Source organism: Bufo gargarizans, chromosome 1 (genome assembly GCF_014858855.1).
Source record: "Bufo gargarizans isolate SCDJY-AF-19 chromosome 1, ASM1485885v1, whole genome shotgun sequence".
In the NCBI taxonomy this organism is placed as follows: Eukaryota; Metazoa; Chordata; class Amphibia; order Anura; family Bufonidae; genus Bufo; species Bufo gargarizans.
Window position 1 is genome coordinate 37,496,172 of NC_058080.1, and position 54,794 is coordinate 37,550,965.

The 54,794-nt window shown below is 48.5% G+C and overlaps 1 protein-coding gene across 1 annotated transcript; it reads left to right on the forward strand.

The window, feature by feature from the left end:
• Positions 1 to 4,874: 4,874 nt before the first annotated feature.
• Positions 4,875 to 38,361, forward strand: CDC25B (cell division cycle 25B). The gene is made up of 17 exons (XM_044277049.1): positions 4,875 to 4,966; positions 28,015 to 28,584; positions 30,119 to 30,195; positions 30,272 to 30,323; positions 33,251 to 33,292; positions 33,657 to 33,690; positions 33,899 to 34,009; positions 34,604 to 34,708; positions 34,793 to 34,927; positions 35,003 to 35,077; positions 35,163 to 35,339; positions 35,437 to 35,532; positions 35,927 to 35,989; positions 36,074 to 36,172; positions 36,254 to 36,387; positions 36,634 to 36,745; positions 36,848 to 38,361. Exons 2-17 carry the CDS (start codon positions 28,415 to 28,417, stop codon positions 36,962 to 36,964), a joined length of 1,599 nt encoding a protein of 532 aa, XP_044132984.1. The 5' UTR covers positions 4,875 to 4,966; positions 28,015 to 28,414; the 3' UTR covers positions 36,965 to 38,361.
• The last annotated feature ends 16,433 nt before the right edge of the window (positions 38,362 to 54,794 follow it).

The following is a 54,794-nucleotide window of genomic DNA, read 5'->3' on the forward strand; positions in this document are numbered from 1 at the left end:
ACTGTGAGCAAACAGATATACATGGAGCACCCCCGACACCCCCAGTGTGAGGACACAGCTATACATTGAGCACCCCCGACACCTCAAATGTGAGCACACAGATATACATGGAGCACCCCCGACACCCCCAGTGTGAGGACACAGCTATACATAGAACTCCCCCGACACCCCCATTGTGAGGACACAACTATACATGGAGCAGCCCCGACACCCCCAGGGTGAGGACACAACTATACATGGAGCACCCCACCCCCCGACACCCCCAGTGTGAGGACACAGCTATACATGGAGCACCCCCGACACCCCCAGTGTGAGGACACAGCTATACATGGAGCACCCCCGACACCTCAAATGTGAGCACACAGATATTCATGGAGCACCCCCGACACCCCCAGTGTGAGGACACAGCTATACATAGAACTCCCCCGACACCCCCATTGTGAGGACACAACTATACATGAAGCAGCCCCGACACCCCCAGGGTGAGGACACAGCTATACATGAAGCAGCCCCGACACCCCCAGTGTGAGGACACAGCTATACATGGAGCACCCCCGACACCTCAAATGTGAGCACACAGATATACATGGAGCACCCCCGACACCCCCAGTGTGAGGACACAGCTATACATAGAACTCCCCCGACACCCCCATTGTGAGGACACAACTATACATGAAGCAGCCCCGACACCCCCAGGGTGAGGACACAACTATACATGGAGCACCCCCGACACCCCCAGTGTAAGGACACAACTATACATGGAGCAGCCCCGACACCCCCAGAGTGAGGACACAACTATACATGGAGCACCCCACCCCCGACACCCCCAGTGTGAGGACACAACTGTACATGGAGCACCCCACCCCCGACACCCCCAGTGTGAGGACACAGCTTTACATGGAGCACCCCCGACACCCCCAATGTGAGGGCCCAGCTATACATTGAGCACCCCCGACACCCCCAGTGTGAGGACACAGCTATACATGGAGCACCCTACCCCCCGACACCCCCAGTGTGAGGACACAGCTGTACATGGAGCACCCCACCCCCGACACCCCCAGTGTGAAGACACAGCTATACATGGAGCACCCTACCCCCCGACACCCCCAGTGTGAGGACACAGCTATACATGGAGCACCCCACCTCCGACACCCCCAATGTGAGGGCCCAGCTATACATTGAGTACCCCACCCCCGACACCCCCAGTGTGAGGACACAACTATACATTGAGCACCCCCGACACCCCCAGTGTGAGGACACAACTATACATGGAGCACCCCACCCCCCGACACCCCCAGTGTGTGCACACAGCTATACATGGAGCACCCCCGACACCCCCATAGATTGTCAGCTGCTGGGCCCAGTGGTGCATCCTGGGTTCCCATTCATTGTATGCGCAGCAGAGCAGACTGTAGTGTCCGGTATAAACACGCTATAGTGAAGTGTCTGATAACAGAGGGGGCGCTGTTTACACCACACAAACATGAAAGGTGTTTCCTATGAGGCCATAAGAGCCCCTTCCCCGGGGCGAGACTTATCCCCTCCGGGAGCAGCCAAGCGAGGGCTCAAAATACCCAAACAATGCAAAATAGACTGCAGAGCACCTGTCACTGTATCCCAGTGAGACCCCCAGGCCACTGAGGGCCCCGGAGGATATGGGGGTCTTTTTCAACCTCTTGTGACAAACAGTGGGGGGTGTCCATTATAACATCCGACTGTACGCAACTGGGCTGAATACATCCCTAATACAGCCTGCAGGGGGCGCACAGGGGGCCTGCTACCTCCGCTTACAACCACTAGGAATCATAATATTACCTGTATGGCGGTATTATATGTACAGTGACTGCTGGTACTAGGCGACTTTATATGTAGAGCTGATAGTTATTGTGGAATTGTTTGAGCACTGTATGGTGGTATTATTGAGCACTGTATGGTGGTATTATTGAGCACTGTATGGTGGTATTATTGAGCACTGTATGGTGGTATTATTTGAGCACTATATGGTGGTATTATTGAGCACTATATGGTGGTATTATTGAGCCCTGTATGGTGGTATTATTTGAGCACTATATGGTGGTATTATTTTGCACTGTATGGTGGTATTATTGAGCACTGAATGGTGGTATTATTGAGCACTGAATGGTGGTATTATTGAGCACTGTATGGTGGTATTATTGAGCACTGTATGGTGGTATTATCTGAGCCCTGTATGGTGGTATTATTTTGCACTGTATGGTGGTATTATTGAGCACTGTATGGTGGTATTATTGAGCACTGTATGGTGGTATTATTTTGCACTGTATGGTGGTATTATTGAGCACTGTATGGTGGTATTATTGAGCACTGTATGGTGGTATTATTTTGCACTGTATGGTGGTATTATTGAGCACTGTATGGTGGTATTATTGAGCACTGAATGGTGGTATTATTGAGCACTGTATGGTGGTATTATTGAGCACTGTATGGTGGTATTATTGAGCCCTGTATGGTGGTATTATTGAGCACTGTATGGTGGTATTATTGAGCCCTGTATGGTGGTATTATTTTGCACTGTATGGTGGTATTATTGAGCACTGTATGGTGGTATTATTGAGCACTGTATGGTGGTATTATTTTGCACTGTATGGTGGTATTATTGAGCACTGTATGGTGGTATTATTGAGCACTGTATGGTGGTATTATTTTGCACTGTATGGTGGTATTATTTAGCACTGTATGGTGGTATTATTGAGCACTGTATGGTGGTATTATTGAGCACTGTATGGTGGTATTATTGAGCACTGTATGGTGGTATTATTGAGCCCTGTATGGTGGTATTATTGAGCACTGTATGGTGGTATTATTGAGCACTGTATGGTGGTATTATTTTGCACTGTATGGTGGTATTATTGAGCACTGTATGGTGGTATTATTGAGCACTGTATGGTGGTATTATTTTGCACTGTATGGTGGTATTATTGAGCACTGTATGGTGGTATTATTGAGCACTGTATGGTGGTATTATTGAGCCCTGTATGGTGGTATTATTGAGCACTGTATGGTGGTATTATTGAGCACTGTATGGTGGTATTATTGAGCACTGTATGGTGGTATTATTTTGCACTGTATGGTGGTATTATTGAGCACTGTATGGTGGTATTATTTTGCACTGTATGGTGGTATTATTGAGCACTGTATGGTGGTATTATTGAGCACTGTATGGTGGTATTATTTTGCACTGTATGGTGGTATTATTGAGCACTGTATGGTGGTATTATTTTGCACTGTATGGTGGTATTATTGAGCACTGTATGGTGGTATTATTGAGCACTGTATGGTGGTATTATTGAGCACTGTATGGTGGTATTATTTTGCACTGTATGGTGGTATTATTGATCACTGTATGACGGTATTATTGAGCACTGTATGGTGGTATTATTTTGCACTGTATGGTGGTATTATTGATCACTGTATGACGGTATTATTTTGCACTGTATGGTGGTATTATCTGAGCACTATATAATGGTATTATCTGAGCCCTGTATGACGGTATTATTTTGCACTGTATGGTGGTATTATTTTGCACTGTATGGTGGTATTATTTTGCACTGTATGGTGGTATTATTGAGCACTGTATGGTGGTATTATTGAGCACTGTATGGTGGTATTATCTGAGCCCTGTATGACGGTATTATTTTGCACTGTAAGGTGGTATTTACCTTGTGTGGTACCATGCAGTGTATAATTCTTGCACAGCACTGCTCTGCTATGTAGGAAGCTGTATTTGGTGGGTGAGTGGCGGTATTACTGGGCACAGTATGGCAGGTGTGAACTCACACCACATGGCGAGGGGCGTCACATAGGGGGACGCTCCAGGGCTCTCACTAATTAGTCCTGGCCTCGGGCTACAAAGGGCCAGCCAGGTAATTACAGGTGAGGTGATCCAACTCTCCAGGGGAAGGAGAAGCAGGGGTTAAATTCCTGCGGTGCAGAGGACATGGCTGACATGCAGGAATCCCTGCCCTGGGGGGTGGAGGGAGGCCGCCCCTGTGTGTGCAGAGAGGGCAGCCCGGGGCAGGCGGATGACGGGCGGTTACCAATAATAAATACACCTGTATCCATATCAATTCCTGGAGAATTCCTGTAATCCGCCATCGATGGGAGCTGCGCCCTGTGACGCTGCAGACACACGGGGTGCGCCAAAAATACACGCCAAAAAAAACCACACTCAGAATCCGCATGTTAAAGCATACGGCAGCGTCCAGTCCATTCTGGATGTGGAATTTACGGAATTTACATTGAAAACGGTCAAGAATGAAAATCCTCGACGAAACTGCGCCAAAAAACACATTAAAAACTCGTCAGGAAAAAACACCAGCGCAGAAAATCCTCGGTGTGAACATTTAGGCCCCTTTCACACAAGCGAGTTTTCCACGCGGGTGCAATGCGTGACGTGAACGCACAGCGCCCGCACCGGATCCGGACCCGTACACTTCAATGTGGTGTTTTTCAGTTCTGCGTTGCGTAGAATCGCAGCATGTTCTATAGAGCTCGTTCACGTGAACGTGTGAAGCCCGTGCTGTGGACCGCATTGCACGGGCACCTTCTGTGGGCAGGCGTTTTTCACGTAACACAGAACTGATGCGTGAAATACAACGCTCCTGTACACAGAACCACGTCACGCATCGCCGCCGCACGGAGGAGTCGCCGGTGTGAACGAGCCGCTACTTTCATGGTTCCCCGAGCGTCCGCCCACATCGGCCAATCAGGAGTCTGGGAAAGGAGCCGCTCTAGTGCCCACACTGGTTGTCACCCAGCTTTCCCAGAGAAGGACGAGTGTGACCGGGAGGATCCTGTCCGGCTGTGAGCGGAGCTCGGGGGTCAGATGGAGTCACTCTGCAATGGGTGGGATTCTGGGCGAGGGTCCGGGGGGCTTTTCATAAGGAAAACAGCCTTTACTGGTCTGAAACAAAAGGGACAATTCCCAGTAAGTGGCAAGAAATGGTCCTTTATGAATCCGAATACTGAGAGGGGGGGGAGGGGAAGGGTATATATATATGTGTATCCTGCCTTATACACCCGGGGAGGGGGGGGTAGATTGTCAGCTCTGTGTCTATATATATATATGTATCCTGCCTTATACACCCGGGGGGGGGGGGAGGTATATATATATGTATCCTGCCTTATACACCGGGGAGGGGGGGTAGATTGTCAGCTCTGTGTATATATATATATGTATCCTGCCTTATACACCCGGTGGGGGGGGGGGGGTATATTGTCAGCTCTGTGTCTATATATATATGTATCCTGCCTTATACACCCGGTGGGGGGGGGGGGGGGTAGATTGTCAGCTCTGTGTATATATATATATGTATATGTATCCTGCCTTATACACCGGGGGGGGGGGGGGGGGTAGATTGTCAGCTCTGTGTATATACAGGTCCTTCTCAAAAAATTAGCATATTGTGATAAAGTTCATTATTTTCTGTAATGTGCTGATAAACATTAGACTTTCATATATTTTAGATTCATTACACACAACTGAAGTAGTTCAAGCCTTTTATTGTTTTAATATTGATGATTTTGGCCACAGCTCATGAAAACCCAAAATTCCTATCTCAAAAAATTAGCATATTTCATCCGACCAATAAAAGAAAAGTGTTTTTAATACAAAAAAAGTCAACCTTCAAATAATTATGTTCAGTTCTGCCCTCAATACTTGGTCGGGAATCCTTTTGCAGAAATGACCGCTTCAATCCGGCGTGGCATGGAGGCAATCAGCCTGTGGCACTGCTGAGGTGTTATGGAGGCCCAGGATGCTTCAGTGCGGCGTGGCATGGAGGCAATCAGCCTGTGGCACTGCTGAGGTGTTATGGAGGCCCAGGATGCTTCAGTGCGGCGTGGCATGGAGGCAATCAGCCTGTGGCACTGCGGAGGTGTTATGGAGGCCCAGGATGCTTCAATGCGGCGTGGCATGGAGGCAATCAGCCTGTGGCACTGCTGAGGTGTTATGGAGGCCCACAATGCTTCAATGCGGCATGGCATGGAGGCAATCAGCCTGTGGCACTGCTGAGGTGTTATGGAGGCCCAGGAGGCTTCAATGCGGCGTGGCATGGAGGCAATCAGCCTGTGGCACTGCTGAGGTGTTATGGAGGCCCAGGATTCTTCAATGCGGCGTGGCATGGAGGCAATCAGCCTGTGGCCCTGCTGAGGTGTTATGGAGGCCCACGATGCTTCAATGCGGCGTGGCATGGAGGCAATCAGCCTGTGGCACTGCTGAGGTGTTATGGAGGCCCAGGAGGCTTCAATGCGGCGTGGCATGGAGGCAATCAGCCTGTGGCACTGCTGAGGCGTTATGGAGGCCCAGGAGGCTTCAATGCGGCGTGGCATGGAGGCAATCAGCCTGTGGCACTGCTGAGGTGTTATGGAGGCCCAGGAGGCTTCAATGCGGCGTGGCATGGAGGCAATCAGCCTGTGGCACTGCTGAGGCGTTATGGAGGCCCAGGAGGCTTCAATGCGGCGTGGCATGGAGGCAATCAGCCTGTGGCACTGCTGAGGTGTTATGGAGGCCCAGGAGGCTTCAATGCGGCGTGGCATGGAGGCAATCAGCCTGTGGCACTGCTGAGGTGTTATGGAGGCCCAGGAGGCTGCAATGCGGCGTGGCATGGAGGCAATCAGCCTGTGGCACTGCTGAGGTGTTATGGAGGCCCCGGATGCTTCGATAGTGGCCTTAAGCTCATCCAGAGTGTTGGGTCTTGCGTCTCTCAACTTTCTCTTCCCAATATCCCACAGATTCCCTATGGGGTTCAGGTCAGGAGAGTTGGCAGGCCAGTTGAGCCCAGTAATACCATGGTCAGTAAACCAGTTACCAGTGGTGTTGGCGCTGTGAGCAGGTGCCAGGTCGTGCTGAAAAATGACATCTTCATCTCCATAAAGCTTTTCATCAGATGGAAGCATGAAGTGCTCCAAAATCTCCTGATAGCGGCTGCATTGACCCTGCCCTTGATAAAACACAGTGGACCAACACCAGCAGCTGACATGGCACCCCAGACCATCACTGACTGTGGGGACTTGACACTGGACTTCAGGCATTTTGGCATTTCCCTCTCCCCAGTCTCCTCCAGACTCTGGCACCTTGATTTCCGAATGACATGCAACAGTCCAGTGCTGCTTCTCTGTAGCCCAGGTCAGGCGCTTCTGCCGCTGTTTCTGGGGAATGTGGCACCTGTAGCCCATTTCCTGCACACGCCTGTACACGGGGGCTCTGGATGTTTCTACTCCAGACTCAGTCCACTGCTTCCGCAGGTCCCCCAAGGTCTGGAATCGCTCCTTCTCCACAATCTTCCTCAGGGTCCGGTCACCTCTTCTCGTTGTGCAGCGTTTTCTGCCACACTTTCCTTCCCACAGACTTCCCACTGAGGGGCCTTGATACAGCGCTCTGGGAACAGCCTATTCCTTCAGACATGTCTTTCTGTGTCTTACCCTCCTGCTTGAGGGGTCAATGATGGCCTTCTGGACAGCAGTCAGGTCGGCAGTCTTACCCATGATTGCGGTTTGGAGTAATGGACCAGGCTGGGAGTTTGTAAAAGCCTCAGGAATCTTTTGCAGGTGTTTAGAGTTAATTAGTTGATTCAGATGATTAGGTTAATAGCTCGTTTAGAGAACCTTTTCATGATATGCTCATTTTTTTAGATAGGAATTTGGGTTTTCATGAGCTGTGGCCAAAATCATCAATATTACAACAATAAAAGGCTTGAACTACTTCAGTTGTGTGTAATGAATCTAAAATATATGAAAGTCTAATCTTTATCAGTACATTACAGAAAATAATGAACTTTATCACAATATGCTAATTGTTTGAGAAGGACCTGTATATATATATATATATGTATCCTGCCTTATACACCCGGGGGGGGGGGGGGGAGGTATATATATATGTATCCTGCCTTATACACCGGGGGGGGGGGGGGGTAGATTGTCAGCTCTGTGACTATATGTATCCTGCCTTATACACCGGGGGGGGGGGGGGGGGGGGGGGTAGATTGTCAGCTCTGTGACTATATGTATCCTGCCTTATACACCGGGGGGGGGGGGGTATATTGTCAGCTCTGTGTATATATATATATATGTATCCTGCCTTATACACCCGAGGGGGGGGGTAGATTGTCAGCTCTGTGTATATATATATATGTATCCTGCCTTATACACCCGGGGGGGGGGGGGGGTAGATTGTCAGCTCTGTGTATATATATATATGTATCCTGCCTTATACACCCGGGGGGGGGGGGGTAGATTGTCAGCTCTGTGTGTATATATATATATGTATGTATCCTGCCTTATACACCCGGTGGGGGGGGGGGGGGTATATTGTCAGCTCTGTGTCTATATATACAGGTCCTTCTAAAAAAATGAGCATATCATGAAAAGGTTCTCTAAACGAGCTATTAACCTAATCATCTGAATCAACTAATTAACTCTAAACACCTGCAAAAGATTCCTGAGGCTTTTACAAACTCCCAGCCTGGTTCATTACTCAAAACGGCAATCATGGGTAAGACTGCCGACCTGACTGCTGTCCAGAAGGCCATCATTGACACCTCAAGCAAGAGGGTAAGACACAGAAAGACATGTCTGAAGGAATAGGCTGTTCCCAGAGTGCTGTATCAAGGCCCCTCAGTGGGAAGTCTGTGGGAAGGAAAAAGTGTGGCAGAAAACGCTGCACAACGAGAAGAGGTGACCGGACCCTGAGGAAGATTGTGGAGAAGGACCGATTCCAGACCTTGGGGGACCTGCGGAAGCAGTGGACTGAGTCTGGAGTAGAAACATCCAGAGCCCCCGTGTACAGGCGTGTGCAGGACATGGGCTACAGGTGCCGCATTCCCCAGAAACAGCGGCAGAAGCGCCTGACCTGGGCTACAGAGAAGCAGCACTGGACTGTTGCATGTCATTCGGAAATCAAGGTGCCAGAGTCTGGAGGAAGACTGGGGAGAGGGAAATGCCAAAATGCCTGAAGTCCAGTGTCAAGTCCCCACAGTCAGTGATGGTCTGGGGGCCATGTCAGCTGCTGGTGCTGGTCCACTGTGTTTTATCAAGGGCAGGGTCAATGCAGCCGCTATCAGGAGATTGTGGAGCACTTCATGCTTCCATCTGCTGAAAAGCTTTATGGAGATGAAGATGTCATTTTTCAGCACGACCTGGCACCTGCTCACAGTGCCAACACCACTGGTAACTGGTTTACTGACCATGGTCTTACTGGGCTCAACTGGCCTGCCAACTCTCCTGACCTGAACCCCATAGAGAATCTGTGGGAAATTGGGAAGAGAAAGTTGAGAGACGCAAGACCCAACACTCTGGATGAGCTTAAGGCCTCTATCGAAGCATCCTGGGCCTCCATAACACCTCAGCAGTGCCACAGGCTGATTGCCTCCATGCCACGCCGCACTGAAGCATCCTGGGCCTCCATAACACCTCAGCAGTGCCACAGGCTGATTGCCTCCATGCCACGCTGCATTGAAGCATCCTGGGCCTCCATAACACCTCAGCAGTGCCACAGGCTGATTGCCTCCATGCCACGCCGCACTGAAGCATCCTGGGCCTCCATAACACCTCAGCAGTGCCACAGGCTGATTGCCTCCATGCCACGCCGCATTGAAGCCTCCTGGGCCTCCATAACACCTCAGCAGTGCCACAGGCTGATTGCCTCCAGGCCACGCCGCATTGAAGCCTCCTGGGCCTCCATAACACCTCAGCAGAGCCACAGGCTGATTGCCTCCATGCCACGCCCGCATTGAAGCCTCCTGGGCCTCCATAACACCTCAGCAGTGCCACAGGCTGATGGCCTCCATGCCACGCCGCAGTGAAGCCTCCTGGGCCTCCATAACACCTCAGCAGTGCCACAGGCTGATTGCCTCCATGCCACGCCGCAGTGAAGCCTCCTGGGCCTCCATAACCACCTCAGCAGTGCCACAGGCTGATGGCCTCCATGCCACGCCGCAGTGAAGCCTCCTGGGCCTCCATAACACCTCAGCAGTGCCAACAGGCTGATTGCCCCCATGCCACGCACAGTGAAGCTCCTGGGCCTCCATAACACCTCAGCAGTGCCACAGGCTGATTGCCTCCATGCACGCCGCATTGAAGCCTCTGGGCCTCCATAACACCTCAGCAGTGCCACAGGCTGATTGCCTCCATGCCACGCCGCATTGAAGCCTCCTGGGCCTCCATAACCCTCAGCAGTGCCACAGGCTGATTGCCCCATGCCACGCCACAGTGAAGCATCCTGGGCCTCCATAACACCTCAGCAGTGCCACAGGCTGATTGCCTCCATGCCACGCCGCATTGAAGCCTCCTGGGCCTCCATAACACCTCAGCAGTGCCACAGGCTGATTGCCTCCATGCCACGCCGCATTGAAGCCTCCTGTGCCTCCATAACACCTCAGCAGTGCCACAGGCTGATTGCCTCCATGCCACGCCGCAGTGAAGCATCCTGGGCCTCCATAACACCTCAGCAGTGCCACAGGCTGATGGCCTCCATGCCACGCCGCACTGAAGCATCCTGGCCTCCATAACACCTCAGCAGTGCCACAGGCTGATTGCCCCCATGCCACGCCACAGTGAAGCATCCTGGGCCTCCATAACACCTCAGCAGTGCCACAGGCTGATTGCCTCCATGCCACGCCGCATTGAAGCCATCCTGGGCCTCCATAACACCTCAGCAGTGCCACAGGCTGATTGCCTCCATGCCACGCCGCATTGAAGCCTCCTGGCCTCCATAACACCTCAGCAGTGCCACAGGCTGATTGCCCCCATGCCACGCCACAGTGAAGCATCCTGGGCCTCCATAACACCTCAGCAGTGCCACAGGCTGATTGCCTCCATGCCACGCCGCATTGAAGCCTCCTGGGCCTCCATAACAACTCAGCAGTGCCACAGGCTGATTGCCTCCATGCCACGCCGCATTGAAGCCTCCTGGGCCTCCATAACACCCTCAGCAGTGCCACAGGCTGATTGCCTCCATGCCACGCCGCAGTGAAGCATCCTGGGCCTCCATAACACCTCAGCAGTGCCACAGGCTGATTGCCTCCATGCCACGCCGCATTGAAGCCTCCTGTGCCTCCATAACACCTCAGCAGTGCCACAGGCTGATTGCCTCCATGCCACGCCGCAGTGAAGCATCCTGGGCCTCCATAACACCTCAGCAGTGCCACAGGCTGATTGCCTCCATGCCACGCCGCAGTGAAGCCTCCTGGCCTCCATAACACCTCAGCAGTGCCACAGGCTGATTGGCCTCCATGCCACGCCGCACTGAAGCATCCTGGCCTCCATAACACCTCAGCAGTGCCACAGGCTGATTGCCCCCATGCCACGCCACAGTGAAGCATCCTGGGCCTCCATAACACCTCAGCAGTGCCACAGGCTGATTGCCTCCATGCCACGCCGCATTGAAGCCTCCTGGGCCTCCATAACACCTCAGCAGTGCCACAGGCTGATTGCCTCCATGCCACGCCGCATTGAAGCCTCCTGGGCCTCCATAACACCTCAGCAGTGCCACAGGCTGATTGCCCCCATGCCACGCCACAGTGAAGCATCCTGGGCCTCCATAACACCTCAGCAGTGCCACAGGCTGATTGCCTCCATGCCACGCCGCATTGAAGCCTCCTGGGCCTCCATAACACCTCAGCAGTGCCACAGGCTGATTGCCTCCATGCCACGCCGCAGTGAAGCATCCTGGGCCTCCATAAACACCTCAGCAGTGCCACAGGCTGATTGCCTCCATGCCACGCCGCATTGAAGCATCCTGGGCCTCCATAACACCTCAGCAGTGCCACAGGCTGATGGCCTCCATGCCACGCCGCATTGAAGCATCCTGGGCCTCCATAACACCTCAGCAGTGCCACAGGCTGATTGCCTCCATGCCACGCCGCAGTGAAGCATCCTGGGCCTCCATAACACCTCAGCAGTGCCACAGGCTGATTGCCTCCATGCCACGCCGCATTGAAGCCTCCTGGGCCTCCATAACACCTCAGCAGTGCCACAGGCTGATTGCCTCCATGCCACGCCGCATTGAAGCGGTCATTTCTGCAAAAGGATTCCCGACCAAGTATTGAGGGCAGAACTGAACATAATTATTTGAAGGTTGACTTTTTTTGTATTAAAAACACTTTTCTTTTATTGGTTGGATGAAATATGCTAATTTTTTGAGATAGGAAATTTGGGTTTTCATGAGCTGTGGCCAAAATCATCAATATTAAAACAATAAAAGGCTTGAACTACTTCAGTTGTGTGTAATGAATCTAAAATATATGAAAGTCTAATGTTTATCAGCACATTACAGAAAATAATGAACTTTATCACAATATGCCAATTTTTTTGAGAAGGACCTGTACATGTATCCTGCCTTATACACCCGGGGGGGGGGGGGGGGGGGGGGGGTATATATATATGTATCCTGCCTTATACACCCGGCGGGGGGGGGTATATATATATGTATCCTGCCTTATACACCGGGGGGGGGGGGTAGATTGTCAGCTCTGTGGTCTATATATATGTCTATCTGTTACAATGTGTCAGCGCAGTTTCTCTCCCCGACACATTCTCCAGTCCCAGCATTTCTGCTGACGGTGACCCCATTCCACCCTCCTCTTACCCTCCCTGCCCCCAATGCCTTGCTGGGTCAGCAGAACAGAGATAGGTGGGGGGCTGGGGACCACCATGTGGACCACCAACCACTCATCTTCTGGTGGGAGTCTCAGATCATCAGCCTCCAAAAACCAGGCTTTCCATGTATTTGAATGATAAAGACCCCTTTGTTTACACAGATACGAGCTGCCCGGACGCCCCGTGGACGGGGGGCCACCAGCCTCACTGTACGGGCCTGAGCCGGGTGTAATGCACCTGTCGGGGGGGGGCACATACTTTTATCTATGAGGTGAATGGACTGCGGAGGGAGTGGTACTGTCTCTTTAAGAATGGAACGTGCAAAGCTGGGCTGGAAGGGGTTACTGTCCCTTTAAGAGTTTAGCACACAGGGCTGGGGGCCCTACACAATACACCACGGGGCTCTCACTGTTATGTGCAGGGACCCCCGGGGCCCGCAAGAATCACTGTTTTATATGAAGGTATTTATGAGGCCAAAGAGACCTCGCGGCTTCCTGCTGCCCCTTTAAATAGACACCACGACCGGGGGCCACGGCCAGTGTCCTGCACCTGTATGCTGGGGACCACCTAACTGCAGAGCTGTATATGACCGGGGGCCACGGCCAGTGTCCTGCACCTGTATGCTGGGGACCACCTAACTGCAGGGCTGTATATGACCGGGGGCCACGGCCAGTGTCCTGCACCTGTATGCTGGGCGACCAAATAACTGCAGGGCTGTATATGACCGGGGGCCACGGCCAGTGTCCTGCACCTGTATGCTGGGCGACCACATAACTGCAGGGCTGTATATGACCGGGGGCCACGGCCAGTGTCCTGCACCTGTATGCTGGGGACCACCTAACTGCAGGGCTGTATATGACCGGGGGCCACGGCCAGTGTCCTGCACCTGTATGCTGGGGACCACCTAACTGCAGGGCTGTATATGACCGGGGGCCACGGCCAGTGTCCTGCACCTGCATGCTGGGCGACCACCTAACTGCAGGGCTGTATATGACCGGGGGCCACGGCCAGTGTCCTGCACCTGTATGCTGGGCGACCACATAACTGCAGAGCTGTATATGACCGGGGGCCACGGCCAGTGTCCTGCACCTGTATGCTGGGCGACCACATAACTGCAGGGCTGTATATGACCGGGGGCCACAGCCAGTGTCCTGCACCTGTATGCTGGGCGACCACCTAACTGCAGGGCTGTATATGACCGGGGGCCACAGCCAGTGTCCTGCACCTGTATGCTGGGCGACCACATAACTGCAGGGCTGTATATGACCGGGGGCCACGGCCAGTGTCCTGCACCTGTATGCTGGGCGACCACATAACTGCAGAGCTGTATATGACCGGGGGCCACGGCCAGTGTCCTGCACCTGTATGCTGGGCGACCACATAACTGCAGGGCTGTATATGACCGGGGGCCACGGCCAGTGTCCTGCACCTGTATGCTGGGTGACCACCTAACTGCAGGGCTGTATATGACCGGGGGCCACGGCCAGTGTCCTGCACCTGTATGCTGGGGACCACCTAACTGCAGGGCTGTATATGACCGGGGGCCACGGCCAGTGTCCTGCACCTGTATGCTGGGCGACCACCTAACTGCAGGGCTGTATATGACCGGGGGCCACGGCCAGTGTCCTGCACCTGTATGCTGGGCGACCACCTAACTGCAGGGCTGTATATGACCGGGGGCCACGGCCAGTGTCCTGCACCTGTATGCTGGGCGACCACATAACTGCAGGGCTGTATATGACCGGGGGCCACGGCCAGTGTCCTGCACCTGTATGCTGGGGACCACCTAACTGCAGGGCTGTATATGACCGGGGGCCACAGCCAGTGTCCTGCACCTGTATGCTGGGGACCACCTAACTGCAGGGCTGTATATGACCGGGGGCCACGGCCAGTGTCCTGCACCTGTATGCTGGGGACCACCTAACTGCAGGGCTGTATATGACCGGGGGCCACGGCCAGTGTCCTGCACCTGTATGCTGGGGACCACCTAACTGCAGGGCTGTGTATGACCGGGGGCCACGGCCAGTGTCCTGCACCTGTATGCTGGGGACCACCTAACTGCAGGGCTGTATATGACCGGGGGCCACGGCCAGTGTCCTGCACCTGTATGCTGGGCGACCACCTAACTGCAGGGCTGTATATGACCGGGGGCCACGGCCAGTGTCCTGCACCTGTATGCTGGGCGACCACCTAACTGCAGGGCTGTATATGACCGGGGGCCACGGCCAGTGTCCTGCACCTGTATGCTGGGTGACCACCTAACTGCAGGGCTGTATATGACCGGGGGCCACAGCCAGTGTCCTGCACCTGTATGCTGGGCGACCACCTAACTGCAGGGCTGTATATGACCGGGGGCCACGGCCAGTGTCCTGCACCTGTATGCTGGGGACCACCTAACTGCAGGGCTGTATATGACCGGGGGCCACGGCCAGTGTCCTGCACCTGTATGCTGGGCGACCACCTAACTGCAGGGCTGTATATGACCGGGGGCCACGGCCAGTGTCCTGCACCTGTATGCTGGGCGACCACCTAACTGCAGGGCTGTATATGACCGGGGGCCACGGCCAGTGTCCTGCACCTGTATGCTGGGCGACCACCTAACTGCAGGGCTGTATATGACCGGGGGCCACGGCCAGTGTCCTGCACCTGTATGCTGGGCGACCACCTAACTGCAGGGCTATATATGACCTGGGGCCACAGCCAGTGTCCTGCACAGATACCGGGCCCTCAGCTATGGGGACACAGATACCGGGCCCTCAGCTATGAGGACACAGATACCGGGCCCTCAGCTATGGAGACACAGATACCGGGCCCTCAGCTATGGGGACACAGATACCGGGCCCTCAGCTATGGGGAGACAGATACCGGGCCCTCAGCTATGGGGACACAGATACCGGGCCCTCAGCTATGGAGACACAGATACCGGGCCCTCAGCTATGGGGACACAGATACCGGGCCCTCAGCTATGGGGACACAGATACCGGGCCCTCAGCTATGGAGACACAGATACCGGGCCCTCAGCTATGGGGACACAGATACCGGGCCCTCAGCTATGGAGACACAGATACCGGGCCCTCAGCTATGAGGACAGACAGACATATTTCGGGGGAGGGGGGTTATGGCCGCTCCCTGCTCAGACAGTAGCAGGTGTGTCTGGATTCCGTGTCGCCTCTCAGATGTTAATACCCAGGTATTGTTGTGAGGCTTCCATTCACTGACATGCTCTCTGACGTCCCTCACCTTCACACTCTTAGCTTAGCTCTGTGACACACCCTGCAAACATGAAACAGAGTGGGCGTAATGAGGGTGACGGGTGACGCCCTACAGCACCGCTCTCCTGTCCGTCACCTGTGACAGGCCTGGACCGGCACTGGGTGAGCAGCTCCAGACTGACACATTGTAACAAATCATCAGCAGAGAGGCTGTCTACACTGGAGACAACTGTAACAAACCCTCAGCGGTGACAAGTATCAGGTCTGCACTGGATTGAGGTCATACGGGTAATACGGGCAGTCTCCGGGGGGCACTAGGTAATACGGGCAGTGTCCGGGGGGCACTAGGTAATACGGGCAGTGTCCGGGGGGCACTAGGTAATGCGGGCAGTGTCCGGGGGGCACTAGATAATACGGGCAGTGTCCGGGGGGCACTAGGTAATACGAGCAGTGTCCGGGGGGCACTAGGTAATACGGGCAGTGTCCGGGGGGCACTAGGTAATGCGGGCAGTGTCTGGGGGGCACTAGGTAATACGGGCAGTGTCCGGGGGGCACTAGGTAATACAGGCAGTGTCCGGGGGGCACTAGGTAATGCGCGCAGTGTCCGGGGGGCACTAGGTAATGCGGGCAGTGTCCGGGGGGCACTAGGTAATGCGGGCAGTGTCCCGGGGGGCACTAGGTAATACGGGCAGTGTCCGGGGGGCACTAGGTAATACGGGCAGTGTCCGGGGGTCACTAGGTAATGCGGGCAGTGTCCGGGGGGCACTAGGTAATGCGGGCAGTGTCCGGGGGGCACTAGGTAATGCGGGCAGTGTCCGGGGGGCACTAGGTAATGCGGGCAGTGTCCGGGGGGCACTAGGTAATACGGGCAGTGTCCGGGGGGCACTAGGTAATGCGGGCAGTGTCCGGGGGGCACTAGGTAATACGGGCAGTGTCCGGGGGGCACTAGGTAATACGGGCAGTGTCCGGGGGGCACTAGGTAATACGGGCAGTGTCCGGGGGTACTAGGTAATGCGGGCAGTGTCCGGGGGGCACTAGGTAATGCGGGCAGTGTCCGGGGGGCACTAGGTAATGCGGGCAGTGTCCGGGGGGCACTAGGTAATGCGGGCAGTGTCCGGGGGGCACTAGGTAATACAGGCAGTGTCCGGGGGGGCACTAGGTAATGCGGGCAGTGTCCGGGGGGCACTAGGTAATACGGGCAGTGTCCGGGGGGCACTAGGTAATACGGGCAGTGTCCGGGGGGCACTAGGTAATACAGGCAGTGTCCGGGGGGGCACTAGGTAATGCGGGCAGTGTCCGGGGGGGCACTAGGTAATACGGGCAGTGTCCGGGGGGCACTAGGTAATGCGGGCAGTGTCCGGGGGGCACTAGGTAATAAGGGCAGTGTCCGGGGGCACTAGGTAATGCGGGCAGTGTCCGGGGGGGCACTAGGTAATACGGGCAGTGTCCGGGGGGCACTAGGTAATACGGGCAGTGTCCGGGGGGCACTAGGTAATGCGGGCAGTGTCCGGGGGGCACTAGGTAATACGGGCAGTGTCCGGGGGGCACTAGGTAATGCGGGCAGTGTCCGGGGGGCACTAGGTAATGCGGGCAGTGTCCGGGGGGCACTAGGTAATGCGGGCAGTGTCCGGGGGGCACTAGGTAATGCGGGCAGTGTCCGGGGGGCACTAGGTAATGCGGGCATTGTCCGGGGGTGGGGGGGTTGCTTAGCAGGACCTCCAGGAATTTCCTTGCACTGAATAGAAGCCATGTCATTGTCTTCGCGCCATCACTGGACCGTCGGGGGGGATGGAGCGTGGCCCTGCTGCTACCAGGACGTATACCCAGCAGTGATCAGCCTCCTGTGGTGACCATAATGTATGGGCTCCTAGGAGAGTCCACCCCCCGAAAACCCTCACCCTCAGGCCTCCTGCACACGAACGTTGTGCATCCATTCCGTGCATTGGCAACATCCGTGCGGCGGCCGGGACAGATCCAGACCCATCCAACTTGAATGGGTCCGTGATCCGTTCGCACCGCGGGGTTCCGATCCGCGCTTCCGTTCCGCATCTCTGTGATTGCGGTCCCATTCCAGTGAATGTGTCCGGAGTGCACACGGACCAGTGCCCGTGTATTGCGGACCCGCCATGGGCACACAAAAACCACTCGAAAAAGAAAGTCCAGCATTAACCCCTTCGCTGCCCAAGACCACCAAAGATACTGCAATGACCCCTCTGATTGTTCTGGACCTCCAGGGATGCTACAGCAGCAGGCATTAACCCCTTCACTGTCCTCAACCACCAGGGATGGAGACATTAACCCCTTCCCTGCCCTTGACCTTCTCTGCAGTAGACCTGGGTGCTGTGACACCCCCAATAATACTACACCTCACTGCCCGGGGGCACGCCCCCAATAATACTACACCTCACTGCCCGGGGGCCTCCGCACCCCCAATAATACTACACCTCACTGCCCCAGAGTTTTCACCCCCCTTGCCCCCAAGCATGAGAGAGCGGGATGACAAATCCTGGAGAGTGATCCCCATTACAACACGGTCAGTTGTCGGCTCCCCTCCCCCACAGTCAGGGCTGTTCTTTGTACATGGGCCCCGGCATCACATCGCCAGCAGACGGATAAGAGATGTCCCCCTGACCGTATATTAGGAAAGTCCGCACCTCTCCCCCGCCGCAGAGATCCCTGATGAAAGTGAATAGAAGGTGCAGGAGGAGGAGGAGTGTGAGGAGATCTGCCATATGTCCTGACCACAGGGGCCGCCCCGGGGCCTGAGCTACAAGGTGCTTCACCTGCAGGAGACCAGCATATGGGCGTCGTGTCACCCAGACTCCAACTGGTACCTGTCACAGCTGCAGCTTGTTACAGTGTATCAGCACAGGATTCATTGTAACAGACCCTCAGCTGTGTCAAGTACTAGGTCACCTCATAGATTGTAAGCTCTTGCGATCAGGTCCTCACTCCTCTATCTCCTCATAGATTGTAAGCTCTTGTGATCAGGTCCTCACTCCTCTATCTCCTCATAGACTGTAAGCTCTTGCAATCAGGTCCTCACTCCTCTATCTCCTCATAGATTGTAAGCTCTTGCGATCAGGTCCTCACTCCTCTATCCTCATAGACTGTAAGCTCTTGTGATCAGGTCCTCACTCCTCTATCCTCATAGACTGTAAGCTCTTGTGATCAGGTCCTCACTCCTCTATCTCCTCATAGATTGTAAGCTCTTGTGATCAGGTCCTCACTCCTCTATATCCTCATAGACTATAAGCTCTTGTGATCAGGTCCTCACTCCTCTATCTCCTCATAGACTATAAGCTCTTGTGATCAGGTCCTCGCTCCTCTATCTTCTCATAGACTGTAAGCTCTTGTGATCAGGTCCTCACTCCTCTATTTCCTCATAGACTGTAAGCTCTTGTGATCAGGTCCTCACTCCTCTATCCTCATAGACTGTAAGCTCTTGTGATCAGGTCCTCACTCCTCTATCTCCTCATAGACTGTAAGCTCTTGTGATCAGGTCCTCACTCCTCTATCTCCTCATAGACTGTAAGCTCTTATGATCAGGTCCTCACTCCTCTATCCTCATAGACTGTAAGCTCTTGTGATCAGGTCCTCACTCCTCTATCTCCTCATAGACTGTAAGCTCTTGTGATCAGGTCCTCACTCCTCTATCCTCATAGACTGTAAGCTCTTGTGATCAGGTCCTCACTCCTCTATCTCCTCATAGATTGTAAGCTCTTGTGATCAGGTCCTCGCTCCTCATAGACTGTAAGCTCTTGTGATCAGGTCCTCGCTCCTCTATCTCCTCATAGACTGTAAGCTCTTGTGATCAGGTCCTCACTCCTCTATATCCTCATAGACTGTAAGCTCTTGTGATCAGGTCCTCACTCCTCTATCCTCATAGATTGTAAGCTCTTGTGATCAGGTCCTCACTCCTCTATATCCTCATAGACTGTAAGCTCTTGTGATCAGGTCCTCACTCCTCTATCTCTTCATAGACAGTAAGCTCTTGTGATCAGGTCCTCACTCCTCTATCCTCATAGATTGTAAGCTCTTGTGATCAGGTCCTCACTTCTCTATCCTCATAGACTGTAAGCTCTTGTGATCAGGTCCTCACTTCTCTATCCTCATAGACTGTAAGCTCTTGTGATCAGGTCCTCGCTCCTCTATCCTCATAGACTGTAAGCTCTTGTGATCAGGTCCTCACTCCTCTATCCTCATAGACTGTAAGCTCTTGTGATCAGGTCCTCACTCCTCTATCTCCTCATAGACTGTAAGCTCTTGTGATCAGGTCCTCACTCCTCTATCTCCTCATAGACTGTAAGCTCTTGTGATCAGGTCCTCACTCCTCTATCTCCTCATAGACTGTAAGCTCTTGTGATCAGGTCATCACTCTTCTATCTCCTCATAGACAGTAAGCTCTTGTGATCAGGTCCTCACTCCTCTATCCTCATAGACTGTAAGCTCTTGTGATCAGGTCCTCACTCCTCTATCCTCATAGACTGTAAGCTCTTGTGATCAGGTCCTCACTCCTCTATCTCCTCATAGACTGTAAGTTCTTGTGATCAGGTCCTCACTCCTCTATCTCCTCATAGACTGTAAGCTCTTATGATCAGGTCCTCACTCCTCTATCCTCATAGACTGTAAGCTCTTGTGATCAGGTCCTCACTCCTCATAGACTGTAAGCTCTTGTGATCAGGTCCTCGCTCCTCTATCTCCTCATAGATTGTAAGCTCTTGTGATCAGGTCCTCACTCCTCTATCTCCTCATAGACTGTAAGCTCTTGTGAACAGGTCCTCACTCCTCTATCTCCTCATAGATTGTAAGCTCTTGTGATCAGGTCCTCACTCCTCTATCTCCTCATAGACTGTAAGCTCTTGTGATCAGGTCCTCACTCCTCTATCTCCTCATAGACTGTAAGCTCTTGTGATCAGGTCCTCGCTCCTCATAGACTGTAAGCTCTTGTGATCAGGTCCTCGCTCCTCTATCCTCATAGACTGTAAGTTCTTGTGATCAGGTCCTCGCTCCTCTATCTCCTCATAGACTGTAAGCTCTTGTGATCAGGTCCTCATTCCTCTATCTCCTCATAGACTGTAAGCTCTTGTGATCAGGTCCTCACTCCTCTATCCTCATAGACTGTAAGTTCTTGTGATCAGGTCCTCGCTCCTCTATCCTCATAGACTGTAAGCTCTTGTGATCAGGTCCTAACTCCTCTATCTCCTCATAGACTGTAAGCTCTTGTGATCAGGTCCTCACTCCTCTATCTCCTCATAGACTGTAAGCTCTTGTGATCAGGTCCTCACTCCTCTATCTCCTCATAAATTGTAAGCTCTTGTGATCAGGTCCTCACTCCTCTATCTCCTCATAGACTGTAAGCTCTTGTGATCAGGTCCTCACTCCTCTATCTCCTCATAGATTGTAAGCTCTTGTGATCAGGTCCTCGCTCCTCTATCTCCTCATAGACTGTAAGCTCTTGTGATCAGGTCCTTACTCCTCATAAATTGTAAGCTCTTGTGATCAGGTCCTCACTCCTCTATCTCCTCATAGACTGTAAGCTCTTGTGATCAGGTCCTCACTCCTCTATCTCCTCATAGATTGTAAGCTCTTGTGATCAGGTCCTCACTCCTCTATCCTCATAGACTGTAAGCTCTTGTGATCAGGTCCTCACTCCTCTATCTCCTCATAGACTGTAAGCTCTTGTGATCAGGTCCTCACTCCTCTATCTCCTCATAGACTGTAAGCTCTTGTGATCAGGTCCTCACTCCTCTATCTCCTCATAGATTGTAAGCTCTTGTGATCAGGTCCTCACTCCTCTATCTCCTCATAGACTGTAAGCTCTTGTGAACAGGTCCTCACTCCTCTATCTCCTCATAGATTGTAAGCTCTTGTGATCAGGTCCTCACTCCTCTATCTCCTCATAGATTGTAAGCTCTTGTGATCAGGTCCTCACTCCTCTATCCTCATAGACTGTAAGCTCTTGTGATCAGGTCCTCACTCCTCTATCTCCTCATAGACTGTAAGCTCTTGTGATCAGGTCCTCACTCCTCTATCTCCTCATAGACTGTAAGCTCTTGTGATCAGGTCCTCACTCCTCTATCCTCATAGACTGTAAGCTCTTGTGATCAGGTCCTCACTCCTCTATCTCCTCATAGACTGTAAGCTCTTGTGAACAGGTCCTCGCTCCTCATAGACTGTAAGCTCTTGTGATCAGGTCCTCGCTCCTCTATCCTCATAGACTGTAAGCTCTTGTGATCAGGTCCTCGCTCTTCTATCTCCTCATAGACTGTAAGCTCTTGTGATCAGGTCCTCACTCCTCTATCTCCTCATAGACTGTAAGCTCTTGTGATCAGGTCCTCACTCCTCTATCCTCATAGACTGTTAGCTCTTGTGATCAGGTCCTCGCTCCTCTATCTCCTCATAGACTGTAAGCTCTTGTGATCAGGTCCTCACTCCTCATAGACTGTAAGCTCTTGTGATCAGGTCCTCACTCCTCATAGACTGTAAGCTCTTGTGATCAGGTCCTCGCTCCTCATAGACTGTAAGCTCTTGTGATCAGGTCCTCGCTCCTCTATCCTCATAGACTGTAAGCTCTTGTGATCAGGTCCTCGCTCCTCTATCCTCATAGACTGTAAGCTCTTGTGATCAGATAGGAACTGGTCAGGTGAGTGAGGGGCTGTGGACCACACATGTCTTGCATATCAGTGCCAGCAGGGGCATCTCTGAGCATACATATAAATAGAGGGCCTATTATCTCCGCCCCTCCCCCAACCAAATGCAAGGAGTGACCCCCAACTCATCACCACCTGGGCCCGACACCCCACACCTATCCCGAGCTCCGCTAGATGTCACTGTTATGGGGGCACATACTAATCTGGATTACACACACCCAGGCTCATCCTCCATATGACTGCATTAACAGTGTCACGTATTACACTCCTGTCCATTATACAGTACATTATACAGTATATTACAGTACATTATACAGTATATTACAGTACATTATACAGTATTACAGTACATTATACAGTATATTACAGTATATATTACAGTATTACAGTACAGTATACAGTATATTACAGTACATTATACAGTATTACAGTACATTATACAGTATATTACAGTATATTATACAATATTACAGTACAGTATATTACAGTACATTATACAGTATATTACAGTATTACAGTACATTATACAGTATTACAGTACATTATACAGTATATTACAGTATATTATACCGTTTTACAGTACAGTATACAGTATATTACAGTACATTATACAGTATTGCAGTACAGTATACAGTATATTACAGTATTAAAGTACATTATACAGTATATTACAGTATTACAGTACATTATACAGTATATTACAGTATATTATACAGTATTACAGTACATTATACAGTATATTACAGTATTGCAGTACAGTATACAGTATATTACAGTATTACAGTACATTATACAGTATTACAGTGCATTATACAGTATATTACAGTATATTATACAGTATTACAGTACAGTATACAGTATATTACAGTATTACAGTGTATTACAGTATTACAGTACATTATACAGTATTACAGTACATTATACAGTATATTACAGTATATTATACAATATTACAGTACAGTATATTACAGTACATTATACAGTATATTACAGTATTACAGTATATTACAGTATATTATACAGTATTGCAGTACAGTATACAGTATATTACAGTATTACAGTACATTATACAGTATATTACAGTATTACAGTACAGTAAACAGTATATTACAGTATTACAGTATATTACAGTATTACAGTACAGTATACAGTATATTACAGTATTACAGTACATTATACAGTATTACAGTACATTATACAGTGTATTACAGTATTACAGTACAGTATACAGTATTATAGTACAGTATTACAGTACATTATACAGTATATTACAGTACATTATACAGTATATTACAGTATTACAGTACAGTATATTATAGTATTACAGTATATTACAGTATTACAGTACACTATACAGTATATGACAGTATTACAGTACAGTATATGACAGTATTACAGTATAGTATACAGTATATGACAGTATTACAGTACAGTATACAGTATTACAGTATTACAGTACAGTAAACAGTACATTATACAGTATTGCAGTACAGTATACAGTATATTACAGTACAGTATATGACAGTATTACAGTACACTATACAGTATATGACAGTATTACAGTACAGTATACAGTATATGACAGTATACAGTATATGACAGTATTACAGTACAGTACGACAGTATTACAGTACACTATACAGTATATGACAGTATTACGGTGCAGTATACAGTATATGACAGTATTACAGTGCAGTACAGTATATGACAGTATTACAGTACAGTATACAGTAAATTATACAGTATTACAGTATAGTACAGTATATGACAGTATTACAGCACACTATACAGTATATGACAGTATTACAGTACAGTATATGACAGTATTACAGTACAGTATATGACAGTATTATAGTACAGTATACAGTATATTACAGTATTACAGTACAGTATACAGTATTACAGTACAGTATACAGTACATTATACAGTATTGCAGTACAGTATATGACAGTATTACAGTACAGTATATGACAGTATTATAGTACAGTATACAGTATATGACAGCATTACAGTACAGTACGACAGTATTACAGTACACTATACAGTATATGACAGTATTACAGTACAGTATATGACAGTATTACGGTACAGTATACAGTATATGACAGTATTACAGTACAGTACAGTATATGACAGTATTACAGTACAGTATACAGAACATTATACAGTATTACAGTAAAGTACATGACAGTATTACAGTACACTATACAGTATATGACAGTATTACAGTACAGTACAGTATATGACAGTATTACAGTACAGTATATGACAGTATTACAGTACAGTATATGACAGTATTACAGTACAGTATATGATAGTATTATAGTACAGTATACAGTATTACAGTACAGTACAGTATATGACAGTATTACAGTACAGTATACAGTACATTATACAGTATTGCAGTACAGTACAGTATATGACAGTATTACAGTACAGTATTATAGTACAGTATACAGTATATGACAGTATTACAGTACAGTATACAGTACATTATACAGTATTACAGTACAGTATATGACAGTATTACAGTACACTATACTATACAGTATATGACAGTATTACAGTACAGTATGCAGTACATTATACAGTATTGCAGTACAGTACAGTATATGACAGTATTACAGTACAGTATATGACAGTATTATAGTACAGTATACAGTATATGACAGTATTACAGTACAGTATACAGTATTACAGTACAGTATATGACAGTATTACAGTACAGTATACAGTACATTATACAGTATTACAGTACAGTATATGACAGTATTACAGTACAGTATACAGTATATGACAGTATTACAGTACAGTATATGACAGTATTATAGTACAGTATACAGTATATTACAATATTACAGTACAGTATACAGTATTACAGTACAGTATATGACAGTATTACAGTACAGTATACAGTATATGACAGTATTACAGTACATGACAGTATTGCAGTACAGTATACAGTATATGACAGTATTACAGTACAGTACAGTATATGACAGTATTACAGTACAGTATATGACAGTATTACAGTACAGTATACAGTACATTATACAGTATTACAGTACAGTATATGACAGTATTATAGTACAGTATACAGTATATGACAGTATTACAGTACAGTATATGACAGTATTACAGTACAGTATACAGTACATTATACAGTATTATAGTACAGTATATGACAGTATTATAGTACAGTATACGACAGTATTATAGTACAGTATACAGTATATTACAGTACAGTATATGACAGTATTATAGTACAGTATACAGTATATGACAGTATTACAGTACAGTACATGACAGTATTACAGTATTACAGTACAGTATATGACAGTATTATAGTACAGTATACAGTATATGACAGTATTACAGTACAGTATATGACAGTACAGTATACAGTACATTATACAGTATTACAGTACAGTATATGACAGTATTATAGTACAGTATACAGTATATGACAGTATTACAGTACAGTACAGTATATGACAGTATTACAGTACAGTATATGACAGTACAGTATACAGTACATTATACAGTATTACAGTACAGTATATGACAGTATTATAGTACAGTATACAGTATATGACAGTATTACAGTACAGTATATGACAGTATTATAGTACAGTATACAGTATATGACAGTATTACAGTACAGTACAGTATATGACAGTATTATAGTACAGTATACAGTATATGACAGTATTACAGTACAGTATACAGTACATTATACAGTATTACAGTACAGTATATGACAGTATTATAGTACAGTATACAGTATATGACAGTATTATAGTACAGTATATTACAGTATTACAGTACAGTATATGACAGTATTATAGTACAGTATACAGTATTACAGTACAGTACAGTACATGACAGTATTACAGTACAGTATATGACAGTATTATAGTACAGTATACAACAGTATTACAGTACAGTATATGACAGTACAGTATACAGTACATTATACAGTATTACAGTACAGTATATGACAGTATTATAGTACAGTATACAGTATATGACAGTATTACAGTACAGTATATGACAGTACAGTATACAGTACATTATACAGTATTACAGTACAGTATATGACAGTATTATAGTACAGTATACAGTATATGACAGTATTACAGTACAGTATATGACAGTATTATAGTACAGTATATGACAGTATTACAGTATATGACAGTATTACGGTACAGTATATGACAGTATTACAGTACAGTATATGACAGTATTACGGTACAGTATACAGTATATGACAGTATTATAGTACAGTATACAGTATATGACAGTATTACAGTACAGTATATGACAGTACAGTATACAGTACATTATACAGTATTACAGTACATTATACAGTATTACAGTACAGTATATGACAGTATTATAGTACAGTATACAGTATATGACAGTATTACAGTACAGTACAGTATATGACAGTATTACAGTACAGTATATGACAGTACAGTATACAGTACATTATACAGTATTACAGTACAGTATATGACAGTATTATAGTACAGTATACAGTATATGACAGTATTACAGTACAGTATATGACAGTATTATAGTACAGTATACAGTATATGACAGTATTACAGTACAGTACAGTATATGACAGTATTATAGTACAGTATACAGTATATGACAGTATTATAGTACAGTATATTACAGTATTACAGTACAGTATATGACAGTATTATAGTACAGTATACAGTATTACAGTACAGTACAGTACATGACAGTATTACAGTACAGTATATGACAGTATTATAGTACAGTATACAGTATATGACAGTATTACAGTACAGTATATGACAGTACAGTATACAGTACATTATACAGTATTACAGTACAGTATATGACAGTATTATAGTACAGTATACAGTATATGACAGTATTACAGTACAGTATATGACAGTACAGTATACAGTACATTATACAGTATTACAGTACAGTATATGACAGTATTATAGTACAGTATACAGTATATGACAGTATTACAGTACAGTACAGTATATGACAGTATTATAGTACAGTATATGACAGTATTACAGTACAGTATATGACAGTATTACGGTACAGTATATGACAGTATTACAGTACAGTATATGACAGTATTACGGTACAGTATATGACAGTATTACAGTACAGTATATGACAGTATTACAGTACAGTATATGACAGTATTACGGTACAGTATACAGTATATGACAGTATTACAGTATTACAGTACAGTATATGACAGTATTACAGTACAGTATACAGTATATGACAGTATTACAGTACATTATACAGTATATGACAGTATTACAGTACAGTACAGTATATGACAGTATTACAGTACACTATACAGTATATGACAGTATTACGGTACAGTATACAGTATATGACAGTATTACGGTACAGTATACAGTATATGACAGTATTACAGTATTACAGTACAGTATATGACAGTATTACACAGCCGCACGCTGTACTTTGATCTTGTATTTCCCTCCAGTCCATCATTTGACAGCACGTGACGTCACCCCTCAAGACGTCCAATAGTAGATGACCCCCCCTCACCATAGCCCCGCCCCTCCTCCCCGCCGGCTCCGCTGATTGGCTGACTCCGGGCCTCCTGTGTGTGTTATTATTCGAATATAAATGTAGAGGCGGCGGCGGAGCAGAGGAGGCCCGGGCGGCGGAGGACACGGAGCTCCCAGTGCTCCAGACATTCATCCCCGCGGTCCCCGCAGTCCCCGCACACCGGCCTCCGTGTCTCTGCACAGTATGGACTCTGCCTGACGCTTCTCTGCACTGTTCTGCACGACCTAAGGCTCTTCTGCACAGTCTGCCGCTCTTCTGCAAGACCTGACTGTTCTGCCGCTCTTCTGCCCGATCTGCCGCTCTTCTGCAGGATGGAGATGGAGAAGCCGCTGAGTGAGCTGAGCCCCGGCCGCCCCGCCGCCTCCCGGCCCTGCACCCTGCTGCCCTGCGGCCGGAGCCTGCTCTGCCCCAACCCCGGGGGCGTCCTGTCCCCGGTCACCAGCCTGGCCTTCACCATGAACCGGCTCACCGGCCTCGGGAGGTAAGAACTCAGCTTGCTGGCTGTGCTGGAGTACAGCGCTGTGTATATATGAGGCTGGTGTATAGAGGATGTGTACAGCGCTGTGTATATGAGGCCAGGTGTACAGCGCTGTATATATGAGGCCTGGTGTATAGAGGATGTGTACAGCGCTGTGTATAGAGGATGTGTACAGCGCTGTGTATAGAGGATGTGTACAGCGCTGTGTATATGAGGCCAGGTGTACAGCGCTGTATATATGAGGCCTGGTGTATAGAGGATGTGTACAGCGCTGTGTATATATGGGGCCTGGTGTATATGAGGCCTGGTGTACAGTGCTGTGTATATGAGGCCTGGTGTATAGAGGATGTGTACAGCGCTGTGTATATATGAGGCCTGGTGTATACAGGATGTGTACAGCGCTGTGTATATATGAGGATGTGTACAGCCCTGTGTATATATGAGGCCTGGTGTATAGAGGATGTGTATATATGAGGCCTGATGTACAGCGCTGTGTATATATGGGGCCCAGTGTAGAGCGCTGTGTATATATGAGGCCCAGTGTAGAGCGCTGTGTATATATGGGGCCCGGTGTAGAGCGCTGTGTATATATGAGGCCCAGTGTAGAGCGCTGTGTATATATGGGGCCCGGTGTAGAGCGCTGTGTATACATGAGGCCCGGTGTACAGCGCTGTGTATACATGAGGCCCGGTGTACAGCGCTGTGTATATATAAGGCCTGGTGTACAGCGCTGTGTATATATGAGGCCTGGTGTACAGCGCTGTATATATGAGGCCCGGTGTACAGCGCTGTGCATATATGAGGCCCAGTGTAGAGCGCTGTGTATATATGAGGCCCGGTGTAGAGCGCTGTGTATATATGAGGCCCGATGTACAGCGCTGTGTATATATGAGGCCCAGTGTAGAGCGCTGTGTATATATGAGGCCCAGTGTAGAGCGCTGTGTATATATGAGGCCCGATGTACAGCGCTGTGTATATATGAGGCCCGATGTACAGCGCTGTGTATATATGAGGCCCGATGTACAGCGCTGTGTATATATGAGGCCCGGTGTACAGCGCTGTGTATATATGAGGCCTGATGTACAGCGCTGTGTATATATGGGGCCTGGTGTACAGCGCTGTGTATATATGAGGCCCGGTGTACAGCGCTGTGTATATATGAGGCCCGGTGTACAGCGCTGTGTATATATGGGGCCTGGTGTACAGCGCTGTGTATATATGAGGCCTGATGTACAGCGCTGTGTATATATGGGGCCTGGTGTACAGCGCTGTGTATATATGAGGCCTGATGTACAGCGCTGTGTATATATGGGGCCTGGTGTACAGCGCTGTGTATATATGAGGCCTGGTGTACAGTGCTGTGTATGAGGCCAGTGGTCATTGATGAAAAGGAGCCTTAATGGGAATCTGCACCTGACTCCTGGGGTAGTAATAGCGCCCCTCGTGGCCATGTTGCTTGGAGCACTCCCTGTGGCCTCGGTGACTTGCTGGGACTTGTAGTTCCACTGCACTTCTTGATCAGCCTCTTCTCTTACAGCCAGGATGAAACCCCGAAGAGAAAGCGTTCGATGTCGTCCCTGAGCCGCTCCTCCTCCGCCGACTCCTCGGACTCCGGTAGGTGTACGGGGCCCCGGGGGGATGTGGCTTATATCCATCTCATGTGCTCATTCACCCTCTCTGCCCCCCGCAGGCCTATGTTTGGATTACCCCAGCCCTGTGGAGCCGGAGGCACCCCCGGAGAGGTAGGTCTCTAGAGCTGGGTCCTAATGGGTTTTTATTACTATTCACTGACATCAAGCAGAGATCTTGCCTCTAGCTTAGTTGCCTGTATTGCAGTGGTTGTGGTACATTTTCTGGACGCGGGGCTGTGTATGACAGGTGTGCCCCTCCTCGCACATAGCCATGGAGCTGCCCCTGCAGGAATGCGCGGCAGCAGCTGGCGGCTCGGGGGGATAGAATCGCCGTCTCCCCTTACACCCGGCATGCTCGGGGGAGCCCAAACAAATATATCAACCGCCAGTAACCCAACGCCGCCGATCATCAGAGGAAACCGCAGCAGGGGACGTGGGCGTGCACACCTGTGCTGCTTCTAGTCTCCTCCTTTGTCCTCCTGCCCCGGGAGACACAAGGAATGCAGCTGTAAATTCCTAACCCCGTGGGACCAGTCCTGCAGCTAAAGGGTTAAAGCCGTGTGAAAACTGTCAATAAAGTTCATTGACCAGGGGACAAAACCTGATCAGGGTTTGTAATTTGTTATAGGCCCAGTGTTTCAATAAAGTTCCAATACATATTACAAGCTGCGGAGCAGTTGCCCATAGCAACCAATCAGATTGTCAGTTTCATTTCTAAACTGCACTTGTAAGATGAGAGCTAGGATTTGATTGGCTGCTATTTTGTGCAAATTTTTTTTTTCAATTCACTTTAATTTGATTCACAATACAGTATAAACTTTTCACACTTGCGTTGTCCGGATCCGGCGTGTACTCCACTTGCCGGAAGTGCCCGCCGGATCCGTAACACCGCAAGTGAACTGAAAGCATTTGAAGACGGATCCGTCTTCAAAATGCGTTCAGTGTTACTATGGCAGCCAGGACGCTATTAAAGTCCTGGTTGCCATAGTAGGAGCGGGGAGCGGGGGAGCAGTATACTTACAGTCCGTGCGGCTCCCGGGGCGCTCCAGAATGACGTCAGAGCGCCCCATGTGCATGGATGACATGATCCATGCGATCACGTCATCCATGCGCGTGGGGCGCCCTGACGTCCCTCTGAAGCGCCCCGGGAGCCGCACGGACGGTAATTATACTGCTCCCCCGCTCCCCACTACACTTTGCCATGGTAACCATTCAGAAAAAGCTAAACGTCGGATCCGGTAATGTGCCAAAACGACGTTTAGCTTAAGGCCGGATCCGGATCAATGCCTTTCAATGGGCATTAATTCCGGATCCGGCCTTGCGGCAAGTGTTCAGGATTTTTGGCCGGAGCAAAAAGCGCAGCATGCTGCGGTATTTTCTCCGGCCAAAAAACGTTCCGGTCCTGAACTGAAGACATCCTGATGCCTCCTGAACGGATTTCTCTCCATTCAGAATGCATTAGGATACAACTGATCAGGATTCTTCCAGCATAGAGCCCCGACGACGGAACTCTATGCCGGAAGACAATAACGCAGGTGTGAAAGAGCCCTAAGTTAGTTTCACATCTCCGGCAGCAATTTGCAGTTTGTGTCCGGCCAATTCCCGGCATTCTCTGTCGGATCACAATGCCGGAGATGTGAAACTAGCCGTAGTATTTTGACATGAGGCCTATAGTGTATCATACATGTCCGTGGCCTCTTCAATAAACTTTATTGACTCCATAAGCAAGTTTCACATCTCCGGCAGCCATTCTGGCACAGCCTGCTGGATTTCTCCAGATCAGGCCACTAATAGACCAATGTGTCGGCCAGACAGACACCGCTGCATGGTACGGTTTGTGTCCGTCCGATTCCCGGCATTCTCTGCCGATCACAATGCCGGAGATGTGAAACTAACTGGTGTCCTCTTCAATGAGCTTTATTGTCCCCTTTGGTATTTTGACACGAGGCCTATAGTGTAATATGGATGTCCGGTGCCCTCTTCAATAAACTTTATAGACAAATCCCTTTTAGATAGGTCAGTGAGGACATGGTGGAACATGGGGGGTCACTTTAGGCCTTAGAACTGGTGACAGGTGCAGTTTGCTGACAAAGATGTCAGATATGATGGTAAAGTGACACTGTGGCCCCACGTGCCCCCTCCTCCCCCTTACAAGTGTAATGTCCGCTCTAATTGGGGTCATTCGGGTGTTTAGGCTGCCGGGCACCTGTCGCCACTTCATGAACTGTTAATATAAACTGCAGACAATAGGACGGGAAGTCGGGGGCCATGTCTGCACCCCCCGCCCCCATAAAGGCCAGCTGCTGGGTTTCCTGTACCTCTGACCCCCACCCCAGCCATTGTACCCCACTGCTTCTGATGCATTATAATGAGCGCCCCCTGTAATACCAGACAGGGGGTGGATGAGGCGTCACAAAAGATGGAGGTTTAATGGCCTTTCCTTTGATCCCCTGAAGTGCAGTATTGGGGGAAGGGGGTTGGTATTTATATTCAAACCTGCAGTGAATGGAAACTCGGCTGGGGGAGGATGGATTTGAATTTCCCGGGACACAATGCTTGTGTCCTGCATCTGCCAGGGCCCCGCACACGCGCTCCCCTCGCACGCCTGCTGTTCTGTAGTGAATGGCTTGAATAGAGGCTTTTCAGATGCCACACTTATCAGCCAGCTGCCGGGCCTGACGCCCGCTCCCCCCACACCCGCCATATGGCCGGGAGAGCACAACAAAAGGCGACATTTGCATACAGGTGGAGGGAGCTGCCATGGGACTGGGGGGTTGTCTGCGCTCGGGGGAGAAAAGCTCCTTTTTGTTCCGGGATTTTCTTCATGATGTTTAATTATTTCCTAATTTGCATGAAATAAAATGGGTCAGATGACCTCATGTATTACCGGGGTCAGGTGACCCCGTCTATTACCTGTCATGCACTAGACCGCCCCTCGCCCTGTAGTTACCCCACTTTGTTTGGGGAGGGGTTGTGTGCGCAGGATGGGGGCTCGTCATCCGCCGCTTCCTAATTTTCTCTTTCCTTCCTCCCTTCAGCTTTGAGAGATCTATTTTTGACAGCGGAGCCCTAAGCAATGAGTGAGTATCTATATGTGCACTGTGCGGCCGTCCGGTCGTGTGTTGGTGTTTAACCCTCACCAGTCCCATAGCGTCGTGTTACATCAGGCCTCATGCACACAGCCGTAATTTCAGTCTGTGTCCGATTTCATGCGGACCTATTCATTTCTATGGGGGTCACAGAAAATGCGGACTGCGTGCTGATGTCATCCGCGCGGCCGTATGTTTGTGGTCTGCGGAGCGGCAAAGTGCAGGATGCACACGGCCAGTGTCCATGTTTTGCGGATCCGGTCGCGTGCGTGAAGCCTAATGCAGAACCCTATGATGGCTCGGAGGTCCTGGTCTCATCCCGTATCTGACGTCTTTCCTTCTCTTGTTCTTACAGCTTTAAGCCACCGATCAGAAGAAAGTCGCTGCCGGTAAGTGTCCTTAGTGACTATACCCACCCCCAGTGTATACCTGTAGGGGGAAGGGCGGGCTATCAGTAAAATACTGGGGGTAGTTTTTGGCAGGAGGTCAGTGCTCCACCAGGGTCTGTTTGGGTTGTAAATCTGCAGATAATCCGGTTTCCTGCTCTGGATTATCTCCATGCACACAGCGCCCGACCATCTGTCCCTGTGATTATAGGTGACGCTCCTCCGTGGAAGCCCCGTCCTTAGAAGATTGTCCAGTGCGTCGGACCTGGATGTCTCCAGCCCCATTCACTGCCTCCCCGCAGTCAAAGACAACAAGGAGAACGTAAGTCCACGCCATAGCATGGGGCGCAGGGCTGACAACGGCTGCTTAACCCCTCAGTAACCAGCCTGTTTTAAAAAAAAAAAAATTGCGCAGAACAAGTTGGTTTTTAATAGCACGATTTTGGGGTACATGACTTATTAATTAGCTTTTTATTAATTTTTATTTTCTTTGTGGGGGGTAGGAAAAACAGTAGTTTTTACGTACTAAAGTTTGCAGGTTTTTTACCATTAGACTATCTTTTAATGACTTCTATATTGGCCTGTACTGATTATGCACTGCAGATTATTACTGACGGGTGCCAGGGGCGCTGCCTGATGGGGATACACTGCATACACGCCTTCATTAGGCCCTAGCACCCCCCACCCTGCAATCTCATTTGGGAGACTGAGGGCACTCTCTTCCTCAAAACCTCTTAGATGCTGCAGTCTCTATTGACTGTGGCAGCAAAGGGGTTAAATGGCCCAGCCATTTGAGCAGGAGCCCAGCTCTCACCTGGCCACCATAAAGAGGCAGTAGCCTAGCTTATGGCCCCATAAAGGCGTATGGGTGGGTGGTCACCAAGGGGTTAAGCTCTTTTATTTTCTTCCTTCGCAGGAAGTCTTTTTATTCAAAAGGCCGTTCTTGTGTCCGGTGTCCAGGAGTCGGATTCGTAGTGATGAGACCTACAAGTCGAGGCCCAACTCTGCCCCCGCCCTCATGGTGAGACTATTAGAAGTCTGCAGACCCACCCAGCAGAGGGCGCCATTACTTACCACTTACCCAATATCATTGCTCCCGTTCCAGTTCTCCCCCGAGAGGATTGAGTATGACTTGGACTCTGAAAGCCCTGTGCGTTTACGCAAGTCCTCCCTGACCTTCTCTCTGCATGATGATGACGATGACGGCTTCATGGAGATCATGGATGACGAAGATGTGAAGGTACGCGTTGGACCTTTTCCTTGCTTGTAAAATTAGGTCTCGTCAGTTCACTCACCTGATGTCATTAACTCTCAGGGCGAATCAAATCTTCCAACGGGGATGGAGAACCTACTGACCGGCCCTCTGAAGAAGGACGAGAAGCAGGAGGAGGTAAGTTCTCTACCCTTTACGGTCTTTCGTCTGTAACCACGGTTGGTTCTGGCTCACCCGCTGACCTCTCGTCCTCCACCTGCAGGATTTAGTTATAAGGAGTAAATGCCGCCGCCTCTTCCGCTCGCCATCGATGCCAAGCAGCATCATCCGACCAATCCTGAAACGCTTGGACAGACCAGACGATGACGGCACTCCGGTTAAAACAAAGCGACATAAAAATGTGTCGACGGACAAGGTGGAGCCTGAGGTGGTGGAGCCTGTAAGTACGGAGAAGACTGTCTGTGCCGTACTGTATTATAGACGTGTTATGAGATGAAGCTGCTTCATCAGTCACCTCGCTCCTCTTTCCATATTAGAAAATGAAGTTGGGACGTTCCAAGTCTCTTTGTGTTGAAACAGTTGAGAGGATTCTAGACAGCGACCAAAGGGATTTGATTGGCGACTCCTCAAAGGTAAGCAGAAATGACTTATCCTCAGGATGGGTCATCTATCATATTAGTGAGGGTTCAGCTGTCTGAAGAGCCCTCTACTCCTGTGAGCGCCGCAGCCTATTCCTAGGCCACCGACGTCACGTTCATCAGTCGTGTGACCTCGGCGCAGCTCAGTCTCATTCAAGTGAATGGGGACTTAGCTGCAATACCAAGCACAGCCACTATCCAATGTAAGGCGCTGTGAGGAGGCGGCAGCACTCACAGGAGCCCAGCGACCTCCTCAAACAGCTGATCGGCAGAGGTGCCAGGACTCGGACCCCTGCCGATCTGATACTGAAGACCTGTCTTGAGAATAGACCACCAGTATCAGGATCTCGGTAGATGCAGTGAGGTAATGTAGAAATCTGTCTTATAGACTTGCCTATTGAGGACGGTGGATGGTCAGCACCAGGATCTGAAGTACATTACCCCAGAAATGGTGAGTTCCCCCTCATGTGCGACCTCTTATCCCCTACTACACTGAAGGGCGGAAGGTATGACTGTATATAATGTGTTACCTCAGATGATTGACGTGCTGGAAGGAAAATACAAGGATCACATCGATCGCTGCGTCATTGTAGACTGCCGCTACCCCTACGAATACGACGGCGGGCACATCAGGGTAAGGATCTCCGTGTAGATGTGTGTGATGTAGATTTCATCTGTGGCTGTATCTAATGCAGCGTGTCCTCCTTTCCTGCAGGGGGCAGTGAATCTCCCGATGGAACTCGACGTGGAAGAGTTCCTTCTTAGGAAACCGATTGTGCCGAGCAGCAAGGATAAGAGGGTCATCATCATCTTCCACTGTGAATATTCCTCCGAGAGAGGCCCCCGCATGTACGTCCCCTTCACATGTTACTGCTTCCTCCCCGATCCTCCGTGTTACCACTTATCATTTTAGTATCTTATTCAGAAAGTGATCATAACGGCAAATATCTCGAGCAAAAAATCTTTATTATTTTATGGAATTCATAAATTACATTATTAGATATGTTAATCTTTTTGCAATTTTTTAATCTAAATATTTTCATTTTGCAGTATTTTATTTCTTTCATTTTCCTCACCCTTTTCTTTGCCCGGCAGGTGCCGTTTTGTTAGGAAGCGGGACAGGAACAGCAATGAGTACCCGAAGCTTCATTACCCCGAGCTGTATGTGCTGAAGGGAGGCTACAGAGACTTCTTCCCCAGCAACCAGGTGAGTGACCCCGCAGTCTGGAGGGTGTAGATGTCGCCCGATCGCGGTGTGGAGCGGTGGCGCTCTATCTCGGTCTGACCTCCGTGCCTTTCTCTGTTGCAGACCCTCTGCGAGCCGCAGTCTTACCGCTCCATGTATCACAAAGACTATAAGGAGCACCTGAAGCTCTTCCGTACCAAGAGCAAGCGGGACCTCTACAGGCAGCAGATGAAGTTATAAGTCGGCAGAGTCTGGAAATCCATCTCGCGAAGGCCTCGTCCCGCGGTCGGAACGCCGGTCCCTGGCTCGTCTGTGGAGTCTTCTGTTGTGGACATTTAGACGGGGGGGTAATCTCGTGCTACAAAGAACAGACCCCCAGGCTGAATCTCGTGATGGGTCCACCACCTCGTATGGGAAGCGTTAGACCTAGACACCGCCTACGGTGTCCTGCAGGGACCAGACAATGTCTCCCCTGTTACCAGAAGGACGTCTTCTGCCTGTGTTTGTGTTGTATATGTGTATCCTTGTTGCACGTGCACTTTTATGATGTATTTTATGGCGGCGGTAACCTCCTCCAATCAAGCTCCATGTGTTGGAGCAGCCACCAGGCCGTCACTTTGTCCCTGACTAACAGCGAGGGGCGGTATCCTATTTTATAGTTTTAAGATTTTTATTTTTTTATTTACAATTTTATATCTCCCTCCTGCTTTACTTTCACTTTCTTTTATAGAATGTGGGTGCAGGGTTATATGTATATGTTTACATAGGCCGTAATCTATGCGGCTGCTTCTGAGATTTGAGACTGAGGGCGGCCATTTTGTGTCCTAATCTATGGGACAGATGAGGCCACATGACTGGTTTACCGTCACGTAGTGGGCCGCATCTATAGGAGAAATATTCTGGAGAGTTTACCAAAATGAGGTATTTATGGGATGATGGATTTATCATGAGATGCACAATAGGGCAGCTAACGTGCACAGACTGATACCGGCGCAGTCAATGAAGAGAATTATGCGGAGACGTCCACTTTTGAGAAAAATTGGTTTTTCAGAAAAATTTGAATTTCTGAAAAATGTCTATTGCGCATATATATATGTATTATTTTTTTGGGTTAATTTCCCTTTAATAGAAGAAATGGAGTCGTGGAATATTTAGTATAAATGGTTAATCCTCATCGCCGTGGCTCTGTATGAATCGCGTCATAAAGCACTTCCTTTTTTTCTAATTGCTTCATTTGAAAAAAAAAAAAATCTAAGATTGTGTAAATGTTGTATTTTTGTGCTGGTGTTCCGTGTGGTTGTGTTTTTTTTTACCCGCGTTATTTTCCTTGTGTTATAAAGCGTTATCCCGGAGACTCGTCAGAACCGCCGTCCCAATGTGTATTGCACCTCTAACTATCATTATGTATTGCGCCGCCATCTTTAAATGTTCTCTATTCTAATTTATGCTTCTAGTATTTATGTGGTTTGCACAAGTATATAATGTTTTTATAATAATGCAATCTTCTAACGATCTGTTCGGATTCCCGTGTGGGATCATCGGGGACTGTTCACTTTATGCCTCCTGTAACGCTCCTCTGCTTTCTGCTTCTTTTATGTCAAAAATTCAGGGATAATAAAATTCTGATTGTTAAAAGTGACTGAGTGATGTGTGATATTACCGGGGAAGGCGACGGCCTGTTACAGAGGGGTTGTTTTAATGGCATATTGCGAGTGTGGGTCCCAGAGGTGACCTACGTCTATCTCCAGAATGGACCACCGAAAGTGAGGGAGAGTAGCCGCGCACGCTATTATCCATTCATCTGTGGCTCTACTATTTTTGGAAGTCCCATAGAAATGAATGGAAAGTGCACCGTGCAAGCCTCCGCTCTCCATTCACTTCTATTGGACTGCTGGAGATAATGTATGAAGAGGGGGGGGGTCACGTTCTGGAGATAGGTGCAGGTCCCACCTCTGGTACGCCATCAAAGTCCCACATGAAACAACCCCTTTAAGACCTTTATCTAAATTCAGATTATTTAACAGCACTTGTTGATTTAAAGGGGTTTTTCGGGAGTTTTATACTGATGGCCCCTCCTCTGGATAGGACATCAGCATCTGACCAGGGGGGCCCCCACCGATCAGCTGTTTGACAAGGCGCTTGGAGTAGCACTGTAGCCTTCTCCCCTGCTCACAGCGCCGTCCACTGTATAGCGGCTTTGCTTTGTATCACAGGTCAGCCCCATTCACTTCAATGGCGTTGGGGTGTGCCTAGGTCATGTGACGGATGAACATGACATCACATGGCCTAGGGAAAGCTACTGCAAGCATCGGTGCCTTCTCCAACAGGTGATTGGGCAGCCGTCGGACCCCCACTGATCAGATAATGACCTATCCACAGTGTAAAACTCCTGGAAAACCCCTTTAATGTGTTTTCCCTTAGTCCTATCAGCAGCACAATAATGGTTTATTTCTGCCCCTATGTACTAGTAGGACAGATGGAATTTTATTAGAGACCTAGGATACCTAGCTTACCATGTGTTTATTATAATGGAGTAACGTACTTAGGATGGGAAGCTTGTGCTGCTGTTAGGACTAAGGGAGAACAGATTAATGTTAAAAATCCACGATTCCCTTATCTTCTAACCGCAGCACAATAATGGGGAAGTATCCTCATCGGGAGGCCCCTCTTGTGTGGTGGAACTTAAATAGACAGCCACAGAGCAGTCTCTTCTGAAAACCGTAAATACAACATGAGTAACGTACTTAGGATGGGAAGCTTGTGCTGCTGTTAGGACTAAGGGAGAACAGATTAATGTTAAAAATCAACGATTCCCTTATCTTCTAACTGCAGCACAATAATGGGGAACTATCCTCATCTGGAGGCCCCTCTTGTGTGGTGGAACTTAAATAGACAGCCACAGAGCAGTCTCTTCTGAGAACCGTAAATACAACATACAGTGCGAGCAAAAATCTCATCCAAAACTAACAAGATCTGCTTTCTGGATAAAGTAAACCACATAGGACAGAAAAAACCGCATGGTGGGAGGGGCTAGGTGTCCTCCTATAGGCTCAGGGGTCTCTAGTAATTAATTTGATTACATTAATAATTCCGTCTGTCTTACCGGCACAAAGGAATAGCGCACTATTGTGCTGCTGGTTAGGACAGAGGGGAACCACTGATTTCTGACATGTAAAGATCTCTGAAGAGGGGATCCCTTTAAGGCCGCTGTGACGATAATGGTGGTGAAATGATCCTTCCGGAAATCTGACTTGTGGAGAAAACATGTTGAAATCTCTTGGCGGCTGCTGCGGTTTCCTATATTGGTTATGAAATTCTAATCCGTTTCTTTCATTTTGTTTTGCACATCATTTTTCAGGATTTTTTCTGCTGATGCTTCACAAATACATTTATGGAGGTTACTTTGAGGAGAAATCCTATCACTAAGGCGGTGGGAGCGGGGGGATCGCAGGGTCTCTGGTTGCTAAGGGCACCCTCCCTAGTAACGCCTCTTTTCTATGGGGGGAGCAGCAGCTTATCTCTGATTGCCGGGCTCTTAGGCCACAGCGGGGGGATCGCAGGGTCTCTGGTTGCTGAGGACACCCTCCCTAGTAACACCTCTTTTCTATGGGGTGAGCAGCAGCTTATCTCTGATTGCCGGGCTCTTAGGCCACAGCGGGGGGATCGCAGGGTCTCTGGTTGCTAAGGGCACCCTCCCTAGTAACACCTCTTTTCTATGGGGTGAGCAGCAGCTTATCTCTGATTGCCGGGCTCTTAGGCCACAGCGGGGGGATCGCAGGGTCTCTGGTTGCTAAGGACACCCTCCCTAGTAACGCCTCTTTTCTATGGGGTGAGCAGCAGCTTATCTCTGATTGCCGGGCTCTTAGGCCACAGCGGGGGGATCGCAGGGTCTCTGGTTCCTAAGGACACCCTCCCTAGTAACGCCTCTTTTCTATGGGGTGAGCAGCAGCTTATCTCTGATTGCCGGGCTCTTAGGCCACAGCGGGGGGATCGCAGGGTCTCTGGTTGCTAAGGGCACCCTCCCTAGTAACGCCTCTTTTCTATGGGGGGAGCAGCAGCTTATCTCTGATTGCCGGGCTCTTAGGCCACAGCAGGGGCCGGGGGCCTGGTAACATCTTCTCTCTATCTCGGGCTGCCATACTAAGCTGCTGTGCGTATAGGGACTGTGGCGGCCTCTCCCAGGATTGTGGCCCTCCTCTTGTATTTGTTCTTCCCTGATGTGAACCTCCATTAGCAAAGTCAATATTTTCCAGATAAGCGCCCGGATCCCAGGGCAGGGTGACAGGCAGCAGTATGGTCGCCCATACATCTCCTCGCATTACCTGCCCCTCACCATCCCCTCCATCTATGGGACGCAGAACCTAATGTGCCCTGTGCAATCACATCCTGCGTTACACATGTGAACGGAGACTGACGCGTTTCAGAGACTGTCAAGGGAGAAGATGCTCACAGGCCTGTGTCCTGTGAGGAGAAATGAATGAAAGGGATCCCAAAGCATATAGATCCTGTGTGTACAGGGATCCAGCTGTGTATAGATCCTGCTTGTACAGGAATCCAGCTGTACAGAGATCCAGCCGTGTATAGATCCTGAATGTACAGGGATCCAGCCGCGTATAGGTCCTGCATGTACAGCGATCCAGCCGTGTATAGATCCTGCATGTACAGGGATCCAGCCGCGTATAGATCCTGCATGTACAGGGATCCAGCCGCGTATAGATCCTGCATGTACAGGGATCCAGCCGTGTATAGATCCTGCATGTACAGGGATCCAGCTGTGTATAGATCCTGAATGTACAGGGATCCAGCCGCGTATAGGTCCTGCATATACAGGAATCCAGCCGCGTATAGATCCTGCATGTACAGGGATCCAGCCGTGTAAAGATCCTGCATGTACAGGGATCCAGCCGTGTATAGATCCTGCATGTACAGGGATCCAGCCGCGTATAGGTCCTACATATACAGGAATCCAGCCACGTATAGATCCTGCATGTACAGGGATCCAGCTGTATATAGATCCTGCATGTACAGGGATCCAGCTGTGTATAGATCCTGAATGTACAGGGATCCAGCCGTGTATAGGTCCTGCATGTACAGCGATCCAGCCGTGTATAGATCCTGCATGTACAGGGATCCAGCCATGTATAGATCTTGAATGTACAGGGATCCAGCCGTGTATAGATCCTGCATGTACAGGGATCCAGCCGTGTATAGATCCTGAATGTACAGGGATCCAGCCGCGTATAGGTCCTGCATGTACAGCGATCCAGCCGCGTATAGGTCCTGCATGTACAGCGATCCAGCCGCGTATAGATCCTGCATGTACAGGGATCCAGCCGTGTATAGATCCTGAATGTACAGAGATCCAGCTGAGATATAGATCCTGTGTGTATAGGGGTCCAGCTGTGTATAGATCCTGCGTGTACAGAGAGCCAGCAACGTATAGATCTTGCCGAGTGGTGACAGTGCACAGAACCACATCCCTGGTGCAGGAGGGGGCACACAGAATAATACACTGCCATAGCTCGCCGGTGTTTAGTGGTCAGAGGACGAGTGGTGACAGTGCACAGAACCCCATCCCTGGTGCAGGAGGGAGTACACAGAATAATACACTGCCATAGCTCGCCGGTGTTTAGTGGTCAGAGGACGAGTGGTGACAGTGCACAGAACCACATCCCTGGTGCAGGAGGGAGCACACAGAATAATACACTGCCATAGCTCGTCGGTGTGTAGTGGTCAGAGGACGAGTGGTGACAGTGCACAGAACCACATCCCTGCTGCAGGAGGGGGCACACAGAATAATACACTGCCATCGCTCGTCGGTGTGTAGTGGTCAGAGGACGAGTGGTGACAGTGCACAGAACCCCATCCCTGGTGCAGGAGGGGGCACACAGAATAATACACTGCCATCGCTCGCCGGTGTTTAGTGGTCAGAGGACGAGTGGTGACAGTGCACAGAACCCCATCCCTGGTGCAGGAGGGGGCACACAGAATATTACACTGCCATCGCTCGCCGGTGTTTAGTGGTCAGAGGACGAGTGGTGACAGTGCACAGAACCACATCCCTGCTGCAGGAGGGGGCACACAGAATAATACACTGCCATCGCTATAACAGGTATGTGCACGTCTCCTGGGTTGAAGTGGCATTTTTTTATTGTATTTAAGTGCTCTGGATGGATGCATTTTTGGGGGTTTATGTTAAGGTTTTTTTCAGCCATATTTCCAGACGCTTCTGATTAGGAAAAAGAACCTGAAAAATAGCAATAAAAAAAAGGGGAGGAGCATCGATTTCTAACCTGTATCTGTTTTCCCTTAGTCTTAACAGCAGCACCATGCTGGGGGTAGGAATACTTAACTAAATAGTAAATAATTCTAATTAAACATGCCCCTCCTCAATAAAGCAGCTATGCCACCACCCAAGGAATAATCTAAGGGAGGAGGACTCGTGCTCCTGCTGTTAGGACTAAGCGGGGTTGGACTGGGAACTTAAAGGGGTTTTCCAAGACTTTTATACTGATTGGCGGGGTCTGACACCCGGGGTCCCCGCTGTCAGCTCCACAGCTTTTCCTCGGCCAGTGACGGCACCTTCATCGGTCACGTGGCCTAGGAGCACTGAGCGCCACAGAAGTGAATGGGGCTGAGAGTGATACAAAGTACAACCACTATACAATGTATGGCGCTGTGCCCGGTGAGCAGGGGGAGGGCCGCTGCCTTCTCAAACAGCTGACCGGCGGTGGTCCCGGGTGTCGGACCCTCACAGATCAGATACTGATAGGTCATCAGTAAAAAAAATCTCAGGAAACTCTTTGAAAGAGGCCCTGGAAAAAATAAAAGTGGCCCCATTTTGTAGGTAGGCGGGGCAACACAACAAGGGAGGGACAACAGAAGTGGGCAGGGCCATCAATACCACCGTGCAGCATCAATTACTACCGCCCCCACCGCAGTATGGAACTGTCATGAGGATCACCAGCAGCCATGAGGAGGGCTTGAGCAGACCCCTGGGCATCAACCTACCGGGAAATCTCCCTGTACGGTCTATGGCCAGTCAGCCCCCGGGACTAAGGGAGAACAGATTAAGGTTAGAAATGAACACTTCATCCAACCAGTGACATAATAATGGGGAAGAACTATCCCCATGGGGAGGGTCCTCGTAGACTGGGATTCAGAACAGATTGCCCAGATTGCCCACAGATTGCCCAACTGATCCAGGGGTTAAAAAGTGACAAGAATGTGCTCTAAGAGGCTGCACTACTGATCTGATCCAGTGGTTAAAAAGCATCAAGAGTGCGCTCCAAGAGACTGCACTACTGATCTGATCCAGTGGTTAAAAAGCATCAAGAGTGATCTCCACGAGGCTGCACTACTGATCTGATCTAGTGGTTAAAAAGTGTCAAGAGTGCGCTCCAAGAGACTGCACTACTGAACTGATCCAGGGGTTAAAAAGTGACAAGAATGTGCTCTAAGAGGCTACACTACTGATCTGATCCAGTGGTTAAAAAGCATCAAGAGTTATCTCCAAGAGGCTGCACTACTGATCTGATCCAGTGGTTAAAAAGCAAAAAGAGTTATCTCCAAGAGGCTGCACTACTGATCTGATCCAGTGATTAAAAAGTGTCAAGAGTGCGCTCCAAGAGACTGCACTACTGATCTAGTGATTAAAAAGCGTCCAGAGTGTGCTCCAAGAGGCTGCACTACTGATCTGATCCAGGGGTTAAAAAGCATTTAGAGTGATCTCCACGAGGCTGCACTATTGATCTGATCTAGTGGTTAAAAAGTGTCAAGAGTGCTTTCTAAGAGGCTGCACTACTGATCTGATCCAGGGGTTAAAAAGTGACAAGAATGTGCTCTAAGAGGCTGCACTACTGATCTGATCCAGGGGTTAAAAAGCATCAAGAGTGCGCTCCAAGAGACTGCACTACTGATCTAGTGATTAAAAAGCATTTAGAGTGTGCTCCAAAAGACTGCACTACTGATCTGATCCAGGGGTTAAAAAGTGACAAGAATGTGATCTAAGAGGCTGCACTACTGATCTGATCTAGTGGTTAAAAAGCATCAAGAGTGCTTTCTAAGAGGCTGCACTACTGATCTGATCTAGTGGTTAAAAAACGTCAAGAGTGAGCTCTAAGAGGCTGCACTACTGATCTGATCTAGTGGTTAAAAAGCATCAAGAGTGCTTTCTGAGAGGCTGCACTACTGATCTGATCTAGTGGTTAAAAAGCGTCAAGAGTGAGCTCTAAGAGGCTGCACTACTGATCTGATCTAGTGGTTAAAAAGCATCAAGAGGGAGCTCTAAGAGGCTGCACTACTGATCTGATCTAGAGGTTAAAAAGCGTCAAGAGTGCTTTCTAAGAGGCTGCACTACTGATCTGATCTAGAGGTTAGAAAGCATCAAGAGTGAGCTCTAAGAGGCTGCACTACTGATCTGATCTAGTGGTTAAAAAGCGTTAAGAGTGAGCTCTAAGAGGCTGCACTACTGATCTGATCTAGTGGTTAAAAAGCATCAAGAATGTGCTCCAAGAGGCTGCACTACTGATCTGATCTGGTGGTTAAAAAGCATCAAGAGTGAGCTCTAAGAGGCTGCACTACTGCTCTGATCTAGTGGTTAAAAAGCGTCAAGAGTGCTTTCTGAGAGGCTGCACTACTGATCTGATCTAGAGGTTAAAAAGCATCAAGAGTGAGCTCTAAGAGGCTGCACTACTGATCTGATCTGGTGGTTAAAAAGCATCAAGAGTGAGCTCTAAGAGGCTGCACTACTGCTCTGATCTAGTGGTTAAAAAGCGTCAAGAGTGCTTTCTGAGAGGCTGCACTACTGATCTGATCTAGAGGTTAAAAAGCATCAAGAGTGAGCTCTAAGAGGCTGCACTACTGATCTGATCTAGAGGTTAAAAAGCGTCAAGAGTGAGCTCTAAGAGGCTGCACTACTGATCTGATCTAGAGGTTAAAAAGCGTCAAGAGTGAGCTCTAAGAGGCTGCACTACTGATCTGATCTAGAGGTTAGAAAGCATCAAGAGTGAGCTCTAAGAGGCTGCACTACTGATCTGATCTAGTGGTTAAAAAGCGTCAAGAGTGAGCTTTAAGAGGCTGCACTACTGATCTGATCTAGTGGTTAAAAAGCGTCAAGAGTGCTTTCTGAGAGGCTGCACTACTGATCTGATCTAGTGGTTGAAAAGCATCAAGAGTAATCTCCAAGAGGCTGCACTACTGATCTGATCTAGTGGTTAAAAAGCATCAAGAGTGAGCTCTAAGAGGCTGCACTACTGATCTGATCTAGTGGTTAAAATGCGTAAGAGTCAGCTCTAAGAGGCTGCACTACTGATCTGATCTAGTGGTTAAAAAGCGTCCAGAGTTCGCTATAAGAGGCTGCACTACTGATCTGATCTAGTGGTTAAAAAGTGTCAAGACAAAGTGAGCTCTGAGAGGCTGCACCACTGATCTGACCCAGTGGTTAAAAAGCATCAAGAGTGAGCTCTAAGAGGCTGCACTACTGATCTGATCTAGTGGTTAAAAAGTGTCAAGACAGAGTGAGCTCTGAGAGGCTGCACTACTGATCTGACCCAGTGGTTAAAAAGCATCAAGAGTGAGCTCTAAGAGGCTGCACTACTGATCTGATCTAGTGGTTAAAAAGTGTCAAGACAGAGTGAGCTCTGAGAGGCTGCACCACTGAGATCAGACTCCTCTTGTCCCAAGAGTTGAGTGAGTAGATTGAGGTGATAAAACTGGGTGGATCTAAACCCTGGGATGAAGGGAAGGAGGGATTATTTCCCTAATCTACCCCAGGCTTTGAGGCCTTAACCCCATTCTTCCTGCCAGAAAACAGGATTAAAATGTTCTTCTCCTTCCTCGTTTCCTGAGGAAAGTCCTTTCATCTCCTCAGAAGAAGCAGTGGAAGATAATCCGGGATGAGGAGTAGCCTAGCTGAGGTCTCGTCTGGCAGAAGGTCGACCTCATCAGAAGCATTGCACAAACCCATTGCAGTGAACCCACAGGGTGAGGAGGATGGGAGTGGTGGTAGTGGCTATGATGATGGTATCAGTACTCCCAGTTCATGGTAGCTTGCTCTATCCTGGGGCCCTGCACCGACTGGAGGGCACACCCTTTCTTCTCTCTGAGAACTCCCTGGTGTTGAGGATAGCTCCACAATAACCACAGGCGCGCAATTAGATCTCGATTAACTCCTCTGCAATTCCCGGGCTGAGGGCTGCAGATCTCAGACACGGAGGACCACACAGCAGTAACATCTCTTACGCCATAAATGAGCCAATACCTTACTGACGTTATTTTGCACGGTCTGGCAGCTGTAGTCTCAGAGACAGAGGTTCTCCGGACATGGCCCTGGTCTGCAGGAACTCTCGCACATGTCCTTCCTGTAGCTCCGCTCAGACTAGACTCCTCAACTAAACAGGGGGGCGGACCAAGTCCATCACCCTGGCAACCTAAACAGACTGCCAATGTTAGGGCTATATTTCCCATACATTGCTGTAAGGATCACACAATGTGTGAATGTTTCTTCAATAAATCACAAACATTTAACTTGACAACATTAACTCTTGGCAATAGTTAACCCTTTGCAGTAGTCTTCTGGGGTACTGCACCTTTAAATCCGTAGATAAATTCCACTGAGGGATAGGCTTGAGGGCTATGGGTTTGGAACCTCTTAACTAAAGGTTTGCAGGCTAAGGGTTTAACCAAGGCAACAGATAAGGCAGAGATCTGGACCTTGAGTGTAGATACAGTGAGGCCCATGTCTAAGACATTCTGTAGGAAGTCAAGGACCCTTCTGAGTGGGGGATTAGGTAGTCTACTCTCTTGACACATCAGGCTGTGAAGATTATCTTGATTCTTGGGTGATTCTGCCCTGGGCTGAGACAGAGTCCTCACAACGGCATGAGATAGCCCTCTAGATTGCAGTAGGGGCTGGTCAACCTCCAGAATGTCAGGCTGAACCTCCTCAGATCTGGACAGACTTGCACACCCTGCAACATCAGGTTCTGAACTGGAGGAAGTTTCCAATACTGTCCTCAACTGATCTACACGAGCTGGGCGACCATGACCTCTTCAGCCAGAGCAGTATGACTACTGGTCTTGCCTGATTTCCATCAATACCCTTGTTATCCTGGAAACTTTGATGTGACACATTTAGGATCATTTCTGGATCATCTTCGAGATGTTTCTACACCTTGATTGGACTCCACCTGTGGTAAATTCCATGGACTGGACATGATTCGGAAAGACACAGCTGACAATGTATATCAGAGTAAAACCGAGCCATGAGGAGGAAAGAACTGCCTGTGGAGCTCAGAGGCAGGAGTGTGTGGAGGCTCAGATCTGGGGACAAAAGAAGAAGAAGCCGACTTAGAACTTTACTAGAAGACTCTGCTAACTTTGCAAGAAGAAAAAATACTTCTGGAGATGTGCAAAAAAGAAAAGAAGGTCAATGACGACACAACTATAACAACCAAGATGGCTGAACTCAAGAGGCTGTGGCCCACCACACCGCCACCAAAAACGGAGCCCTTCCTCCCACCAACTGGTGGACAAGACTTAAACATATTAAAACTTTAACCAGAAGTAAGGAAAGCAAATCACGAAAGGAGGGAACACAATAAAGTAAAAAACAATAAAAATCCCAAAGGAGTGGGGAGAAAAACTCCACCTGCAGAGAAGCTACGAGGGCGGACGTCGCGCTGCTGACCCTCTGAAGGCAACAACGGACGGAGCCTTCCTTTTAGATTATGGGTCGTACTAATCCTTCATTCATATTTTTATTGTTGTTTTTTTTTTTACATAATTTTTTTTGAGAATTTGTAAAAGATTTTTTTAGGATTTTTAACTTTAATTGAATTTTTTATTTATTTTTTGTTCCACTAGATCCCCTCCTGATGACATGGTGCTCTGGCCTGGAAGCACTGACGACACATCAGCAACCTGCGATCCGAGGAGCCGCTGGAGGTGTCAGACGCAGCAGCCTAAAGTGGCTGATAACAGGGAGCAAGAGCCGCCCTTCACCTGCTCGACACATGGGGCGTGAGGCGGACTGGACTCAGTGTGCTGACATACCACCGGGGGCCATTATTAGAGGAAGGTGGGGCCCACATCTCACCTTCTGAGCCCCCCGCTCCATGTCCATATTAGGGAGGAGGACAGAACATGACCACCACAGAGGGACAGCTGCTGGGGAGTGTGGTGGGATTTGGTTCTGCGGGATGCTACTGACCCAGTCCGCCCCTGGTCACCCCTCAGGGCCCCGGGGATCAGCGCTGATCAGCTCTGCTTCATCTGAAGCTCACCAGTCACTGACATGAAGACCCTCAAACAGTAGCAGCATCACAGGGACCGGTATGAGAGTGGAGCCACGTTCTCTAGATGGTCAGGACAGTTCCTGCCGTGGGTCACCCGTGGCTAATCCACATCCGTGTTTCTCCACAGGTGCATTTTTTTTTTTTACTCTTCAGCAATTTTCTGTGCAATGTACCATATAGAATTCCGTGCATCCGTGGTGAACAGCTCTAACACGGACGAGACTCACGTGTGAATGAGCCCTAAGAGTTGCCACATTATAACTGCGCATGCACTTCTTCTATGTAACCACTGGGAGGCGCATCTTATAAATTGCAGGAAATTGTATTCCAGCTACAGCTTCACATTCTACAAGTAATCACTGGGGGCGCAGTGATCTCATAAATTACAGGTAATGTATACTAACTACAGCCGCACTTCCTTCATGTAACCACTGGGGGGCGCACTGATATAAATACCAGGTAATGTATACTAACTACAGCCGCACTTCCTTCATGTAACCACTGGGGCGCAGTGATCTCATAAATTACAGGTAATGTATACTAACTACAGCCGCACTTCCTTCATGTAACCACTAGGGGCGCACTGATATAAATACCAGGTAATGTATACTAACTACAGCCGCACTTCCTTCATGTAACCACTGGGGGCGCACTGATCTCATAAATTACAGGTAATGTATACTAACTACAGCCGCACTTCCTTCATGTAACCACTGGGGGCGCACTGATATAAATTACAGGTAATGTATACTAACTACAGCCGCACTTCCTTCATGTAACCACTGGGGGCGCACTGATATAATTTACAGGTATGTATACTAACTACAGCCGCACTTCCTTCATGTAACCACTGGGGGCGCACTGATATAAATTACAGGTAATGTATACTAACTACAGCCGCACTTCCTTCATGTAACCACTGGGGGCGCACTGATATAAATACCAGGTAATGTATACTAACTACAGCCGCACTTCCTTCATGTAACCACTGGGGGCGCACTGATATAAATGACAGGTAATGTATACTAACTACAGCCGCACTTCCTTCATGTAACCACTGGGGGGCGCAGTGATATAAATTACAGGTAGTGTATACTAACTACAGCCGCACTTCCTTCATGTAACCACTGGGGGCGCACTGATATAAATTACAGGTAATGTATACTAACTACAGCCGCACTTCCTTCATGTAACCACTGGGGGCGCACTGATATAAATACCAGGTAATGTATACTAACTACAGCCGCACTTCCTTCATGTAACCACTGGGGGCGCACTGATATAAATGACAGGTAATGTATACTAACTACAGCCGCACTTCCTTCATGTAACCACTGGGGGCGCAGTGATATAAATTACAGGTAAAGTATACTAACTACAGCCGCACTTCCTTCATGTAACCACTGGAGGGCGCACTGATATAAATACCAGGTAATGTATACTAACTACAGCCGCACTTCCTTCATGTAACCACTGGGGGCGCACTGATATAAATGACAGGTAATGTATACTAACTACAGCCGCACTTCCTTCATGTAACCACTGGGGGGCGCACTGATATAAATACCAGGTAATGTATACTAACTACAGCCGCACTTCCTTCATGTAACCACTGGGGGCGCACTGATATAAATACCAGGTAATGTATACTAACTACAGCCGCACTTCCTTCATGTAACCACTGGGGGCGCACTGATATAAATACCAGGTAATGTATACTAACTACAGCCGCACTTCCTTCATGTAACCACTGGGGGCGCACTGATATAAATACCAGGTAATGTATACTAACTACAGCCGCACTTCCTTCATGTAACCACTGGGGGGCGCACTGATCTCATAAATTACAGGTAATGTATACTAACTACAGCCGCACTTCCTTCATGTAACCACTGGGGGCGCACTGATCTCATAAATTACAGGTAATGTATACTAACTACAGCCGCACTTCCTTCATGTAACCACTGGGGGCGCACTGATATAAATTACAGGTAATGTATACTAACTACAGCCGCACTTCCTTCATGTAACCACTGGGGGGCGCACTGATATAAATACCAGGTAATGTATACTAACTACAGCCGCACTTCCTTCATGTAACCACTGGGGGCGCAGTGATCTCATAAATTACAGGTAATGTATACTAACTACAGCCGCACTTCCTTCATGTAACCACTAGGGGCGCACTGATATAAATACCAGGTAATGTATACTAACTACAGCCGCACTTCCTTCATGTAACCACTGGGGCGCAGTGATCTCATAAATTACAGGTAATGTATACTAACTACAGCCGCACTTCCTTCATGTAACCACTAGGGGCGCACTGATATAAATACCAGGTAATGTATACTAACTACAGCCGCACTTCCTTCATGTAACCACTGGGGGCGCACTGATCTCATAAATTACAGGTAATGTATACTAACTACAGCCGCACTTCCTTCATGTAACCACTGGGGGCGCACTGATATAAATTACAGGTAGTGTATACTAACTACAGCCGCACTTCCTTCATGTAACCACTGGGGGCGCACTGATATAATTTACAGGTAATGTATACTAACTACAGCCGCACTTCCTTCATGTAACCACTGGGGGGCGCACTGATATAAATTACAGGTAATGTATACTAACTACAGCCGCACTTCCTTCATGTAACCACTGGGGGCGCACTGATATAAATACCAGGTAATGTATACTAACTACAGCCGCACTTCCTTCATGTAACCACTGGGGGCGCACTGATATAAATGACAGGTAATGTATACTAACTACAGCCGCACTTCCTTCATGTAACCACTGGGGGGCGCACTGATATAAATTACAGGTAATGTATACTAACTACAGCCGCACTTCCTTCATGTAACCACTGGGGGCGCACTGATATAAATTACAGGTAATGTATACTAACTACAGCCGCACTTCCTTCATGTAACCACTGGGGGCGCACTGATATAAATACCAGGTAATGTATACTAACTACAGCCGCACTTCCTTCATGTAACCACTGGGGGCGCACTGATATAAATACCAGGTAATGTATACTAACTACAGCCGCACTTCCTTCATGTAACCACTGGGGCGCACTGATATAAATGACAGGTAATGTATACTAACTACAGCCGCACTTCCTTCATGTAACCACTGGGGGCGCAGTGATATAAATTACAGGTAAAGTATACTAACTACAGCCGCACTTCCTTCATGTAACCACTGGAGGGCGCACTGATATAAATACCAGGTAATGTATACTAACTACAGCCGCACTTCCTTCATGTAACCACTGGGGGCGCACTGATATAAATGACAGGTAATGTATACTAACTACAGCCGCACTTCCTTCATGTAACCACTGGGGGGCGCACTGATATAAATACCAGGTAATGTATACTAACTACAGCCGCACTTCCTTCATGTAACCACTGGAGGGCGCAGTGATATAAATTACAGGTAATGTATACTAACTACAGCCACGCTTCCTTCATGTAACCACTGGGAGCGCACTGATATAAATACCAGGTAATGTATACTAACTACAGCCGCACTTCCTTCATGTAACCACTGGGGGCGCACTGATATAAATACCAGGTAATGTATACTAACTACAGCCGCACTTCCTTCATGTAACCACTGGGAGCGCACTGATATAAATACCAGGTAATGTATACTAACTACAGCCGCACTTCCTTCATGTAACCACTGGGGGCGCACTGATATAAATACCAGGTAATGTATACTAACTACAGCCGCACTTCCTTCATGTAACCACTGGGGGGCGCACTGATCTCATAAATTACAGGTAATGTATACTAACTACAGCCGCACTTCCTTCATGTAACCACTGGGGGCGCACTGATCTCATAAATTACAGGTAATGTATACTAACTACAGCCGCACTTCCTTCATGTAACCACTGGGGGGCGCACTGATATAAATACCAGGTAATGTATACTAACTACAGCCGCACTTCCTTCATGTAACCACTGGGGGCGCAGTGATCTCATAAATTACAGGTAATGTATACTAACTACAGCCGCACTTCCTTCATGTAACCACTAGGGGCGCACTGATATAAATACCAGGTAATGTATACTAACTACAGCCGCACTTCCTTCATGTAACCACTGGGGGCGCAGTGATCTCATAAATTACAGGTAATGTATACTAACTACAGCCGCACTTCCTTCATGTAACCACTAGGGGCGCACTGATATAAATACCAGGTAATGTATACTAACTACAGCCGCACTTCCTTCATGTAACCACTGGGGGCGCACTGATCTCATAAATTACAGGTAATGTATACTAACTACAGCCGCACTTCCTTCATGTAACCACTGGGGTGCGCACTGATATAAATTACAGGTAGTGTATACTAACTACAGCCGCACTTCCTTCATGTAACCACTGGGGGCGCACTGATATAATTTACAGGTAATGTATACTAACTACAGCCGCACTTCCTTCATGTAACCACTGGGGGCGCACTGATATAAATTACAGGTAATGTATACTAACTACAGCCGCACTTCCTTCATGTAACCACTGGGGGCGCACTGATATAAATACCAGGTAATGTATACTAACTACAGCCGCACTTCCTTCATGTAACCACTGGGGGGCGCAGTGATATAAATTACAGGTAGTGTATACTAACTACAGCCGCACTTCCTTCATGTAACCACTGGGGGCGCACTGATATAAATTACAGGTAATGTATACTAACTACAGCCGCACTTCCTTCATGTAACCACTGGGGGCGCACTGATATAAATACCAGGTAATGTATACTAACTACAGCCGCACTTCCTTCATGTAACCACTGGGGGCGCACTGATATAAATGACAGGTATGTATACTAACTACAGCCGCACTTCCTTCATGTAACCACTGGGGGCGCAGTGATATAAATTACAGGTAAAGTATACTAACTACAGCCGCACTTCCTTCATGTAACCACTGGAGGGCGCACTGATATAAATACCAGGTAATGTATACTAACTACAGCCGCACTTCCTTCATGTAACCACTGGGGGCGCACTGATATAAATGACAGGTAATGTATACTAACTACAGCCGCACTTCCTTCATGTAACCACTGGGGGGCGCACTGATATAAATACCAGGTAATGTATACTAACTACAGCCGCACTTCCTTCATGTAACCACTGGAGGGCGCAGTGATATAAATTACAGGTAATGTATACTAACTACAGCCACGCTTCCTTCATGTAACCACTGGGGGCGCAGTGATATAAATTGCAGGTAAAGTATACTAACTACAGCCGCACTTCCTTCATGTAACCACTGGGAGCGCACTGATATAAATACCAGGTAATGTATACTAACTACAGCCGCACTTCCTTCATGTAACCACTGGGGGCGCACTGATATAAATACCAGGTAATGTATACTAACTACAGCCGCACTTCCTTCATGTAACCACTGGGGGCGCACTGATATAAATACCAGGTAATGTATACTAACTACAGCCGCACTTCCTTCATGTAACCACTGGGGGCGCACTGATATAAATTACAGGTAATGTACACTAACTACAGCCGCACTTCCTTCATGTAACCACTGGGGGCGCACTGATATAAATTACAGGTAGTGTATACTAACTACAGCCGCACTTCCTTCATGTAACCACTGGGGGCGCAGTGATATAAATTACAGGTAATGTATACTAACTACAGCCGCACTTCCTTCATGTAACCACTGGGGGCGCAGTGATATAAAGTACAGGTAATGTATACTAACTACAGCCG

Bases quoted from the DNA above. Each gene is read 5' to 3' on its own strand.
- CDC25B (XM_044277049.1), top strand. From the start codon at position 28,415: ATGGAGATGGAGAAGCCGCTGAGTGAGCTGAGCCCCGGCCGCCCCGCC. The intron at 34,928-35,002 runs GTACGCGTTGGA...ATTAACTCTCAG, and splicing joins TGGATGACGAAGATGTGAAG to GGCGAATCAAATCTTCCAAC. The intron at 36,388-36,633 runs GTACGTCCCCTT...TTTGCCCGGCAG, and splicing joins TCCGAGAGAGGCCCCCGCAT to GTGCCGTTTTGTTAGGAAGC.